The sequence below is a fragment of the Cibotium barometz genome, chromosome 55 (assembly GCF_041138505.1).
Source record: "Cibotium barometz isolate CiBa-2024 chromosome 55, ASM4113850v1, whole genome shotgun sequence".
NCBI lineage: Eukaryota > Viridiplantae > Streptophyta > Polypodiopsida > Cyatheales > Cibotiaceae > Cibotium > Cibotium barometz.
In genome coordinates, this window is record NC_141100.1 from 2,475,944 (window position 1) to 2,548,032 (window position 72,089).

At 37.9% G+C, this 72,089-nt stretch overlaps 1 protein-coding gene across 2 annotated transcripts; it reads right to left on the reverse strand.

The window, feature by feature from the left end:
• Positions 1 to 26,988: 26,988 nt before the first annotated feature.
• Positions 26,989 to 38,405, reverse strand: LOC147607250 (phosphate transporter PHO1-like). Of its 2 annotated transcripts, XM_086790819.1 has the most exons (15): positions 38,284 to 38,405; positions 37,880 to 38,104; positions 36,762 to 37,080; positions 32,867 to 33,305; positions 32,736 to 32,784; positions 31,883 to 31,954; positions 31,645 to 31,774; positions 30,414 to 30,537; positions 29,903 to 30,152; positions 29,545 to 29,649; positions 29,290 to 29,334; positions 29,033 to 29,182; positions 27,703 to 27,981; positions 27,459 to 27,595; positions 26,989 to 27,356 (listed from the first exon to the last, which is right to left on the reverse strand). In XM_086790819.1, exons 2-15 carry the CDS (start codon positions 38,093 to 38,095, stop codon positions 27,263 to 27,265), a joined length of 2,409 nt encoding a protein of 802 aa, XP_086646945.1. In that variant the 5' UTR covers positions 38,096 to 38,104; positions 38,284 to 38,405; the 3' UTR covers positions 26,989 to 27,262. The 2 variants fall into 2 exon arrangements, with proteins under 2 accessions (XP_086646945.1, XP_086646946.1); XM_086790820.1 differs by lacking the exons at positions 29,903 to 30,152; positions 30,414 to 30,537 and having other exon boundaries at positions 31,649 to 31,774.
• Between the last annotated feature and the right edge of the window lie 33,684 nt (positions 38,406 to 72,089).

Sequence of the window (72,089 nt, forward strand, 5' to 3'; positions counted from 1 at the left end):
TAGGAAGTTGCAGATTAAGGCAACTATGCATTATCTAGCAAACATGGAGGTGATGATGACAGAAGTGAGCAGATGTTTGTGATACAGCACATGCTTAGTTCATAACAAGGAATGTGTCAAGATCTCAAGATATTTGGTATGTGGATTCTGGCACCTCTAACCACATGACCAGTCATGCTGAGTGGTTTAGAGATATGTAGAAAATGGAAAGACTAGGTTATGTAGAAACAGGTGATGATACTACGCATGTTGGTAAAGTGCCATTGTCTATGCAGGATGGCAAAATGAAGTATTTGGCTGATGTACTTCATGTTCCGAATATTACAAAGAACCTACTTTCTGTTGGACGATAGATGGTTGAGCATGGTTTGCAAGTGAGATTTAATCCTCAAGGATGTTTTGTGGAAGAATTCAAAATTAAGTGTCGCTTGGTTGCAAAGGGTAACAAAAATGGTAGGATGTTTACTTTGGATGTGAACATGACTGAAATAAAGGTAGCCATGTTTGCGCATGGAACAGGTGTGTCATTGTAGATATTGACATATGACACAAGTGCATTGGTCATGTGAATGTACAATGACTGAAGTTTATGCAAGCCTAAAATATTGTTGCAGGTTTGCCAAAGTTTAAGGTTGATGGTATGCATAAGGTATGTGAAGCATGCTTGGTAAGCAAGCCAAACAAGCTTTCCCACATGAAAAGCATGTCAGTGTGCAAGGCCATTAGATGCCATACATTCAGATGTATGGGGACCAACCAAGACTACAACAATTACAAGTACTATGTTACATTCATTGATGACCACACTAGGAAAGTATGGGTTTATTTCATGAAGGAGAAAAGTGAGGTGTTTGCTCACTTTCAGAGATTTAAGGCCTTGGTCAAGAAGGAAAAAGACATGCAAATAAAATGGCTAAGATCAGATGGTGAAGGAGAAAAGTGAGGTGTTTGCTCACTTTCAGAGATTTAAGGCCTTGGTCAAGAAGGAAAAAGACATGTAAATAAAATGGCTAAGATCAGATGGTGGGGGAGAATATTTCTCCTATGAGTTCAGCGATTTTTTGAGAAAGCTGAGAATTAAGAGTTTATGTGTAGGTACACTCCGCAATAGAATGGTGTTGCAGAAAGGAAAAACAGGCACATTGTAGAAGTGGCACATGCCTTGATGGTGGCTGAAAAGAATATGCCACGTTACTTTTGGGCAGAAGCAGCAGCAACTACTGTTGTGTACATTATGAATAGGACACCCACTGTAACTTATCATGGTATGACTCCTGAACATAAGTTTACAGGCATAAGGCCGGATGTGTCTCACTTGAAAGTGTTTGGGTGTATTTCATATGTACATGTTCCTGATGAAGTGAGAACCAAGTTGGATCCAAAGGTAGAGAAATGCATCTTCATTGGTTATGCTATGGAGAAAAAAGGTTATAGATGCTATAAGCCTACCACTCGAGAGATGTGAGTAAGCATAGATGTTGTATTTGATGAGATGAGTAGCTGGTATGCGCCAGTAGTGAAGGCAACAGAAGATGCAGATGTAAGAAGTGCTGATGTTGCACCACATGTAAAGCAGCAATCTCACAAGTGTTGAGTGAACCTGGGGAGTCCTCGAGCAGTGGATCCAATGTTAGCCCATGGTCAGAGCCCATGGTCAGGCAGGTTGAGGAATGATGTAGGTACACATGTATCATGGAAAGGGAAGGAAAAGGTAGATCAACCTTTTGTGCTTGATCTGTCAGCAGGTCACTCATATGTGGATGGTGACTCTAGTGGCTCTGAGAGAAAGCAGAGCCTTGATGAGAGGAGCTTGCCATTCTGTCTGTGCTTACTCCTGGTGTGTAAGGAGAACCAGGGTTGTTTTGAGGACACCTGGCAGTGATCCAGGTATACGCAGTCTATGAGGGTTAGATACCCTGTTGGCAGGTTGAGATATGATGGATATATAGCCCATCATTATGCTTACATGGTAAAATCAATATAGAAGGTTGAGCTCACTTGCTTTGACCAGGTAATTGAAAATAAGAAATGGGAAGATGCCATGGGTAAGGAGATGGCAGCATTGGATGCAAATGCAACATGGGAGTTAGTGCCTTTGCTTAAGGAAAAGAAGGCAATTTGATGTAAGTGGGTGTATAAAGTCAAGCACAATGCTGATGGTTTAGTGAGCAAGTACAAGGCAAGATTGGTTGCCAAGGGCTATGCGCGGACTTATGGTGGCATAGACTATGAGGAGATATTTAGTCTGGTTACAAAAATGGAAACCGTGAGAGCTGTCATTGCTATGGCTGCAGCAAAGGGTTGGTCTTTACATCAAATGGATGTAAAGAATGATTTCTTGCATGTTGATTTGCAACAAGAAGAAGTGTACATGATGCAGCCACAAGGTTATGAGAGTGATTTTGTGTGCAGGTTATGCAAAGCCTTGTATGGCTTGAAGCAGGCACCCAAAGCATGGTCAAACAAGATCGGGGAGTATCTTGTTACCATTGGATTTCAGATATCCAATGCAGATTTTTCACTATATGTAAAAAAGACAAATAGAGGGATCATGCTATTAGTCATCTGTGTGGATCACTGGATTATCACTGGTGATAGTGATGCAGACATACATGATGTCAGGATGCTTTTGAAGAAGAAGTTTGAGATGAAGGATTTGGGTGAGCTGCGGTATTTCTTGGGCATAGAGGTGGTGAGATCACCTCATGGCATTTTGCTATTACAGAGGCAGTATGGCTTGGACATGTTGTCCAATTATGGTATGACAAGCTGTAAGCCTATTTTAGTGCCATTGGAGTAGAACACAAAGCTTTTCGCATATACAGGTGAGCTTTTGGAGGACCCCACTACATACAGGCACATAGTGGGGGTAGTTTGATCTACATGACCATTACGAGTCCAAAATTGAGCTATGCTGTTGGACTTGTGAGTTAGTTTATGTAGGTCCCTAGGAAGCCACACATGGATGCGGCTGGACGGATCCTCAGGTACATAAAGTCCACAATTGATTATGGACTTTTCTATGAGGTTGGTACAAAGATATAACTGCATGGGTACACAGATGCTGATTGGGCTAGTAATATTGTAGACAAGAGATCTACCAATGGTTTTATGTTCTCATTTGGGAGTGCTACTATGAGTTGGAGCAGTAAGAAGTAGCTAACAGTTGCCTTGTTGAGTACAGAGGCAGAGTACAAGGGTGCTCTGCTATGGTAGCTTGTGAGGTAGCTTGGTTTCAGAAGCTACTTGGTGACATAAGAGAGTCCATGGATAGGGCAGTTGTCATATATTATGACAACATGAGCAGCATACAGTTGGCCAGTAACCCAGTATATCATGCTAGAGCGAAGCACATTGAGGTGCATTATCACTTTGTGAGGGAGAAGGTTCTAGCAGGAGATGTAGATCTGGTATATGTCAACACATAAGATCAGGTGGTTGCAATCTTCACAGGTTTAGGAGCTTACTTGTTGGAGTGCAGTGTGTGGAGTTGAGCTCAAGAGGGAGTGTTGAGATATCGAGCTCAACTAGTGCTACGATGGACATTGATGACCCATTTGGGTGATAGCTTCCGCACCTACACCACTGGCATGGTTGGTGAGATTATGGGTGATATGCGGCCAGTGGGATGACAGGCTGTGTGAAAACCACTTTGGATTACTAGAGATTGGTATAGTTATAGCGCTAGCTCATTTAGTCAGGTTTACATTATGGACCCCGACCCTTGTATGTTAGTACTAAGCCATATAGTGGATTACTAGAGATTGGTATAGTTATAGCGCTAGCTCATTTAGTCGGGTTCACATTATGGACCACCCCGACCCTTGTATATTGCAGTAGTTGAGTACTAAGCCATATAGTATGTATGTTATGTTGGTTGAGTAGAGAAGAAGAAAATAGAAGAAAATTCAGCTATCCATCTCTCTCTTGTGTCTTGCTCTCTTGTGTGTGTGTGTGTGTGTGTGTGTGTGTGTGTGTGTGTGTGTTTGCTTGCTAGGGTTTGAAGCTCTCCCTCCCCCCCACATTCTCTTTAGTAAGGTCTGATTTCCGAAGTTTTTGAATCTGAAAAAGCTTATCTCCAAATGTGTTGGGAACATACCGAAACTCATTGATCCTACCACATAAGACAACATTTCAATCAACGATTCAAAATGCACATTGGTCAATCAGATGAGAGAATAAATAAGTTCAATTGGGGAGATAGAAATTTCTTACTTGCTTAATTGGGTAAGAGAAAACAAGAATTCCCCAACATCATTGTGTCATGGATGGAGAAGGTAATTTCATTACATCACAAGAAAAACTCTGCCAAGATAGGATTCTTAGGCTCTAAACTGGATAATTGACACTCAAGCTTTATGTTGTTTAAAACCTAGCATAGATCGAGTCTCTGCATAATAGGTTCTCCTAATCTACTCGTCTCATCAAAGGTTACACGAGGAATGTATGGAAACATTATGAAAATTTACAAAATGCATAAATAAAAATTGGCAATCCCACTCTAATTCAACCTAATGGAGCTCAATGCACATGTTTTCGAAGTGGATGTTCCACTTTGAATGACAATTTTTAAGCTAATCCTTAGCTCAAAGTGTAAGATTCCTCCCTCTGGCTTTTGAGGTGTGCAGGTGTAAGAATCTCCCCTTCTAATCTTATAATTATTTCCCTCTCTGAAATAAAAGAAAGATCCTGTTTTACCCTGTTTTGGCCTAGAGAGAGAAAATGTCTAGAGGGATGTAATTCAAAATTGAGATATTTTTGGATATAAAAATCCTCCTAGTGTCTAAAATGGTTTCCCCTGAAACAGATATTCAAAAAGAAATTTCCAATGTGCAATTGGAATAAATTGAAATTAGGTAAAAAGGACCTTAGCCTAAGGGTCCAGATTTTCTGAAATTTTTGAATTAAGGTTCCTATGGACCAATTAGATTAATCCAAATGTAGGGAGGAGATAAATTGAAGAATAAAAGGAAATCCCCCCAAAAATGAGTACTCACATAAGATGAAGAGTTAACTAAGAACAAGGTTATTAGTTAAAAAAGAAGAGATATTTAGAAGAAATGATGCATTTTTGACACCTCAGTGGGAGAATTCCCCTCATGAAAGAGGCACCTATTTCACATGTGTGGTTGAGTTTTAAACTCACAAATAATGAGATATTTTCATCTCTCATCTCTCCTGCTTCAACTAGATCCAAAAAACAAGCTAAACTGAACTAAAAATGGTCAAAAATTGACCAAACTGATCTGAAAAATTCTAGAATCAGTTTGCTTGGTTAGAGGCTCACTTTTTCCTAAAAAAGAAGCCTCCCCCTTTGTAAATGGTTAATAGTGTTTTATGCACTATTACTCTACTCCTTCCCACAGAGCCAAAAACAATGAATTCATTGATAATTCATTTGTTTTTTACCATTTCCTCTTAAAAAGAATTGGTGGCCACTCTTGTTGCAAACAAGAGTAGATCCCTCAAACCATCAAGCCAAAGGAAAGTGCACAAAACTCCTAAAAAGTTAGAAATTCTACTTTTTCTTATTCTATTTTACGGTTTTCTGATTTTTTCTTTCTTTAAAATGAAAATGGATGTTATGCCTTGCTAGAAAGGCTTTCCCCCTTCTCTTCATTATTGAATTTAGCCTTTCTTTATTCTAGATGTGTAATCAAATTGATGAAATTAAACTTTTCATATTATTTACTCTTAATAAACTGAAAATTGATTAGATTAGAATGATTTAAATCATCTTGGATAATTTCTAGTAAATTTTAGAGTGAATAATTTGAAAAAAGGTCAGCCATACAAAGGAGGTTATGGTAAAATTTTCTTGAAATTGGTGAAGTAAGTTTTATCTTTTTATTGTTCAAAAAGAGTAATCCCCACCGCTTGTGTATTCTAAAAGTGTTATTTTTATTCTATGCATAGAAAAATGCATATTAGAAATATTTTTACAATAAAAGTGTTATTTTCATTAGAATTAATTTCTATGCATAGAAAGATGCATAAAGAATTTTATTTTTATCTCAAAAGAGTTACTCTCATTAATTTTGATTTTATGCATAGAAATATGCATAAAGAAATTTATTTTTATTTCAAAAGAGTTACTCTCATTAATTTTGATTTTATGCATAGAAAGATGCATAAAGAAATTTATTTTTAATTCAAAAGAGTTACTCTCATTAATTTTGATTTTATGCATAGAAAGATAAAGATTTTTTTTTCAAAAGAGTTACTCTCATTAATTTTGATTTTATGCATAGAAAGATGCATAAAGAAATTTATTTTTATTACAAAAGAGTTACTCTCATTAATTTTGATTTTATGCATAGAAAGATACATAAAGAAATTTATTTTTCTTTCGAAAGAGTTACTCTCATTAATTTTGATTTTATGCATAGAAAGAAGCATAAAGAAATTTATTTTTATTACAAAAGAGTTACTCTCATTAATTTTGATTTTATGCATAGAAAGATGCATAAAGAAATTTATTTTTCTTTCGAAAGAGTTACTCTCATTAATTTTGATTTTATGCATAGAAAGATGCATAAAGAAATTTATTTTTCTTTCGAAAGAGTTACTCTCATTAATTTTGATTTTATGCATAGAAAGATGCATAAAGAAATTTATTTTTATTTCAAAAGAGTTATTCTCATTAAAATTGAATTTATGTATAGAAAGATGCATTAAAGTTTTTTTTTAAAATTTTGAAAGTGTTATTCTCCTTAAAATTGAATTTATGCATAAATAGATGCATAAATGGATTTTTATAAAAGTGTTATTTCCCACTGAAGTTGTTCATATGCATAAATAGATGCGTAAAGAATCTTTATATCAAAAATAAGAATTCTCTTACATTCTATAAATAGATGTGATAAGATGTGATATGAATCAGATAGATGAGAATGAATAGACAATGGATGTGATGATATGAGATGGATGTGAGAATGAATCAGATAGATGAGAATGAATAGAGAATGGATGTGATGAGAATAGAAGTGATGAGAATGAGAGGTAAATAGATGTGATCAGATGTGATGTGAATGAGATAAATGTGAATGAATAGATGAGATGTGATGTCATGTGAATCAAGATATAAATGAATGATATAAGATGTGAATCAGGATGTGAATGAATGATAAGGGATGTGAATGGATGTGATGTGATGTGAATCAGATAAATGTGAATGAATAGATGAGATGTGATGTCATGTGAATCAGGATGTAAATGAATGATATAGGATGTGAAGAATGAATGTGTTAGCATGTGAATCGAGATGTGAATGAATGTGTTAGCATGTGAATCGGGATGTGAATGAATGATATAAGATGTGAATGAATGATAAGGGATGTGAATAGATGTGATGTGATGTGAATCAGGATGTGAATGAACGATAAGGGACGTGAATGAATGTGTTAGCATGTGAATCGGGAAGTGAATGAATGAGATGTGATGTGAAATGGATGTGATAAGATGCGATGTAAACTGGATAGATGTTAATGTATGTGAAGTGATGAGATGTATGGGTAGATGCAAGTGGATGAGATCTGATGAGGATAAATGAGAAAATAAGTGAGGAGATAGAAAAAGATGTGATTAGATAAGAATGAGAATACTTATGAAATGAATGTGGATTGATGTGTGGATAATGTGGATTGATGTGGATGGATGTATGGATGATGTGGATTGATGTGTGGGTAATGTGGATTGACGTGAATGGATGTATGGATGATGTGGATTGATGTGTGGATAATGTGGATTGACGTGAATGGATGTATGAATGATGTGGATTGATGTGTGGATAATGTGGATGGATGTATGGATGATGTGGATTGATGTGGTTGGATGTGTGGATAATGAGGATTGATGTGGATGGATGTATGGATGATGTGGATTGATGTGGATGATGTGGATGAATGTATGGATGATGTGGATTGATGTGTGGATGATGTGATCGGATGTGATTTAATGTGGGAATGATGTGATGTGATAGGGATCGATGAAGAAAAAAAATTTGTGGGAAGATGAGAAAAGATGGGGATTAATGTGAAAGAATGTGGAGTGATGAAAAAAGATGGAAATATTGTTGGAGCTGTATTTTTATGTGAAATCTGTTTTAAATGACTATTTTATGTCAAGAATGTTGGGGAAGCATTTTTACCGTCTTGTGATGAATGAGGTCGTGGAGACCTATCTGTTAAAGTTGCAACTGCTGTTGACGGAGAGTCAACGGAGGACGTCTCAGTCGCTCGGCCGAGGTCTTGACCAGCCTCCATTTGATTTAAATGGTAAACTTTCGGTACAGTGGATGAGGGACCAAGAAAGCGGCCTATGAGTGAAGCGCTAGGTGACCTGCGAAGGATCCTAGAGGATGCTGACCATACAGTGCTCAGACTCTAGGTCACCGAAGATACCCACACGTACGTCGGGGAAGATATTGAACAAGGAGTAAGAGTTGTTTTCTAAATTCGGGCATGGATCTGGTTGATTGACCTTTCATTTTTCAATCAGAATCCAAATCAACTCATCAGTTCTCAACTAGAATTTAAAATCATATCAACCACATTCGAATTCATCGTCTGGATAGTATTAATGCTTATAATTTCAAGTCTTACATTTACTCGTATATATACTGCCAGTAAAGAGCTGCAGTTATACCCTCGGTATATATGGGTAGTCACGGTCCTTGGAACTATAAGGTAAATACCATCATGTCTAGGCCTCAAGCAAGTCAGGGATTCCATACAATTGCAGTACTTCCATCTGAAGACCCAATTACCAATTTATGAATTTCAGTTTGAATATCAAATTGTATGAATTTTATCACACAATTACAACCTTTTACTGCTTCTTCATAAATTTTTGGCATTTTTGGCTTCTCGGTTGATCCTCATTAGCCAATTCGCTCTGATACCACCTGTGAAGTCCCTATCCCCACCGCACAACGAATTCAGGGGTGCTAGCAGAAGTAGCACTTCTTACGCGAGGCAGGGTCCCACACTCGGGGCCTCGCCCACGGATATTCAGACAAGAGACTAATCCATCGGTTCTTCCAAAATTGAACTGGAAAAACTTCCCTTGCCCGGAAAGCATGGGCGATTCCTCCAGGATAACTTTTCTCTAACGTAGTCAAAAGTCTTAACTAACTGAACTGATCTGACCAAACCCGTAAGTCCCATAGTCAGATCAGGAAAAAGATTGTACTTGGATAATAGAGACCAATGCTTTTTTTCTCATTGAGAGGCACAGCCGTTGATTCTTTTCCATAGAACAATTTTTGTCTGGGATTCACTTCACCTATCGAATCAGAACAGAATTGGGTCTCAATTTAGGGATCCATCAGTCCACCAGCCTCCATCCAGTCCCATGGGTTAGCCAACCGCCCAACCACTATAGTGATGGGATCCAATTAAGAATTTGGTTAGGTTGTCCCGGGTACCAGGGAAAAGAGTTCCTAGGCCCCCTAGTCGAATATTCATGCAAACTTAAAACTAATGACACAACTTACACACCCAATATGAAATTGCCTTTTTCACAGATTCAACAGTCTTTAAAACAATCATTTAATGAAACCATAGTGCACCGATCATAATCCTCTAATTATCCAGTTGAATTCTTATTTCCAAACATTCCTTCATCGGTGTACCTATGGCATCATTGGCAACCATAACGCTTACCCCCTGTCCACTCAGGGGCCTTGTCGATAGTTCCTAGCTCATAGTAACCGGCAAGTATTCACTTTATTAAAAATGGAGTCTCCATTGAAGATCAACAAGATCAACAAGATCAACCAATAGATCCATATAAAAGAGCCATGGACTCATCCGTTGAGGATGTGAATGAATAGATGAGATGTGATGTCATGTGAATCAGGATGTGAATGAATAGATGAGATGTGATGTCATGTGAATCAGGATGTAAATGAATGATATAGGATGTGAATGAATATGTTAGCATGTGAATCGGGATGTGAATGAATGATATAGGATGTGAATTAATGTGTTAGCATGTGAATCGGGATGTGAATGAATGATATAGGATGTGAATGAATGTGATAGCATGTGAATCGGGATGTGAATAAATGTTAAGGGATGCGAATGGATGTGATGTGATGTGAATCGGGATGTGAATGAATGATAAGGGACGTGAACGAATGTGTTAGCATGTGAATCGGGATGTGAATGAATGAGATGTGATGTGAAATGGATGTGATAAGATGCAATTTAAATGTTAATGTATGTGAAGTGATGAGATGTATGGGTAGATCTGTTGAGGATAAATGAGGAAACAAGTGATGAGATAGAAAAAGATGTGATTAGATGAGAATGGGAATACTTATGAAATGAATGTGGATTGATGTGGGTTGATGTGTGGATAATGTGGATTGATGTGGATGGATGTATGGATAATGTGGATTGATATGTGGGTAATGTGGATTGACGTGAATGGATGTATGGATGATGTGTGGATAATGTGGATTGACATGAATGGATGTATGGATGATGTGGATTGATGTGGATGAATGTATGGATGATATGGATTGACGTGTGGATTGATGTGGATTGACGTGTGGATTGATGTGGATGGATGTATAGAAGATGTGGATGGATGTGTGGATAATGAGGATGGATGTGGATTGATGTATGGATGATGTGGATGATGTGGATGGATGTATGGATGATGTGGATTGATGTGTGGATGATGCGATTGGATGTGATTTAATGTGGGAATGATGTGATGTGATAGGAATCGATGAAGAAAAAAAATTGTGGGAAGATGAGAAAAGATGGGGATTAATGTGAAAGGATGTGGAGTGATGAGAAAAGATGGAAATATTGTTGGAATTGTATTTGTATGTGAAATCTGTTTTAAATGACTGTTTTATGTCAAGAATGCTGGGGAAGCATTTTGATCGTCTTGTGAATGAGGCCGTGGAGACCTATCTGTTAAAGTTGCAACTGCTGCTGAACGGAGAGTCAACGGAGGACGTCTCGCGTAGCAAGGTCGGCCGAGGTCTTGACCAGCCTCGGTTTGATTTAAATGGTGAGCTTTCGGTATAGTGGATGAGGAACCAAGGAAGCAGCCTATGAGTGAAGTGCTAGGTGACTTGCAAAGGATCCTAGAGGGTGCTAACCATACGGTGCTCGGGCTCTAGGGGTCGCCAAAGATACCCACACGTACGTCGGGGAAGATATTGGAACACGGAGTAAGAGTTGTTTTCTGAATTCGGGCATGGATCTGGTTGATTGACCTTGTTGGTCCTCAACAGATGAGTCCATGGCTCTTTAAGGAGGCAAAGGAACTCTGGCCTAATGTGAGGTGGAAGGGAATCTCCTTATAGATTTTGTGAGAATGTCCTTCAAAACATGTTGAGCTATTTTTTCTTTATGGATGTGCATACTACTATTCACATCTTGCCCAAGCACCATACAAAACACAAAATATATATGCTTGCAAAGAAAGATATGTCTTGTTGCTTACCCTTTCCATAGATGCACCACATGAACAGGAGGGTTGCTTCTGTATTATCACTTTAAATGGTAGCATCCCCTGCTCATTAGCATCCTTTGTTTTCAAATAGAACATTTCTTTGACACCAAACTTGTATACGACCACCAAACGATCTCTGCTTTCATATCAAATGCTTGTTGAATCTGTTCAAATGCTTGTTGAATCTGTTCAAATGCAGCTTTTGATATACCTCTTCTTTAGGGAAACTTATGGCTTTTTTTATCCAAGAAGGTCATATTATTGCACTTTGTGGGACATTAAAAGCACATGTACTAAGTCAAAGTTGATTTTTTGCTAGGATTTCAATGGCTTGGCAATAATAACAAAAAAAATCAAATATTTGATACGTCTGTTATTCGATGAGCTTAAATGAAAGATTTATTATTGCACTTTAAAGCATGTGAACTTTAAACCTTAAAGTCCAAAATGATTACTAACTTTCCGAGAATCATTATCTTCACTATTGGAAATTGACAGAGTTCATTATAGTGATAAAAAATAAAAAGATAACCTCCCAAGTTTTGAATGTGAGTATGAAAACTAGTCACTTGTATATAAGTCATCTTTTATAATAAGAAATACACAACATTGAGAGCACTCCCTTCTCCCCTTTGGCAAGGAGCATTTTCGTGTGATAACGGAGTGAGGACGTAATAGACAAACAAGTGCACCCATAATGGGAAGTTGTAATTGTGGCTCAAAGACAAGACCCAATGACACATGCTTTGGCAAGGCTAAGGTACTTTAACATATTTAGCACCGTTTCTAGGGAGTAGCAACGGTGTTTTTTTGTCCACTCCAAGCTATTGGGATCACCCAATATTTCTCAGTGATTATTAGGAGGTAACACTCCAAAAAAGATATGGATTTGGATCATTAGATTTGTTGTTTGTGTGTTGATTCTGATTTGAAGTTTATTTAAGATAAGGGAATTCTATTTCATCTAAACTATCAGTAGGGCAAAACACTATTTTTTTTAAATTTGCATAAAATTAGAGGCCAAGAGTCTTAGATTTAATTGCTTTGTGTGATGTCCCTATCCCCACCGCGCAACGAATTCAAGGGTGCTAGTAGCGGAAGTAGCACTTCTTACACGGGACAGGGTACCACACTCGGGGCCTCACCCACGGATATCTGGACAAGAGACTAATCCATCGGTCCTTCCAAAACCGAACCCGAAAAAACTTCCCTGGCCCGGAAAGCACAGGCGATTCCTCCAGGATAACTTTTCTCTAACGTAGTCAAAAGCCTTAACTAACTGAACAGATCTGACCGAACCCGTAAGTCCCATAGATAGATCAGGGAAAAGATTATACTTGGATAATAGAGACAAACGCTTTTTTCTTCATTGAGAGGCACATCTGTTGATTCATTTCCATAGAACAATTTTTGTATGGGATTTACTTTATCTATCAAACCACAACAGAATTGAGTCTCAATTTAGGGATCCATCAGTCCAGCCTAAGTCCCATGGGTTAGCCAACAGCCCAACCACTGTAGTGATGGGATCCAATTAAAAATTTGATTAGGTTGTCCCGTGTACCAGGGAAAAGAGTTCCCAGGCCCCCTAGCCGAATATTCATGCAAACTTAAAACTAGTCACACCACTTACACACCCAATATAAAATTGCCTTTTTCACAGATTCAACAGTCTTTAAAACAATCATTTAATGAAACCATAGTGCACCAATCATAATTCTCTAATTATTCAGTTGAATCTTTATTTCCAAACATTCCTTCATTGGTGTACCTATGGCATCATTGGCAACCATAACGCTCACCCCCTATCCACTCAGGGGCCTTTTCGATAGTTCCTAGCTCATAGTAACCGGCAAGTATTCACTTTAACAAAAATGGAGTCTCCGTTGAAGATTAGCAAGATCAACCAATAGATCCATATAAAAGAACCATGGACTCATCCGTTGAGGACCAGCAAGGTGAATCAACTAGATCCATGCTCGAATTCAGAAAACAACTCTTACTCGTTCCAATATCTTCCCCGACGTACGTGTGGGTATCTTTGGCGACCCCTAGAGCCCAAGCACCGTATGGTTAGCACCCTCGAGGATCCTTCGCAGGTCACCTAGTGCTTCACTCATAGGCCGCTTCCTTGGTCCCTCTTCCACTGTACCGAAAGCTCACCATTTAAACCGAGGCTGGTCAAGACCTCGGTCAAACCTTGCTACACGAGACGTCCTCCGTTGACTCTCTGTCATCACAGCAGTTGCAACTTTAACAAATAGGTATCCATGACCTCATTCACAAGATGATCAAAATGCTTCCCCAGCATTCTTGACACAAAAGAGTCATTTAAAACAAATTTCACATACAAATACAGTTCCAACAATATTTCCATCTTTTCTCATCACTCCACATCCTTTCACATTAATCCCCATCTTTTCTCATCTTCCCCCCACAATTGTTTTTTCTTCATCGATCCCTATCACATCACACATTCCCACATTAAATCACATCCAATCGCATCATCCACACATCAATCCACATCATCCATACATCCATCCACATCAATCCTCGTTATCCACACATCCATCCACATCAATCCACACGTCAATCCACATCATCCATACATCCATCCACATAAATCCACATTATCCACACATCAACCCACATTATCCACACATCAATCCACATCATCCATACATCCATTCATGTCAATCCACATTATCCACACATTAACCCACATCATCCATACATCCATTCACGTCAATCCACATTACCCACACATCAATCCACATCATCTATACATCCATCCACATCAATCCACATTATCCACACATCAACCCACATCAATCCACATTCATTTCATAAGTATTGCCATTCTCATCTAATCACATCTTTTTCTATCTCATCACTTATTTTCTCATTTATCCTCATCAGATCTGATCCACTTGCATCTACCCATACATCTCATCACTTCACATACATTAACATCTATCCAATTTACATCGCATCTTATCACATCCATTTCACATCACATCTCATTCATTCACATCCCGATTCACATGCTAACATATTCATTCACGTCCCTTATCGTTCATTCACATCTGGATTCACATCACATCACATCCATTTGCATCCCTTATCATTTATTCACATCCCGATTCATATGCTATTTCACTCATTCACATCTTGATTCACATGCTAACACATTCATTCACATCCTATATCATTCATTCACATCCTGATTCACATTCTAACACATTCATTCACATCCTATATCATTCATTTACATCCTAATTCACATGACATCACATCTCATCTATTCATTCATATTTATCTGATTCACATCACATCACATCCATTCACATCCCTTATTATTCATTCACATCCTGATTTACATCCTATATCATTCATTTACATCCTCATTCACATGACATCACATCTCATCTATTCATTCACATTTATCTGATTCACATCACATCTCATCACTTCTATTTACCTCTCATTCTCATCACTTCTATTCTCATCACATCCATTCTCTATTTATTCTCATCTATCTGATTCATATCACATCTATTTATAGAATGTAAGAGAATTCTTATTTTTGATATAAAGATTCTTTACGCATCTATTTATGCATAAGAACAACTTCCGTGGGAAATAACACTTTTATAAAAATTCGTTTATGCATAAATTCAATTTTAAGGAGAAAAACACTTTCGAAATAAAAATAAATCTCTTATGCATCTTTCTATGCTGCATAAATGCAATCTTAATGAGAATAACTCTTTTGAAATAAAAATAAATTTCTTTATGCATCTTTCTATGCATAAAATCAAAATTGATGAGAGTAACTCTTTTGAAATAAAAAAAAATTCTTTATGCATCTTTCTATGCTTAAAATCAAAATTGATGAGAGTAGCTCTTTTGAAATAAAAATAAATTTCTTTATGCATCTTTCTATGCATAAAATAATTTAAATTGATGAGAGTAACTCTTTTGAAATAAAAATAAATTTCTTTATGTATCTTTCTATGCATAGAAATTAATTCTAATGAAAATAATAGTTTTATTATAAAAATATTTCTAAATGCATTTTTCTATGCATAGAGTAAAAATAACACTTTTAGAATACACAAGCGGTGGGGATTACTCTTTTTGAATAATAAAAAGATAAAACTTACTTCACCAATTTTAAGAAAATTTTGCCATAATCTCCTTTGTATTGTTGACCATTTTTCAAAATTTTCACTCTAAATTTTACTAGAAATTACCCAAGATGATTTAAATCATTCTAATCTAATCAATTTTCACTTTATTAAGAGTAAACAATATGAAAAGTTTAATTTCATCAATTTGATTACACATCTAGGAGACAGAAAGGCTGAATTCAATGAAGAGAAGGCGGAAAGCCTTTCTAGCAAGGCATAACATCCATTTTCATTTTAAAGAAAGCAAAAATCAGAAAACCATAAAATAGAATAAGAAAAAGTAGAATTTCTAACTTACTAGGAGTTTTGTGAGCTTTCCTTTGGCTTGATGGTTTGAGGGATCTACTCTTTTTTGCAACCAGAGTGGCCACCAATTCTTTTGAAGAGGAAATGGTCAAAAACAAATGAGATATCAATGAATTCATTGTTTTTGGCTCTGGGGAGAGTAGAGTAACAGTGCATAAAACACTATTAACCATTTACAAAGGGGGAGGCTTAATTTATAGGAAAAAGTGAGCCTCTAACCAAGCAAACTGATTCTAGAATTTTCCAGATCAATTTGGTCAATTTCTAACCATTTTTAGGTCAGTTTAGCTTACTTTTTGGATCTAGTTGAAGCATGAGAGAGGAGAGATGAAAATATCTCATTATTTGTGAGTTTAAAACTCAAGCACACACGTGCAATAGGTGCCTTTTTCATGAGGGGAATTCCCCCACACTGAGGTGTCAAAAATGCATCATTTCTTCTAAATATCTCTTCTTTTTTAACTAATAACCTTGTCCTTAGTCAACTCTTCATCTTATGTGAGTATTTACTCCTTTTTGGGGGGATTTCCTTTTATTCTTCAATTTATCTCCTCCCTAAATTTGGATTAATCTAATTGGTCCATAGGAACCTTAATTCAAAAATTTTAGAAAATCTAGACCCTTAGGCTAAGGTCCTTTTTACCTGATTTCAATTTATTCCAATTGCATATTGGAAATTTCTTTTTGAATATCTATTTCAGAGGAAACCATTTTAGACACTAGGAGGATTTTTATATCTAAAAATATCTCAATTTTGAATTACCTCCCTCTAGACATTTTCTCTCTCTAGGCCAAAAAAAGGGTAAAATAGGATCTTTATTTTATTTCAGAGAGGGGAATAATTATAAGATCAAAAGGGGAGGTTCTTACACCTGCACATCTCAAAAGCCGGAGGGAGGAATCTTACATCCTACCCCACTTAAAAAATGCGAGATGTCGTCATCTTGCAAAATTAGAGGAGAACTCTTTTCCTTAAGATCCAACTGATTCTGGGGTACCTTATAGTCTGGCAAACCCAACAGAATCCTGAAAAAAAGATCCCTTATATAAAACTCATCATCAGATAATAATTCACTCAGATCGTAACATTCAATCCTTATCACAATAATGGTCCATTAGACCGAATTTTCTATCTGAACAGTCCTTCATGGAAATTTTCAATTATACAGATTCTTAATTTGACATCCCTTAACTTGATCCACTGGGTCAAGTGTTAACAGCAGGAATCTACCAACGCAATCCACTAATCTCATAGTGATTTGCTGAAGTCATTAATGTCATTCCAGCTACGAACATCATCATAGGGACTCGTCCCATTCATCCTAATTGTAGTTTTGCTTAGTTTATTACATTTCAACCAAAATTCAGGAATCTTCATTTTTCAATCAAAATCCAAATCAACTCATCAGTTCTCAACCAGAATTTAACATCATATCAACCACATTCGAATTCATTGTCCGGATAGTATTAATGCTTATAATTTCAAGTCTTAGATTTACTCGTATATACTGCCAGTAAAGAGCTGCAGTTATACCCTCGGTATATACGGGTAGTCACGATCCTTGGAACTATAAGGTAAATACCATCATGTCTAGGCCTCAAGCAAGTCAGGGATTCCATACAATTGCGGTACTTCTATCTGAAGACCCAATTACCAATTTACGAATTTCAGTTTGAATATCAAATTGTATGAATTTTATCATACAATTACAACCTTTTACTGCTTCTTCATAAATTTTTGACATTTTTAGCTTCTCGGTTGATCCTCAATAGCCAAATCGCTCTGATACCAGCTGTGAAAGTCCCTATCCCCACCACCGCACAACGAATTCAGGGGTGCTAGCAGCGAAAAGTAGTACTTCTTGTGCGGGGCAGGGTCCCACACTCGGGGCCTCGTCCATGGATATCCGGACAAGAGACTAATCCATTGGTTCTTCCAAAACCGAACCTGGAAAAACATCCCTTGCCCAGAAAGCATGGGTGATTCCTCTAGGATAACTTTTCTCTAACGTTGTCAAAAGCCTTAACTAACTGAATTGATTTGACCGAACCCGTAAGTCCCATAGTCAGATCAGGGAAAAGATTGTAATTGGATAATAGAGACCAATGCTTTTTTCCTCATTGAGAGGCACAGCTGTTGATTCTTTTCCATAGAACAATTTTTGTTCGGGATTTACTTCACCTATTGAACCAGAACAGAATTGAGTCTCAATTTAGGGATCCATCAGTCCAGCCTAACCCCTGCATCCAGTCCCATGGGTTAGCCAACCGCCCACCAACCACTGTAGTGATGGGATCCAATTAAGAATTTGCTTAGGTTGTCCCGGGTACCAGGGAAAAGAGTTCCCAAGCTCCCTAGCCGAATATTCATGCAAACTTAAAACTAGTCACACCACTTACACACCCAAAATGAAATTGCCTTTTTCACAGATTCAACAGTCTTTAAAACAATCATTTAATGAAACCATAGTGTCACTGATCATAATCCTCTAATTATCCAGTTGAATCCTTATTCCCAAACATTCCTTCATCGGTGTACCTATGGCATCATTGGCAACCAGAACATTCACCCCCTGTCCACTCAGGGGCCTTTTCGATAGTTCCTAGCTCATAGTAACCAGTAAGTATTCACTTTAACAAAAATGGAGTCTCTGTTGAAGATCAGCAAGATCAACCAACAGATCCATATAAAAGAGCCATAGACTCATCCGTTGAGGACCAGCAAGGTCAATCAACCAGATCCATGCAAACAACTCTTATTCCTTGTTCCAATATCTTCCCCGACGTACGTGTGGGTATCTTTGGCGACCCCCAGAGCCCGAGCACCGTATGGTCAGCACCCTCTAGGATCCTTCGCAGGTCACCTAGCGCTTCACTCATAGGCCGTTTCCTTGGTCCCTCATCCCACTGTATCGAAAGCTCACCATTTAAATCAAACCGAGGCTAGTCAAGACCTCGGCCGACCTTGCTACACGAGACGTCCTCCGTTGACTCTCCGCCGTCAGCAGTTGCAACTTTAACAAATAGGTCTCTAGCAGTCACAAGATGGTCAAAATGCTTCCCCAGCATTCTTGACACAAAACAGTCATTTAAAACAAATTTCACATACAAATACAATTCCAACAATATTTTCATCTTTTCTTATCACTCCACATCCTTTCACATTAATCCCCATCTTTTCTCATCTTCCCACAAATTTTTTTCCTTCATCGATCCCTATCACATCACATCATTGCCACATTAAATCACATCCAATCGCATCATCCACACATCAATCCACATCATCCATACATATATCCACATCATCCATACATCCATCCACATCAATCCTCATTATCCACACATCCATCCACATCTTCCATACAATGTCATCCATCCACATCAATCCACACGTAAATCCACATCATACATACATCCATCCTTATCAACATTAGGAAGTGAATGGGGTCTTCTTGGGCCCTTTAATTTGCCCCAGCCTAATCAAGGTGATTAAGGAATAGCCAAATGGGGGGTTGCCATGTGGATTGAAATGTTGGGTTTTTAAGAGAGGTGTAAGAGTGGTCAAAGGGTGCACTTTTTTCCCCAAAAAGAGGGGGGGGGGCAATTTTACAAATTTCGGACCTCCATAACTTCTACATACAAGCTCCGATTTGGACAGAGATTATAGATCCGTGATCTACGCATCAAGAGCTTTCCATAGATATATTACATGATATGGTTTTATCCGCTAGATTTTAAATTCTATTTTTCCCCCAAAATTCAAATTCGAATAAAGTAGCCGTTTTGAAGCTTCTAATTAGAAAACGTTTTTTCTTAAGAGAAAAGGTTTGACTCCCTTAAACTGCCAAATAAAAGGGCCCAAGAAGCCTTCCATTGAGGTCCTAATGATCCACATTATCCACACATCAATCCACATCATCCATACATCCATTCACGTCACTCCACATTATCCACACATCAACCCACATCATCCATACATCCATTCACATCAATCCACATTACCCACACATCAATCCACATCATCCATACATCCATCCACATCAATCCACATTACCCACACATCAATCCACATACATCCATACATCCATCCACATCAATCCACATTATCCACACATCAACCCACATCAATCCACATTCATTTCATAAGTATTCCCATTCTCATCTAATCACATCTTTTTCTATCTCATCACTGATTTCCTCATTTATCCTCATCAGATCTCATCCACTTACATCTGCCCATACATCTCATCACTTCACATACTTTAACATCTATTTAGTTTACATCGCATCTTATCACATCCATTTCACATCACATCTCATTCATTCACATCCCGATTCACATGCTAACACATTCATTCACGTCCCTTATCGTTCATTCACATCCCGATTCACATCACATCACATCCATTTGCATCCCTTATCATTTATTCACATCCGGATTCACATGCTATCACATTCATTCACATCTTGATTCACATGCTAACACATTCATTCACATCTTATGTCATTAATTCACATCTCGATTCACATGCTAACACATTCATTCACATCCTATATCATTCATTTACATCCTACTTCACATGACATCACATCTCATCTATTCATTCACATTTATCTGATTCACATCACATCACATCCCTTATTATTCATTCACATCCCGATTCACATCCTATATCATTCATTTACATCGTGATTCACATGACATCACATCTCATCTATTCATTTACATTTATCCGCCGATTCACATCACATCTCATCACATCTATTTACCTCTCATTCTCATCACTTCTATTCTCATCACATCCATTCTCTATTCATTCTCATCTATCTGATTCATATCACATCTATTTATAGAATGTAAGAGAATTCTTATTTTTGATATAAATATTCTTTACGCATCTATTTATGTATAAGAACAACTTCCGTGGGAAATAACACTTTTATAAAAATTCGTTTATGCATAAATTCAATTTTAAGGAGAAAAACACTTTCGAAATAAAAATAAATCTCTTATGCATCTTTCTATGCTGCATAAATTCAATTTTAATGAGAATAACTCTTTTGAAATAAAAATAAATTTCTTTGTGCATCTTTCTATGCATAAAATCAAAATTGTGAGAGTAACTCTTTTGAAATAAAAATAAATTTCTATATGCATCTTTCCATGCATAAAATCAAAATTGATGAGAGTAACTCTTTTGAAATAAAAATAAATTTCTTTATACATATTTCTATGCATAAAATCAAAATTGATGAGAGTAACTCTTTTGAAATAAAAATAAATTTCTTTATGCATCTTTCTATGCATAAAAACAAAATTGATGAGAGTAACTCTTTTGAAATAAAAATAAATTTCTTTATGCATCTTTCTATGCATAGAAATTAATTCTATTGAAAATAATAGTTTTATTATAAAAATATTTCTAATATACATTTTTCTATGCATAGAGTAAAAATAACACTTTTAGAATACACAAGCGGTGGGGATTACTCTTTATGAATAATAAAAAGATAAAACTTACTTCACCAATTTTAAGAAAATTTTGCCATAACCTCCTTTGTATGGCTGATAATTTTTCAATTTTTCACTCTAAAATTTACTAGAAATTATCCAAGATGATTTAAATCATTCTAATCTAATCAATTTTCACTTTATTAAGAGTAAACAATATGAAAAGTTTAATTTCATCAATTTGATTACACATCTAGGATAAAGAAAGGCTGAATTCAATAATAAAGAGAAGGGGGAAAGCCTTTCCAGCAAGGCATAACATCCATTTTCATTTTAAAGAAAGCAAAAATCAGAAAACCATAAAATAGAATAAGAAAAAGTAGAATTTCTAACTTACTAGGAGTTTTGTGAGCTTTCCTTTGGCTTGATGGTTTGAGAGATCTACTTTATTTTTGGCTCTAGGGGGAGGAGTAGAGTAACAGTGCATAAAATACTATAAACCATTTACAAAGGAGGAGGCTTCATTTATAGGAAAAAGTGAGCCTCTAACCAAGCAAACTGATTCTAGAATTTTTACAGATCAGTTTGGTCAAATTTTGACCATTTTTAGGTCAGTTTAGCTTACTTTTTGGATCTAGTTAAAGCAGGAGAGAGGAGAGATGAAAATATCTCATTATTTGTGAGTTTAAAACTCAACCACACACGTGAAATAGGTGCCTTTTTCATGAGGGGAATTCCCCCACACTGAGGTGTGAGAAATGCATCATTTCTTCTAAATATCTCTTCTTTCTTAACTAATAACTTTGTCCTTAGTCAACTCTTCATCTTATGTGAGTATTTAGTCATTTTTGGGGAGATTTCCTTTTATTCTTCAATTTATTTCCTCCCTATAGTTGGATTAATTTAATTGGTCCATAGGAACCTTAATTCAAAATTTTTAGAAAATCTAGACCCTTAGGCTAAGGTCCTGTTTACCTGATTTCAATTTATTCTAATTGCACATTGGAAATTTCTTTTTGAATATCTATTTCAGAGAAAACCATTTTAGACACTAGGAGGATTTTTATATCCAAAAATATCTCAATTTTGAATTATCTCTCTCTAGATATTTTCTCTCTCTAGGCCAAAACAGGGTAAAACATGATCTTTCTTTTATTTTAGAGAGGGGAATAATTATAAGATCAAAAGGGGAGGTTACTACACCTGCACACCTCAAAAGCCGGAGGGAGGAATCTTATATCCTACCGCACTTAAAAAACGCGAGATGTCGTCATCTCGCAAAATTAGAGGAGAACTCTTTTCCTTAAGATCCAACTGATTCTGGGATTCCTTATAGTCTTTTGAACCCAATAGAATCCTGGAAAAAAGATCCCTTATATAAAACTCATCATTAGATAATAATTCACTCAGATCGTAACATTCAATCCTTATCACAATAATGGTCCATTAGACTGAATTTTCTATTTGAACAGTCCTTCATGGAAATTTTCAATTATATAGATTCTTAATTTGACATCCCTTAACTTGATCCACTGGGCCAAGTGTTAACAGCAGCAATCTGCCAGCGCAATCCACTAATCTCATAGTGATTTGCTGAAGTCATTAATGTCATTCCAACTACGAACATCATCACAGGGACTCGTCCCATTCATCCTCATTGTGGTTTTGCTTAGTTTATTACATTTCAACCAAAATTCAGGAATCTTCATTTTTCAATCAGAATCCAAATCAACTCACCAGTTCTCAACCGGAATTTAAAATCATATCAACCACATTCGAATTCATAGTCTGGATAGTATTAATGCTTATAATTTCAAGTCTTAGATTTACTCGTATATATACTGCTAGTAAAGAGCTACAGTTATACCCTCGGTATATACGGGTATTCACGGTCCTTGGAACTATAAGGTAAATACCATCATGTCTAGGCCTCAAGCAAGTCAGGGATTCCATACAATTGCGGTACTTCCATCTAAAGACCCAATTACCAATTTACGAATTTCAGTTTGAATATCAAATTGTATGAATTTTATCACAGAATTATAACCTTTTACTGCTTCTTCATAAATTTTTGATATTTTTGCCTTCTCAGTTGATCCTCATTAGCCAAATCGCTCTGATACCAGCTGTGAAGTCCCTATCCCCACCTCACAACGAATTCAAGGGTGCAAGCAGTGGAAGTAGCACTTCTTACGTGGGGCAAGGTCCCACACTCAGGGGCCTCGCCCACGGATATCTGGATAAGAGACTAATCCATCGGTTCTTCCAAAACCGAACTTGAAAAAACTTCCCATTCCTAGAAAGCATGGGTGATTCCTCCAGGATAACTTTTCTCTAACTCGAAAAAACTTCCCTTGCCTAGAAAGCATGGGCGATTCCTCCAGGATATTTCTCTAACGTAGTCAAAAGCCTTAACTAACTGAACTGATCTGACTGAACCCATAAGTCCCATAGTTAGATCAGGGAAAAGATTGTACTTGAATAATAGAGACCAATGCTTTTTTCCTCATTGAGAGGCACAACCGTTGATTCTTTTTTCCTCATTGAGAGGCAAAGCCGTTGATTCTTTTCCATAGAACAATTTTTGTCCGGGATTTACTTCACCTATCGAACCAGAACAGAATTGAGTCTCAATTTAGGGATCCATCAGTCTAGCCCAGTCCCATGGGTTAGCCAACCGCCCAACCACTGTAGTGATGGGATCCAATTAAAATTTGGTTAGGTTGTCCCGGGCACTAGGGAAAAGAGTTCTCAGGCTCCCTAGCTGAATATTCATGCAAACTTAAAACTAGTCACACCACTTACAATATGAAATTGCCCTTTTCACAGATTCAACAGTCTTTAAAACAATCATTTAATGAAACCATAGTGTCACTGATCATAGTCCTCTAATTATCCAGTTGAATCCTTATTTCCAAACATTCTTTCATCGGTGTATCTATGGCATCATTGGCAACCAGAACGCTCACCCCCTGTCCACTCAGAGGCCTTTTCGATAGTTCCTAGCTCATAGTAACCGACAAGTATTCACTTTAACAAAATGGAGTCTCCGTTGAAGATCAGCAATGTTGTACTCCTTTTTGGTAGACTATGAATACCTAGGATAGCACTATTTTGTGATGGCAGAAATATATCTCCATGTGGCAAAAATTCTAACTTTTTGAAGTTATCATGAAATGCCATGTGTCTCACATTCTCCTAAAAACTAGGCACTGTAATATTACTTGTTCTTACCTCAGTATTACCATTGATATATTTTTTATGTTGTATTATTTGTAAATTGCTTGTCAATTCATGATCATTTTGTTATTTGATGTTAGTAAATATAGGTAGTTTAGTATTCCTTTATGATTAATTATCACATTTGTACATATCCATATATCTTTTGGCTCACTCTTGCTCACTCCCACACTAAGTTGTCAATAATCCAATCTGCTCGCTAACTCATGCTCACTCCATAGACACACCCACGAGTATGGGTGTATGAAGACAAGAAAGGATAGCTAAATGATTTGGATCCTAATGAAGGGTGGTTGCAAGATCAGGGTGCCTAGTTTTGTCCACTCAGGCACCCTGTAAACAGTAAAAAAATAGGCATTTGTTTACCTTTAGTGGCTAAGCTCCCCTAGTAAATGAAGGAATTTCGTTTCAAGTTCTTTTGTTGGAACATCATATTCAAAGTTGGAAATATAGTTGCATAATTTGATTACGCATTAGATAGTCAAAAGTCCTCATTTTCTTAAGTACAAAGTCAATGTATACACCCTGTCCCAAATTTGAACTGATTCCATAAAATGCTAATATCTTTTACATATAAGCTCATATGAGATTTACACTTTTTACCTTAGATCTTCACATAATATGGAGCTTAACTTGATTTTTTGAGAAAATTTTAAGATATTTGTCTATTTTCTTTAAATATTTCAAGGTCTTTAAAGTGCTATAACATACGCCACTTTTTGTACCCACAATAGCTACCACTTAAAATCCTCAATCTTGTAGATCAAAAGAGTGGGTAGATACTGAGACATTAGTAGAATGTGGTGGTTAGTAAAAATTGCAAATGCAATGGTTGGATTTTTAATGATCTCTTTTTCAAAATTCTTCCAGGCTATCAGAAGGCCTACAAATATTAATAATCTAATTAGTAAAATTACATTTTTAATGTGAATCATCTAAAACCTATAGGTACTAGTGTACTTGTAATGGTGCATCTATGGAAAAATAAATTGGATCACTCTAAGTATGGAAAGATCATTTGTTTATCATTTCATCATATTTTTGATTAATTAGACTAATTTATATTAATTTAAGTTAAAATCCTTTTAGTACATAGTTATAAATCTAAGCCAATTTCTATACTTTAACCCATATGTTATAAATTTATTATTATTGACCAATGCATGACCACAAACTTGTTGAACTTTTTGAAGGCACAATCAATCTGGTGATATGTTAAGAATATGATGAGTTTTTTACAAGTATGTCTTTGAATAAATTATGATGAGTTTTTTATAAGTATGTCTTTTTATAAGTATGTCTTTGAATAAATTATGTACCGATGCCAGATGATGATTACATAAAAGTGCCATTTAATTTGGATTTATTACGATGGTGTTTATCAACACCACAATGATTCATGAGATCATCATTGTACTTGTTTATTTGATTGATGATGCCAACTTATATATGTGAAAGATAAATCAATATAGTCTATTGTGATTATCTGATAAGAAGCTTAAGAGGCATTGATTTGCATATTGTAATACATGGTTTGATGCAAGAACTATACACATTTCTTTCTATGGGATACTTCTACTACATGTCTTAGAAAATGGTGATAAATAAATAAATATATATAAAGTTTTATTTAATTAAAATAAAAATTTCCTTTAATTAAAATTATTATATAATTTCACTTAATTAAAATCAAATTCTAATATTTAAATAAAAATGATATCTTTACTATTCAATCAAGAGGTAAATTTGTCTAGTTCTCTAGCCTTTTTGAATTATTAGCAAAATTTAGTTAACTCACATTAAAGCTACGAACTTAAGTCTGTGCATAAACATTATCAATGTGCGAGCTCTTTTGATTGGGACCCTTACAGGGCTCTGACCGCCCCAAACTTTGTGTGAGGCCTCTACAAGCCCAAGCAACATGCATGCCAAGTTTTATTTGAATTAAAAAAATGTGGTCACGAAAGTTTTCCCATAATTGACCTAATTCGGTTTCTTCTTCTCCAGAGGTGCCTCGAGGTCATTACCTAGGCCATTCCCCACCACCACTGCTAGTATCTAGTGTTACTATCAAGGCCCAAACATCTCCTCCTGCAGCCTCTCAAGTTTTGCATGGGAAGTCTCGTATTCGCCTCATATTTTGGAGCAAAATTAGATGCCTTGACTTGGATGATTGCTGATACATCATCGTTTTAGCAGGAGATTTTATTGACATCAACCGACGGGCCTGTCAATACTACACGGTGGGGAGCTTGGGATCTATCCTCAGCCCACAGAGATCCCGCGCGATAGAGAGATTAATTTACAATAGCTCACACATGCACAAGTCAATTTATAATTAATAACTTGCAATATCATTATTGAGCAGGACTAATCCCTACACTAACCATCTTTATGGAGGCTAATCCCTACACTAGCCATCTTTATGGCCTTTGTAACTGAGAATGTAGAGAGCAATGCCTTCACTAATTAACCACCTTCACAGCTTTTAATATACGCCACACATTTTCTGCTCTTGAGTGTAATTATCGGGTTATACATACTACCCGGTCCTGTAATGTTCTGATTATGGCTGATGATTAGCGCTTGTTGTTTAGACGCCTGCAACAAAGTCATCTCGGAATGGCAGTGGAACAGTCTTCACTGCCCGATATTTACCCACATTGTTGAGATGCTCATTTTCCAACCTGTAATGTGAAGAATATTCCAATTTTTCAAATTATCACTAAATTTGAAGATTAGTGTCAGCTCTTATTGAGAAATTCATTTATGCTCACATGAATTTTTACCTATAAAAATTCCAGTGGCCCCTTCTGAAAACCTCTAATGAAGCAAAGAAGAAATCAGTCGAGTAATGATCAGAATTGCCAAATTGGAAGTGTGTAAGGGATTGCACCCATGCAAATCTAAGAAGGAAATTAACACCCTGTTGCAAATTCAAACATACCCCCATTAGAAAAAAATTAAAAAGAGGAAATAAATAGATAGAAGGGAAATAACTAGTCTTTTTTAAAGAAAAGATATTATGCTTACCATGGAAATAAAATACAATGATTTATTCTTCAGAATGAGTTGATCTCTTAGCCATGGGTTCTTAGAATGTGGTTGGAGGAGGCCCCAATCCATAACAACATCCCAATACATTTGGTACACAGTTGCTAATGATGAAGTGACTATAAAGATGGCAAGCCAAGCCTTAGAGGGATAGAATTGGAAGGTAAGCCTACATCCAATTGCAATCATTGCAGACAAATATTTGCCCCCATTTGCAAGATGCACACGGTCCCCTTCATCAATCCAACGCCTCAAGCACTGTTTTTTATCAATTGTTTCATTATAAACTAGAACACTTAGCATTAAAAAACAATGGCAACTATAATAAACTATAATGTTTATGGCATCATACTTATACGTTTATATGTCTATACACTATGTGTGTGTATGTGTAAGCCTATAAATATGTATATACACATGTATATTTATATGTACACATATACATACATATATGTCTATGTGCATATATATGTATATATACACACATATATGTATATATAAATATATAAATACACATATATATTTAAATGCATGTACATGTATATGTAAATACAAACGTAAATACAAATATATACATATAGGTATATAAATGTATGTAAATGTTTACTATATGTACACACACACACACACACACACACACACACACACACACACACACACACACACATATGCATGCATGCATGTATGTATGTATGTATATATGTATGTATGTATGTATATATATATACATAGATACATACATACATACATACATACACACACACACATACATACATACATACATACATATATATATATATTACATATACATGTACATGCACACACACATACACAATATATATATTTATACACACACACACACACACATGTATGTATGCATGTATGTGTGTGTGTATTATATAATATATACATATACTTATATAATATATGCATATATATGTATGTATACACACACACACGTGAGTGCGTGTGCGCATGCATATATAGGTGTGTGCATATATACACATGAACATGTATGCATAAAGATATATATGTGTATATATATCTATGTGCATATAAACACATAGATATATATGTGTATATATGTATGTGTATGTATAGTGTGTGTGTGAAAATTAAAGCACATATATCTATGTGCATGTAAACACATACACATATATGCAGAGTATATGTATATATATGTATGTGTATGTATACATATGTGTGTGTGTGAAAATTAAAGCATACCTATACCTTGTCATGATAAATATAAGGTAATATGCATAATTATATTTTTTATGGCATCATTAGTGAAGTAAAAATAGCTTACTTGCATCAAACGCCACCAATAAGGAAGGAAGGACAAAACATATGCAAATTGGTGGGATTTGGCTCCTCCACATGTGTGTGAAGTATGAGATAAAGCATGACCTCCAAAATAGTTGCATGCTATGTATTGTGTTTGTCTTATTGTAGCCACCTATGGCACACACAAAATCAATGAACGTTAGTTAAAGTGGTATAACAATCAAACTGACATTCATATACATGCTTAACTCAAAATTTATCTCTTATACAAAGAGACACCTGGCTAGTAAGTTGGTCTGCTAAAAAGAAATCAGCCATGGCAACCTACAAGATAAAAAACCAAAAGGGGGAAAAATTTATATTTAAATGGAAAGGAGCTACTATTTAAATGCAAAGGAGCTCTAACTATTCAAATGCAAAGAAGTTCTAAGTAAACCATGATATTTTTATTTAAAGTAAGAAATTTAAGTAAACCGTATTTTTATTTAAAGTAAGAAATTTGACATGGTCAAAATGTTGTTAAATTGTATATACCTTGTAAAAAGGTGATAAAATAATACGCTTCATGCAGTTCAAGAAGAAGAAGCGGCTTGATCGATGGAATACATTCAACGGGCAAAATAAAAGGATCAATGACACCTGAGCAAATAATGTATTAGTGAAGCATTTATCTTTAGATGCCTACTTATGTCCATGTGTTTGTGTGTGTTTGTGTGTGTGAGTGAGAAAGAGAGAGGTCATTTTCTACCTACATACATGTTAGTGTAAGTTTACATGAAATCTTAAATCTTGGAACTTTTAACCTATTTTTTTCAATACATAAAAACATTTTCATTGGGATAAAGTTCATTTTTTCTCTCCAAACCATTTAGTAGTAGGGCTAGTGACATACCAGTAATGTTGCAAAAGGAATAGAGTTTGGATTAAGTAAGGTAGCTCCATGTAGGTAGAAAATCAATTGGCACACCATGCTTGCCACAACTAATGTGGTAAGGCATGTGCAAACCAAAAGTATCTCTCGACTTCTAAGCTCTGTTTTGGGAGAAAATTCGAAAATGAAGGGATAGTTTATTCTCACTTGATGCCATAAGTACACATCCCAACCATACATGAACATATGAAGAAGAATAAAGAATAGCATGCTGTTCATTGAAACATCAAGGTTTATGTTAGTTGTGTGCTTGTGTAATGGTACACACATATATATACACATAATTAGGGACAAATTTGATTTTTTTAAAATGTAGATGATGCAGACTTTCTTGATGGATCTTATAAGGTGGATATTTTCCTTCACATATGTTTACTTTATTTCCTTATAAAGTATGTATAAGTTTTAACTTGTCAGTAAGGCATAAAGGTGATTATCCATTAATTTTCTTAGTTCAAGATCAAGAGTACACCTGTACACGGGATAGACATTTTGAGCATAGTTTTGTAGGTTTGAATTGCTGAAGTGTGCACCATGGAAATGCAATAATATGATGAATGCTATAAGAAAAGATATAGACCATCCTGAGAAGAGACCTGCAACATGTATAAAGGTCAATAAGATTTACAATAATCTTTAACAAGACAAATCTATAAAATTTGTAAAGTCAATATTTCTACTCATAAGAAGTGTACTTTTTCTAACCTTTTATTAACACTTCCATATTAACACTTCCAAACAAGTTATTTGAATCAAGTTAATAAAAGATAAATTAAAAAAAAACATTGTCATTTTTATTTTGGTAATACTCTCGCAAGGTTCTCCTTGTGTTTTTATCTTTTAAAAGGAGTCACCAACTAAAGTGTATTTATAAAAATGGTTATTTTTCCACATTGTTTATCTAAATTCATCACCATCTTTGTACAAACACATAGGTTTCTCCCATTCTCACATTGAGATACCTTACACAAGTTTACTTAGATGCTAACTTTTGTGAAACAACTTCCTTATAAAACTTCTTTTTAAATCCTATATGCTAGTGTTGACTATCCTTTGGTAAACTAGAAATAAGAGAGCACCAACCTTAAATTATCTTAAAGTATTGATACTCATACCAAAAGATTTTGACTATAGATGTCACATCTTTCTCTCTCTCTCTCTCTCTCTCTCATGCACATGCAAATGGACACACACACACACACACACATGCGAATGGACATGTGTGTGTGCATGCACATGCGAATGGACACACACACACACACACACACATGTGTGTGTGTGTCCATTCGCATGTGCATGCACACACAAATGTATGCAAATACATGTACTTAAATAATCCAACGATACCTCTGTGAGTTAATAGCTCACACCATGTAGGTAAGATGACACAAAGAAGAGAAGGTCATAGATTTAAGGAAAGCTCGAAGGCACAAATGGCACTCATCCAAGGGTTTTAAGTCCCTAATAAAGAAATAATTAATTCACTCTCTACTAGATGCATATATATTAGAAAATTAAAAATTAAAAATAAAAAATTCTAAATTATTTAGAAAGTTCTTTCTTGTATATGCTTAAGTTTGCGACTATAATTGTCCTTTCTTAGATTTATTTTGTAGGTATCCCAATGCTTGAAATTAAATTTTATTATAAGTGATTCAAATGTTAAAAGTCAACAACATATGCTTGGGAAAGAATAAGTTTACCTACAAAGTATGTAGTGGTGTGGCAAACTTTTTGTTGTGCTGGCCTTAACAACATCATCGCTTTTTTCTGATCATTTTTAGCAAAATATTGGGCAAACAATCTCTCAACTTCATCCATTAGGTGATCAACCTGCTTTATGCATTATTAAACAAGTTTGGTAATAGGAACATATTTGTAGAGCTCTTGCTTTTACAAAGGACATTATACATATATATAAGTGTACGTATCAATACTCACCTTATTTGAGCTATTGAGTCGAGATCTTTCTAGAGCTTTTAAGTAGGGAGTTGATGCATTTCTTCTAGTCACCTATACATTGTTATTTTAAAATTAATTTATTGTAACTTGAAGATAAACCCATGGCAGGCACAGCGTGCCCTACCAAGGCTAAGTATTGATATACATTGAAATACCCCATGTGTCATATATATGCGCATTGGATTGAGACAAAAGCAACGAAAAAGGGAGAGAAGAGGGAGATTTTTAATCATCTATGTGTGTACATATATGACATACAAGGTGGGGTATTTTTAACTACCCAACATATCAACACATGATATGTGTACACACGATATTTATATGCATGATATGTGTACACACGATATTTATACACATGATATGCATGGCAATTCAATATCTATCTATACACACGATATTTATACACATGATATGTGTACACACGATATTTATACACATGATATGCATGGCAATTCAATATCTATCTAAGTGCACTAAGGCCCACATTAAGAAAGGGAAAATCTAAAATTTTAAAAATCAAATGAAAATAATTATTTGGGACATAAATTGGATTTTTTCAACTCAAAATTTTCTTCTTGAAAATAACAATTTAAAATGGATGTCACAAGATTCTATATGGTGGCTTTCATTAATGACTAATAGACATTGTCACTCTATGTTAGAGAACTTGTTTCTTGAGGAGGTTTTGTATAGAGAATAACAAGAGGCTTAGTGGAATTAGCATACACAACACAAAAAGATAAAGATAAAATAAAACTTAAAAAGGAAGATTTATGAGAAAAGAACATTTAAAAGTAAAAAGTAAAAAGAAAGATTTAAGAGAAAGGGTTACCTTATCGTATTTCTTCAAAATCTTTCCAAATGCTAGCATGTTCAAGGAGCTATGAAATAAGATCAAGAAATAAATATCATATGCAAATGGAATGAAATCAAGATAGGTGTTTCCATGGGTGAAGAGATTGCCTGAAGGTTTTGAGGAGGCCAAGGCCACGGTAATACTCAACAAAGGCTCTGCGTAGCATTTTTCTTGCATATTGGAGCTTCTTTTTGGTGATGGTAAAATCATGGCAATTGCGAGCACTCTTCTTGGCTTGGGGGTTGTTGGCAACATCATCCCATAACATTTGAGTTAGTGTGGAGATGGTGAGTATGGGAGCTACCTTGGTGGGTGGCACGTTGAGCCTCAAAATGTTACCCTTCCTTTGCCCACCATTATTCCTGGATGATACCACATGCTCGTTATCATTTGTAGCTCGAGGATGGTGGAATCCAAGCCCTTCCTCTTCATCACTAGCTGATGCCACGTCCTGATCTATTTTAGGAGTCATCATCCCACACATGCTAACCATTTGAGAGTTGACATTACTTTGCACAACCCCTTGATTTTCACCTTTGAGGAGTGCTGCATCAAAGACCAATATATTGAAGTAAAAGAGAAAAGAAAGCACTATGTTTGCAACTATGCGACTCAACACCTACAATTTTAGCTCCAATAAACCTATACCTTCTTTTAGATTGTGTTTACATTCTACACTTTCTTTTAGTTTATTTTTACATTTTCCCCTTCAATTGAGTAAAGGTATATTATTGTTACTATTAGTATTATTATTATTATTACTGAGAGAGAGAGAGAGAGAGAGAGAGAGAGAGAGAGAGAGAGAGAGAGAGAGAGGAACATGTATATTGATAATTCACATTCAATAACTATCAAATTATCATATATATGAAAATTAAAATCAATGCCTAATAACTATAACATAGTATTGTAATGGAAATCCTTATATTATATTGAGATACTAATCATGATGATTAAAGTTTGTACTACATATGCTTTACTATACTTTTTTAAGAGGGGGTTTTCTAGTATTGAAAGCATCATTTTGTAAATGCATTTTATCATTTTCATATAGTATATTAATTCTCTTTATATATGTTCTTGTTGATTAAAATGACGTATGCAATAATATTGTTAAAGTTTTATGTGAATTGGTTCTACCTTGTTATAATATAGAATGACGTATGCTATTATATTAATATAGAATAATAAACCTTTCTAAAATGGTGCTAAAGTGGTCTCAAATGTGTGTATGTTTTATTTGTGTGTGTGTGTGTGTGTGTGTGTGTCGTGCGTGCATGTGCTTGCATGCCTATATGATTGTATTCTTTGCACAATCATGTAATTTTCACCTCTTAGGAGTGTTGCACCAACAATTCAAGTAAAAGAGAGAGCACTAAATTTACACCTATATGACTTATCAATGCCTATGATTTTAATTCCAATTAACCTCCTCCTTCTTACCTTAGGCTTACATTCTACCCTTGAATTGAGTAAAGAAAATTAAGTCCTTTTTTTCTTATTGAGAGTGAGAGAGAGAGAGAGAGACAGAGAGACAGAGAGATAGAGAGAGACAGAGAGCTTTCAAATAATTATTCTATGTAGCTAAATTCAAACATCACTATTTTTTTTAATTTTAACCTTGGAACAATAGTATAAAATGGCAAACCAAAAAATGGTGTATACAAAGGTAAAAGGATAAACTACATTAAGCTAGCTCTAAATTTTTTCATCAATCCATTATACACTCTAATATAAGAAATCGCCATCATAGGGACATTTATTCTTCATTGTAATGAAGTAAAATGGAAAAATATTTGGAGAAACTTTTTTATTCTCTAATTGGAGATGCATGTATGTCCTTTTACTTCAAAATAGTTCCTTTTCTTAGACATACTTTCTCTATTTTTACATTTTAGACATTATCATATATCTAACAACTTAATAACATGTATTTTTTGCAGGTGCCAGAGGTACTTGGATAAATTCTTTTATTGTATAGTTTTTTCATACTAATTGAGAACCTATCACAATGTAGATGCATTGTAACCACCACAATAGAAGATGTGCCTATGCCTATGCAGTATGTACACAAGATGTGACTATGCCTATTTATGTACACAAGATGTGACTATGCCTATCTATGTATGTACACAAGGTGTGACTATGCCTATGTATGTACACAAGATGTGACTATGCCTATCTATGTATGTACACAAGGTGTGACTATGCCTATCTATGTATGTACACAAGATGTGACTATGCCTATCTATAGGTATGTACACAAGGTGTGACTATATAAGCATAATAGAAGATGTGACTATGTATGTACACAAGATGTGACTATGTAAGCACAGTAGAATATGTGACTATGCCTACGTATGTACCAGTGGTGGATACAACAATAGATATACACAAGGATACATGATATATAGTGGTGAGCCAAGTAGAGAATACAAGTGCTGTAGAAGTCACAGATATGCCACATGTTGTCTTTGATTCTCTAGATGCATACACGAAAATGCCAACATGCTAGACTTAAGGTCACCAAGAATATAATTTTTTTATGAGCAGCAGTAACAAGTGCCAATAAATCTACCATGGGCAACCACCATAGCTAAAGTGGTGTCAACAAGTACCACTAGAAAACATGACAGGGATGCCAAAGAAGACTCCAAAACAAAAACAAATACCAAAAGAAGAGACTCTTCCAAATGAAATATAAAGATCTAATGTTTCGTAACCTTCCTCTCATGCATCAAGCAGGCAAACTACCACTAGTGTTCATTGAAGTAACTTTGATAAGCATGATAGAACAAACTTTTTAGATTTTGGTAGCTAAATAGAAACCCTCCCACTCTTAGGAGTCCTTTTTAAAGCTCAATTAAACTAAGTGGGCGAGTTCATTTTTTAATGTAATTAGATGTGCGAGGGTGAATGAGATCCTCAATATGCTTATCCTGTGATGATTGTGGGTTAATGATGCTAGCAAGCTAAATCATAAAAGTATCTCAGGTGAGATGTTGATAAAGAACATCTTAACTAGCCATGGTTTGGATTGACTCAAGATTTTGCACATTCAAGATTCCATATTTTGATGGATATGGGAAAAAACTTGTTAAATTTTTATAAGGTAAGAGATGGTTGTTACTAAGATGCATTAGGGAGTGGTTTCCTTACCTCCCCCAAGCTCCCCCTCTAGTTGTCAGTAGGATATATTAGGGAACAAATGTCCCCTCCTATAAAATGGGGATCACAATACGATTAAGCCCTTTTTAATGTGGATATGGGTATTTACCAAGCATCCTTGACATCATGTGGCATTAGGGAGGAATGCCAAGGCCAACAAAATTCTCACAAGTTAACTTCACACCATACACCAATGTACATGGTTGGACATGCATGGTCAAATAAGCCCTTCATCTAAGGCATAGCTTGAGATGACAGAATCTCTCAAACATTGTATTGAGACTTGCACAAAAATAAACGTAAAGACTAATTGAAAGGCTTGTTAGCAAGTTACTCACTACCCATCCATAGCTCAAAGCACCCTCGAGATCCACACTAATCGTGCACATTGCCCAAACTTGATTACCCCATAGCAACATAAACCACTTTTCTAGTGTTTTATTAGAGCTTGGTGATGGCCTCATTTGGCTTCTCATCTTTTGGGAATTCTCCGAGCCAATGTGATACTTGATTATGGGAAATCCACTCACCTATAAAGGCTTAGAGTTAGTAATAAAAGCAAAAACTAATAATAGAAATCTGACGTTCACAAAAAGGAGAAATTTTATTTGCTTTATTTTAAGCCTAATCTTAATATTAGGCACAAACAAATGTTTAGCATGCAAGAATCAAAATCAACCAATGGTAAGTTGGCAGGATCATATTAGAAAACCCTTTTTATATAGAGATTTAATTGTACAGCTTTGATTTATCTTCAAACAACATGTAACCTTGATTTTAATCATCTTATAAGGGAAACTTTTTGGAATCAAGGTAAAGAAAAAAGGAGCTTACGTTTCTCAGCTGTGCTGCTAGGTGACGTTTGTGGGATAAAACAAAAGGTAATGGAAGATGGCGATGCAAGGGACGACGAAGCTTGGTGTTCTTCAAGTGCCTTGCGTAAGTCAACAAGGTTGGTGAGTTGGCGCTTGAGAGCCTCCATTCTATGTGCATACTCATCCTCCTTGGAGGCATAGAAGTCATTCACCTTGTTGAGCTCCTCATCCACCCCTTTAAAGAATGCCACCTCACTCACATTTCCACATAATGGCTCTAGCACCTCTGTCTCATAGATCTCCACTTGGCCACGAGATGAGCACCTTTGGTGGTGCACCTACACTCATATAATGTCCCAAATTGGTAAAAGTTATCATGTCAAATATTCAGCCATTATTGGAAAAACAACATATGTGAGCTATTGGGACCATTTCTAGAAGAATTCAAAGCTTTAATGATGGGGAAGAAGTTAGAGGCAGAATGAGTATAGATGAGACATATTCTTTTCTCGTTCTCTTAAATTGACATGTCTACCATCATGGTGGCCCCCAAAATAATTGACATGTCTACCATGGTGCCCCCCAAAAACGTGACCAATAAAGTGGTGTGACTTGCTTTCACTAGAAAAATTACACACCAAACCAAGGAAAAAGGGGAGAAAGAGAGAGAGTGGCAACCATAGTCCATACAGAATAAGTATAGCTAAGAAAAATTCTTTTCTTCTTCTCTTAACCTTGATGGAAACAAAAAAACGACATGTCTGCCATGGTAGCCCCCAAAATAATTGACATGTCTACCATGGTAGCACCCAAAATAATTGGCATGTCTACCTACCATGGTAGCCCCCCAATAATTGACATGCCTACCATGCTAGCCTCCAAAAAAGGTGACCAATAAAGTGGTGTGACTCGCTTTCATTGGAAAAATCACACACCAAACTAAGGAGAAGGAGAGAGAGAGAGAGAGAGAGAGAGAGAGAGAGAGAGAGAGAGAGAGAGAGAGAGAGAGAGAGAGAGAGAGAGAGAGAGAGAGAAGCCAAGCCAATGGACCTTCTACCATGATCAAAAGTGGAGGAATGCTTGGAAATGATATTGGGGCTGGTGAGTCGTTTCTGTGTAATGGTTTAGTGTGATCACCTTGATGACATCTTGGGGATGGTGGAGGGTCCTTCTTCGCGTGAGGCTAGCCATGAACACATATGGATCCCCAGAAGGTGGAGGGCTACTCTTCTGCCAATCGATTTCTTGGAGCCTGATGAGCTTGAGGTCCTTCTTGAGCTTCCAATAGTTGCAGAAGGCGCTCTTCCACTCGGGAACAAGCTGCAGCTCCAACTGCTTGGAGAATTTCACCATCTCTCTTCTCTAGATTATCATTAACCCACGTAAATGCAAACCTTAATGATCAAGAGCCCACATAGCCTTAATGGATGAAACTTCACCACTCTGAGACAGCTTAGTTATAGGCGCTAATTGAGTTATTATCAACTTAAACTCAACACAAAAATATCGACTTAAACTCAACCCTAAATGCAAATAATCACCTCAATCTCTTGCCCAATTGGGTGCAAATTCTCTCCTCAACCAGATGGGAGATGGTATAAGCAAACACAATTGCAAGCATCTGATGAGGGGTTTTAATTTATACAAAGGGGGGGGATGGTTATATGATTAGATGGTGGTGGTGGTGGGGTGGCGAACAAATCTAATCTCCTAATCAAGGACAGAAACTGAGGATTAGATGGTGATAGTGGTGGTGTAGCCAACAATAAGGCGACTAATACTTTAGCTTTCTCAACCTATCCAAGGGACACAGAAACCTTCGGTGTGGTGGGCTCGCCTCGCTCCCCACTATCACGTAAAGTCACTTTGTGTCTAGCGTTTCTAAAATGCCCAAAAAAATTCCGCACGGTCAACAAGCCTTTGCTTTATGACCCCCTAACCTTATAACCCACCTCAATTTCTTCTTTCATTAATGTTTTTATTCAAAAAAAAAGGTTTTTATTCAAAAAAAAGGTGCACAACAGGGAGTTGTGCACCTTTTTTTAAATAAAAAAAGGTGAATTCAAGCATAAAATGATTTCCTAAAATCTCTAGCAATTTCTTTCCCCTTTTTAAACATCCAAAAGTGACATTACTTGTATTTTATTTTTTTCCAACCTTTGCCCACTTGTTCTCAACTGCTCTACAAATATATTTTATCTTTGGGTTAGCGTGTGGGGTACCTTCAAAGATTTTAAAGTAGTGTGCCCGTTTGGAGTAGTACTCCTTGATAAAGATGAGTTGACAAGATTAAAGCTAACTGCTCGAGCGACAAACTTTGAAAAGAAATCCTTTCATAATTCTTTACTAATGGTTGATGTATTTTGTGATTATGTTATAGTTTAGGCATTTGCATAAGCTATAACATATAAAAATATAAAGTGGAAAAAAGTAATCAAAAACAATAATCACTACATCATTAAAAAAAAAGAGCACTATCATCATGTACTCATTGATCTACCACATCACATGTGGGTGAGAATGGAATAAAAAGGGTACAAGAACAAATAATCTTAAAAGTTTGGTTCCTTCTTGTATTCAAAAGTCTAAATTTTGGGTAGACACTATGTGACATTACTTAAAGTTACATCCTTTTACAATGGCTTTTGGCATAAATATGTTCTTCTTCTAATGGCAAAAGTCTCTATTATTGAGGATCGTTTAAGTTCGTATGCCAGTTTAGCTTCAACTTGTTTCTTTCTTTCACTTTCACTATTTTGCTGCTTTGCACATAGTGTCATTGATAATTGAAAAACTTGCATATACCATGCAATTTATATAATTGTATATTTCCACCACCAAAAAAAAAAGAATTTGTGAAGATAATAACCTCTTTGAGTTAGAATGTATGCAAAACATATGATGCAATTACACGAATTCTAAGCTCTTGCAAATGCATTTACACCATAATATAGCTCTTAAAAATGTATGTACACCATAATATAGCTCTAATGAGCCTCCATGCACCATAAAAAATGAGTGGCACCTACTATATCTATGTGGCTACTAAATTATCCAAATTTCCTTCTTTCTCATCCATAACATTTTGACTTATTCTAGAGTCTTCATCCTTTTTCTCTTTACAAATCAATTGTATAAATGAGCCTTTGCCCAAAGAACCATACAAAATTATCACACCATTTGAAGGTCTATATGTCTCCCCTCATTCTACCAATCTAGGAGAACAACTTACCTCCCCTTATTAGTGAACCACCCACCACTCACCAACTTGCAGACCTGAAATTTTAACAGCCATTTTATCGAGACATATTCCCCTCAACATGGTGTCTCCTAGCCCCATCAATATGTTCTAGGGGATGACTCCTCCACATGTGAGATCAATATGTGCTAAGGGATAACTCCTATCAACCAATTGGGATGACTCCTATCAACCACGTGTCAGATCAATATGTGATAGGGGATGACTCCTATCAACCACGTGTCAGATCAATATGTGATAGGGGATGACTCCTATCAACCACGTGTCAGATCAATATGTGATAGAGGATGACTCCTATCAACTAGACATATGAGGTCATAGGGACATGCTACACCCCTAAGTGAAGGTCCTTACATAGCATCTCAACATGGGTGCACACACTCTCCATCATGGAAAGTTTTTGAATCTACACTTTCATGCATTTGGCAACTCACTTTACACTTACAATCAAAATAATCATTCACATATGACTCAATTTAGCCATTGACAATCATAAAAATTACAACACAATCAAGTGAAAAATCATGAAGATGAAGTTATTGATGCCCATGATATTGAATAAAATACAATGATGCATGTGCGCGATGGAGTATCCACTCTTGAAAGCATATAGTTGAAGCATTTGATGCAATTAGAGCCCATATAAAAGGTTTTCTTTATAGTAATTTTCAATATTGTGATTGTTTCCAAGTGAACCACCATCACTTACAAAATTTTAACTTTAATAAAATTTAAATAAATCTTGAAGGTTCTTCACAGCAAGACTTGCGAAACTTTAAGGATTATATACCATAATTAAACAAGGTTGCAAATTATCTTTATAAATAATGTGTTGTCTATTTTGGTAATCTTTGTTTTTTTAGGTGACAATTAATATATTTCTCACAAATGATCTCTAAAAAGGAACATCAAAAAATGATACAAAAGTTAACAATTGAGAATCCTTTGTGAGTCACACATACTTTAAGCTTCACAAGCACATGTACCCTCCTTCTCCTTTAAGCTCAATAATTGAGCACATTTACCCTCAACATTACATGTAAATGAATAAATTAAGGGGCAAATAATAACATAACTTTAAATTTGCAATTTATGAATTCTAGCTATGACTTTGAACATGAACAAAATATCAAATGTTTTTTTGTAGATCATGCACTCAAGCTTTAGTGCATATCATGAATAGAGTAGAGCTACATTGTAACTAACAATATTCATATAGCATTCTTCTAAAAAACCTTTAGAGCCACAAATTAATATGTAGCTCATCAATGATAAACTAAAGAGGAACCAAATAGAAAGAGAGCATAAAAGATAAAAGGTGTTGGAGCCTCCAAGTTACCAAACACATGAGATGATGACCACCAATAATGTTGTGTAGAAGGCATCAAGGGACACCATGGTGGCTACATTGTGAAGAGATGCTAGATGTGTCTACTTGAGAGATAAGTTAAAACTCATTTGAGCTCTCCTTAAATCCCTATGCCCACACCTCACAACCATATGCAACCACCAAAGTTACCAAACACATGAGATGATGACTACCAATAATGATGTGCTAGAAGGCATCTCACAACCATATGCAACCGCACCAAAGTTACCGAACACATGAGATGATGACTACCAGTAATGATATGCCCACACGTCACAACCATATGCAACCACCAAAGTTACCAAACACATGAGATGATGACTCTACCAGTAATGATGTGCTAGAAGGCATCAAGGGACACCATGGTGGCTACATTAAGAAGAGATGCTAGACATGTCTACTCGAGAGATAAGTTAAAACTCATTCAAGCTCTCCTTTAAGTCCATATGCCCACACCTCACAACCATATGTATCAACCCTTCCAAGTGACCTCCATGAACAAAGCCCTTATGGAAATCTCCATGACCAACCCCTTATGGTAATGTTAACTCTTTTTCTTACACCCAAAATCTCTACCTCTAGCCTAAGATGTATTTATATTATGTAAAAACCATGGACCATTGATGTATTAAAGCCAACCAGCCATAAACCTTATATATATGGATAGAGATAAGAATTGGGCACCCATTGATGTATTAAAGCCAACCAGCCATAAACCTTATATATATGGATAGAGATAAGAATTGGGCACCCATTGATGTATTAAAGCCAACCAGCCATAAACCTTATATATATGGATAGAGATAAGAATTGGGCACCCACTTAAGTTAGGTGATTGGGCAAAGCCCTTTTGTGTATATATGTAACTTTTGATAATATGAATGGGGGAATTCTAGCATTTCTCAACTGCAAAGCTTTCTTCTTGTCTTGATGCATCTTAACAAGAATGATGACATGTAAAATTTAAACCAAAGATTCATATCCACCAACTTTAATGTACATCTTAATCGTTATATTTCATTATCCACCAACTTTAATGTACATCTTAATCATTATATTTCATTATGTTTTGGCTTTAAATTTCTATTGCATTCTTAGTTAATATTATTACATGAAAGATAATATATATGTACATATATATATATATATATACATAAGATCATAAATTAATATATAAATATTAATTAATATATTGATATCTATATGATTGGAAAAAAAAATCATTACTTTGATAGTGAGGTGGGAGAGGGACTTTATGGGCACAAAGGCTAAGTGTGGGGGATTAGTCTACTATCCAACTGCCTTTATGGGAGAATAGAGCGTGCCCCAAGAATGGTTCATCTTCCAAGAGAGGAGACATAATCTAAGAGAGATATATATAAATAGATCTCTAGATAGAGTAATATGAATATGGATATATATATATATATATATATATATATAAGTATAAGAATATATACATACTACATGAATTAATATATAGATATATTGATCTATATAAAGTAATATTAACTTTATAATATATATATATAGATATATAATATAAATATAAGTGATATATATATATATATATAAGCACTAATTTATATTAAATTATATAGATTAATATGAGCACTTATTTATTAATTTATATAAATTAATATGTATATATATATATAATATTATAAACTATAATGCACTCTCTCTCTCGCTCTCTGGAACTCCTACTGAGTATCCCCATCTACAATGTCTACTACTAGACGTTGAGTTTTGGGGGGTGGTCTTCATCCCTGTTGATTAGGTTATATTCCTCCAACATGGTAAGGCAATAATGAGGTGTAGCATTCGAGGTTACCTATGATGGTGGATTGAAAGTGGAGACACAAGGCTTGGGATGTTGATAGGTTTGGGGTGACCTCATTCACAAAAGGTATGATAACGGTTCAATAGGGGAGCTTGAGCATCATGATCCTAGAATCTTTATTTCATGCACCGTGTGCAAGTGGGAAGAAGGTTCAAACTTGCACTCAAAATTAGGCAATGGCTACAGCTCACTTTTAGGTGCTCAAATCCAAGAGAATGGTTGAAAGTTTCTAGGAGAGATTATGGATTAATCTCATTGCTAATCACTTGTACTCAAGTCTATATAAGAGGCTCGCATCTAAGAAGAATGTAACACTCTCACATTCTCATCCTCATGCTATCATTATGCTTGTTATTCTGCTAATATTATGTGGTTAATCTTAATCATCTTGCTTAGTGCTAATTAGTCAGTGCTAATTAGTCAATCACCATGAGTGTAATCACCATTTAGAATCTCACCATGATTTCCAACACATTTCCCCTCCAACTATGTAAGCAACAAACCAACTTCATATTCTTTTTGGTGATGGTGGTCACCCTCTTTATATGGATAGTTGCAGTCAAAGTGTCACCAACATGTATACCATGTAGGCCTTTGTAGTAGCCACCTATATAGCCTATAGTGCCTATGATGACCAAATGATATGGCAACAACCAAAAATATTCTTTTTGGCAAGCCCAAAATCTTCTATTGCCCCTTCATCATCACATGAAGATCATCATGTACCTCCCATACTAGTACTAGTCACGTAAATGAGGATACATAAATTAGGTTGGAGATTGTCTTCTCTATGATAGAACCTGATTTAGGGCAAGGCAAGAGTACCTTATATCCACCTTTTGCTTGCAATGTCTTGGTACATTACCATAATTATGGCCCTGATGTTGGGGCCAACGTTGGGGTTTTGTGGTTAATAGGGCTAGGGCTGGGGCTAGGGTCGGTCGAGCATCAACCTTGCGCTAGTGTTGGGATGTGGGTAGATATAAAGGTTGAGGCTAGGGCATGTTTGCATAGCAATAAAAGTGTTGGGGTGATGGTAGATATAAAGATTGAGGCTAGGGCATGCCTGTATAGCGATAAAAGCACAGGCTAGGCTTGGGACTTATGGGGCTCGGGCTTGGACCCGTTATCTATATCGGTGTGGTAACATAGGCATGCTCTCTTTTAGGGGGCCACACCCTACATATAATTTTCTTAGTGTGTGTGAGACATTGATCTTAAAGATGATGAAGAAGAAATGAAAAAAAATGAGAAAAACTTATGTTTATATAGTCAATTTAACAAAATTTAAAGTGCTTTCATTGAGTTCTTCATTTAACGCAAAATTTAAAAAGCTATCCAAATTGAATGAAACTTAATGTGCACATAGAGTAGGCCCTCAATACCACCCCAAAAGAATTTGGGATTTATATGAGGCCTATAGTAATAAGGCCCTCAGTGTGTAAGGCTTCTTTAAATCTAGGCCCCCACACGTAGGAGCCTTTGGCTAGGGGCCTATAGGCCTTAGAGTAGCCCCAAATTTGTTGTGTATGGACTCTCCAAGGCTACTTACATGTTAAATTTCATTGCATTCAAAAAATGTTGATTTGCTAGGCTATTTTGGTGCCTAATTCGAGGTTCACACAAAATTTGAAGTGCCATTTTTGTATAAATTTGTATAACAATCATATGTGTCATGTTTTGGTAATATCAAAAAAATTCTTATGTCAATTTTGTTGGAAAAAATCAATATCATGATGAAATGTGGTAGTAATATCGATATTTGCATTGACATGTTTTCTATATGATATGCACATACTTAATTGCACTTAAGTGTTGTCCAAATCGCTTCCTAAGCTCAATGAAAAAGTAATTACTATATGTATGTATGCATGGGTGTGTGTGTGTGTGTGTGTGGCATGCAGATGCCATAAAAGAGTGGCCATCCAAATAGAATCCAACAAAAGGGATTCACAAAGATCATAATCCCAAAGAGTGCATGGACTACCATAGATAGAAAAGAAAGAAGGACACATACCCAAAGCTATAGGTTACCTGCAAAGAGGAACTCCTAATAGAAGCCAACACAACGACATGGCAAAAGAAACCACGAAAGACAGCAGGCTAAGTGAGTACATGAACTCACAAGAAAGGTGGCCATTTTATACCTGCCATGGAGCCGAGGAAGCTAGCTAATGCCGACGTGTGTGTTCAATGCGGATCCATCAGCAAATTTTGTGCAGAGCTCCACCCTCGGGTTTTGCCAGGCAATACGCGCAGAGAGGTATTGCCCATAATATGGATATCGCCAAAAGGGCAATAATAAGGCATTTACCTTCGAAATCGATTAAGATAAGCCATACATAGAAAGTGTGTGTGTTTGTGTGTGTGAGTGTGTGTGTGTATGTGCAAATGTGCCCATGCAAGAGGTGAATTAAATGTATCCCATGCCATTTCATACGGCATTCATTTTACAGCATCATTAGGATATATGTAATTGACATACATCTAGCAACATCCATGCAAAGGTCTTGAGACATAATACTAGCTTTTGCAATATATATTAGTGAAAATCCAAATATAGTAGTAAAAATCCATATATTTAGGCATTTACATCACAAACAGCAAAGTTGGTTTAGATAAAAACTACCCAAAATGTGTGTATGTGTATGTGCATGTGCATGTGTGTGTGAGTGTGTGTGTGTGTGTGTGTGTGTGTGTGTGTGTGTGTGTGTGTGTGTATGTATATATATAATTTTCTTAGAGATAAAAGGACATTATATCTATACATGCATATGTATATATATAGATAGGTAAATATATATACATACATACATACATATATATCTATGTATATATATATATGTGTGTGTGTGTGTGTGTGTGTGTGTGTGTATGCGTGTGTGTGTGTGTGTGTGTATGTATGTATATATGTATGTATATATACATATATGTATGTATATATATATACATACATACATATACATATACATACACACATACATACATACATACATACATACATACATACATACATACATACATACATACATACATATATATATATATATATATATATATACACATATGCATATACATATACGTATACATATACGTATACATATACATATACATATACATATGCATACATATATATGTATGTATGTATGTAGGTACTATATGTATATGTATGTATGTATGTATGTATACATACATACATACATACATACATACATATACATATACGTATACATACATACATATACATATACGTATATATATGTATGTACAGATGTATACATACATACATACACTCACATATATATACACACATACATATATATATATGGGTATGTGTGTATTTGTGTGTATTTGTGTATATATGTATGTATGTATGAATATATGTGTGTATGTTTCATATATATATACAAATATATGAATATATATTTGTGTATGAAAAACACATTTTTGAAAGCTTCCAAGAATATCTCGTGGGCTTTTGAATTTATAGTTTTTTTTAAAGACATTGTCACTACATTATGGTGGAGTTTATAATCGAATATTCTCTCTCCTCCTCTCTCTCTCTCTCTCTCTCTCTCTCTCTCTCTCTCTCTCTCTCTCTCTCTCTCTCTCTCTCTCTCTCTCCAAATCACATACCATAGCACATGTTGGGTTGCAACAAGTTGCACGATAAAGTTTTGCATAGTGGGGGCCTTTATCTATCTTTAATTATTCAAATCTTGCACCACACAAAACCTTGGTCTAACCCAACGTGCAAATAGATACCTAGGGCCCTTGAAAAGATGTAGGAGACCCACAAAATCCTACCCCGAATAGGCAAGCATGAGTCTATACTAAGGCAAGCATGAGTCTATACTAAGACTAGCTTGTGCCATCACACATAAATATGGTTAAAACAATTGTAAAAATAAGTATATTTCAATAAGTTTCGTAATCTCAAAAATTAAAGAAAAAAGGTTTGGTAATTACAAACTTTAAAGTGCCGTTACATGACATTTATTATGCTATCTATCATGTGTAATGGAGAGATGCTAGGCTAATCCCAAAATGGGGTTAACATCCCCCCTACCTGATCTCGATTATGTCATCAGAATCTATTGCTATACAGGGCTTGCTATCCCAAGCATTCCTTGTAGCGGCTTTTTTTTTGTGTCTAGAGGACACATAGTGTATGGTGCAAGCAGTACAATGACCACCAAAATTTTGTATTGATCGTGTCTTCAAATGTTGTATGAATATAAGAGGGAAGGCAGTGGAGGCGGTGATGATAATACATTATAATTTATACCACTATTGGAGAGCCCTTTGTTGAGGTCAAAGTGCATACCTTCCATGTTATAGCTATGGATGTAGTCATCTTGAATGTCCATTAGAAGGATCATAAGTTTAAAAAATTTGATTGTGTGGCTACTATTGTTGGATTGGGGATGACCTACCATGCATAAACTATGGTGAGCATAAATTAGCATTGTTGATTAAGGGACTCAAATATATATTGCTCAAAGTTGGGAAAGTTGTAAACAAAATACGTCATTGATGAGAATTCTTTTTGTGGAACTCCGTGGGGTGTGAATATTTTGATGGGCATATATATATAGAGATGCCATCAAGATGTCAGCATATTCTTTGATGGCAAGGAAAGGCAATCTTCAGGCTAGCTAGATACCAAAATTGGCGAATGCAACCTAGCCGTCAGCCTCTACTTGAATTTCCTTGTAGCCTCCTCGCACCATGACTTGACAGAATGCTTGCACCTCCATCACTTATATGTGTGGGCGATCATGTAAGTGAGTGACAATTTGTATCTCGAGAAAATCTACCAGCCCACAGGTTGGCGAGTCTTCAGCCATGGGGCAACATTAAACCATAAGTTCCCTTATTATGCCATATGCTCCAGCTCCTCTATCGTCCTCTTGCCTGTCACCCACTAAAGGGTAGGGGACATTCAAAGGTTGCAACCCCGTTGCATACACTTCAGCTTGGCGAGGTGTTGTAGGGTCAAATGGTGTTACCTGTATGAGGGCATGGTGCATTAGATGAGGTTTCAAAAGTGGATTTCCAACCAAAATTATGTGCTCATATTCTGGGGCTGGGAGATTAGGATGGGATCCAGAGTAGAACCCATCATGTCTTGGTATTGCCGTAAGGGATCGGCTTCGGACTCTAGTTGGCCGTCTAGTGGTTCCTTGGGGGCAAGAGGGTTAGTGGGAATATTGAAAGAGGTATTAGGAAAATCTCTCTCAATTAGTCTTCTATATTTTTATTTTCATATAAAGTAGATAGATAAGAAGTTAGAGGACTAAACACCGGGTAGGTGTTGTCCTTTCTACACATCCCTCTTATCCACATCCCCATCATTAAAAGGTGGCGGGTGGCTTCTTAGTGATGAATAAATCATGTAAAGTGTGTATATCTTCTTCCTTATGGAATGTAGGATAGTCTATGTGTTGTGAAAAATCATATATTAAGCTTGTTAATAAAGTTTGTAAATGCACATAGATTATATAAAAAAGGTGAAGAATGCCATAGGGATGATACATTTTACTATTATGTAAGAGTAGGTGTTGGTGGGTGTCCCAAGCCTCTACCCAATTGTGTGTTAGCATCCATGTTAAATTTTCTTGTAATTTAGGGAGGGGAGCTACATAAAAGTTAGGAAGAGATGGTAGCATTAGGTCAATAGGTTTCTCCCCTTCGTTAAAGTTAGTAGAACTATATATACACGGATTTCACCTCTTGAAGTTTGAGGGCCCTTGTAAAGATAGATATAATGATAGTGGGGTCCGCGTAGCGTGTAGTATTCTAAAAAACCAGTACGAGGTCCCCGTGAGTTAGTTCCTCACTGAGGTTAATGTTGTATTGATATAGAGAGAGGGTTAGTGAAGAAAAAAATAGAAAAAGTTTGGTAAGAGGCTCAAGGAACCACTGGGAAGGTCAGTCTCAGTGGGTTTGCCCTATCCACAAGCTTACTATACAAGGATTGTCATCTTCAAACATGGCGGGTTCCCTTCCAAATTACTAAAACCCAGTAGACTCATGAGGCCCGCCTGACAACACTTTAAACAACTACAGTCGCTTGGAGACAATCACTTGCTCCCTTGTTGTGGCAAGCTTCTTGGAGTTGGAGGAGCTGGGAGATGAGGTTGGCCTTTTTAGTTTAAAGTTTTCCATACTCTTCTTGTAACCCAGCGGTGATGGTGCAGCGCGGCATGGGCATTTATAATCTGCTCGTTAAGATGTGATATAGCTCTTGCATCATGGCCTTGAGGTCTCTAACTTGAATATTGTAGTTCCTATGGCTTATCTCATAGAGATGTCCTTGCTTTGTTCGAGTTTCCCTTGCACCACGTCTAAGTGGGCCCTCAACCCTACTTTTATGGCTTGTAATTCCCTCTCTTTCTCTTTGTTGTTGCTTGGGATTCATTCTTGTTGAACTATAGGTGAAGTTGTTAGGGTTGAAGTCGGTGGTGAGGTTTTCTTCACATTGTTTGATTTTGGCAACCATATGATGGAATTACCATCATAGTATCCTTGTTATTAAAGTACATGCACATGCACCCATCTTTGATGAACACTATAATTTGGTTGCCGATGTGCTTGGTGTTGAGGCTTTATTCTTTTTGTAAGCTTAGGGGACTTTGTGATACGCTTGGGGACCCAAGCTAATTCTCCAAAGCTTGGCAATAATTAAGGGTAGTAAATAGTTGGTCTTGAAGATCCATCTCGTGATTTGTGTGCCATGGCCTATATATGGATACTTCCGCTCGATGCTTCTCCTCCATGGCTTCCACTTGGATTTGTAGGTGTGTTGTTGTGCGAGCCTAGGCATCTTAAGTCTCCTATATTTGGCATTCAATTTGCCTACAACAATTTATGGACTTGTTGATTTAACACAACATTAGCTTTGAGGATGCCTTTTTGCTTCTCTTATGCATCCTTGGTGAGTTGGTCCATCTCCTCCATTAGGCATGCATTTAACTTTGTTGTGTGACACTGGCATTCTTCTTCAAGAGTCTCTTTTTTTAGGCTTGCATGTGGAAATTGTGCTCCATCAATTGGGCAAAGAGGATATTGAGATCTGAAATGTAGGACTCCATTTCTTACTCCTCATGTTCCCCTTCCTTTGGGTACTCACGATGCTTGTATACTATGGCTTCAAGTAGTGCAGGATGCCCTTTTCAAGTTCATGCACAACCACCCACTTAGCCATGGCATCCATCTCTTGCAATTGCATGTAGAGAGGCTTATATTGCTCTTGCTTTGGCATGCTTTGCATGATCGTTTGAAAAGCTTCGATATGTAAATGGTGGTTTGACCACAACCTAAAATCTGAGGAGCTATAGAAATGTGACCTAGTGCTTATGTACGGCGTTGGTTCTTCAATAGGAAAAGAGGGAACTCATTTTGGGGCCCTGTAAGAAATTCACGATTTTTTTTATTTTTCTTCACCCAAAATAAGCAAAAATATTAAAGCAAGTACATGCAACTACAGAGATTCGTCGAAAAACGCGATTTGGTGTCAGTCTGGTGTCAGTCTGGTAGAGCAGGTGATTCGGACATCGCCGGGCGGAGCGGTCCAAAACTCCCAAAACGACACCGGAAGTGCTGGAAACGGGCATTCGGAGGCCCGAAAAAGGCCGAAAAGGGCCGGCCAGGAAAATTCACTGGGAAAAGCGATTTGGTGTCAGTTTGCTGCATGGACCCATGGTAGGCACCTAGACGCACTCACGCACTGGGTAGGCACGTTAGGCCTCCCGTATTGCCGATGGGGTTGCGCTGTGCCGAGTGCCCCGGGGGATGCCCTCCCCACCTTGATGGAGTCGGGACCGAAAACGCTGATAGGACCAAAAACGATGGAAAAATGGCCACCCACCGAGGTTGGCGCACCGTGCCGTGCCTCGACGGGCCGGGATGGACCCTAGGCCGGCGGATCATGGATGGAAGGCAAGTCCCGAGTGAGGCCGAAGGAGCCGAGCCGGGCATGAACGAAGTGATCGGTGAGACCCGCAAGGCAAACGCGCGAGACGGGCCCGTGGAGCCGAGTCATGAGCTAGCCGAGGCCGCGTGCGGCAAAGACGTGGTGTGTTCGTGCCGGGCGTCTGCTCGTACAGGGCTCGCGTCCGTACAGCCATCACACTTGGTATCAGACCGCTTCGGACGTGTCGGCGATGTTCGAATCACCCCCCAAGGTGTAACTTGAATCGAGACATTTGATGGCAATGAAATGCAAGGCTACATAAATGGTAGCAAAATCAAAAAATACTTTGGGCACTTAACCCAAGACATGTTGGAACATGCACAAAAGAAGTAGGAAAAACTGAGACAAGAAAGGTTAAAAAAAGAAGCACAAGACTAGGCTAAGGCTAGAGCAGCACAAGCCATGGCTAAAAAAGGTGGACAAACACTCCACATAAACATGGCTACTCTAACCTTGATTGAGGATGAGGACCTGAAGATAGAACCTACACGGCTTAGGGTAGAACTCTATATGGAATGGAACATAACTAATCTGCTCGGAATGATTGACTCAAGGGCAAGTCACAACTTTCTCTTATATGAGACTTGGGTGAAGATAAACAAACCCGAGTTGGAACCCACATCAACTAAGGTTAAAAGTGTGCATGCAGGAACCATAGGAGCTTAAATTGGGTTTTTTGAGAATTAATACTTCCACTAGAAGTAATCATTGGTTGTGTAAGGATTTTGTCATGCCTGAAGGTGCATTAGATGAGGAGATGTTGTGATCGGGTGGAACTGGATCTCTGCTACTATGAATTGTGAAGTCAATTAGGAGAAAAGGACTACTCACTTAACATTAGGAGATTGTAGATACATATTGCCAATATGGAGTAACATAGGCAACTTCCCACAATTTCAAACTTGAGCCACCATAGTCATCCACAATGCTACTATTCCTTCTGACACCACCTGAGGTACAAGTGTTCAAGAAAAAGGCAACAACTAGGACAAATAAAGGCTAGAATTCCACTCCACAACGAAAGTCTTTAAGGCTTTTTAAAGTACAAGCATACTATATTTAAAATACATAAATATGGCCACCCAAGTCATGAAATTCCATGTTGGTGGTGCACCCATAGGTGCATAAACCTCACCAGTGACCACTAGTCACCCTATTCACCAATCCAACCATGAACAAAGGGGGTAACATAAAAGGAAGGCCAAAATGGGTACAACCCAAGATGAGCACTATACAACATCAAGTGACAAAACAGGTATGGGTGCCCAAGATAAGCACCAATTCAAAATGAGATCTCACTAAATCAATCAATGAGACCAAGCCTCAATGGGAATGGAGATGGATGTTAGTAAATGCTGAAAATGCAACTAGGAAGCCACAAGAAGCTTCCCAACCTGATGTTACAAAAGATTCCAGACAAGCTAAGGTAAAATTGGTGTATTTCCCAACTCCCTGCCGCGCCGCAAGGGTTAAGTTGTCCTAGTTAACAATCAAGAACATAAGTCCATGGAAGATCTCCCACCTGAACCTAATAGATTCGATGGAATGGCTAATTCAATGGATGGTGAAAGAGCTATTGTGTTCCACCAAGGAGCTACAAAAATCACATCAGCATGCTCCCTCTAAGCTTCATCGAGATATTCTTAGGCCTACCCCCATGGAGTATCTAGTCCAAAATCCCCATGAGTCAACACAACAAGCCCATATATTCTTTGTCCTACCCCCCAAAATCCCCATGAATTAACACAACAAGCCTAAATATTTGTGGGCCTAACCCAGAGGATTATCTAGCCTGGAATGCCCATGACTTAACACAAAAATTCCCAAAGGACTAACAAGCTCTATAATCTCTCAGTCTAACTCACCACCACTATGATTCTACAGAATCGCAACCATGATTCTGCAGAATCATAATCGTGATAATATGAAAAATCATGTCAACTAATATCTTCCTATCATCATCATGGAGGGCCACAATCAGGTACCCCATGTCTCTAGTAGATCCCCATCCAGCCCTTATTGGCCAACACACCCATTATGGGAGAACGAAGCTCATTTTGGGGCCTTTTGGCCAAAACAAAAAGTCCCTCTCCACCACCGATCAAAGAAAGGCCAATGTAACGTTGGGAAAATTGCAAAAACAAAGTAAAATTCACAAAAAAAAAGAAATAAGAATAATATTTTGATTTTGATAGGATTATTCTATTGTGAGTGCAGTTACATCATCAAAGACACAAAGAAAAGTTCCCTCCTAAACCAGTTTTCCCGCTTGCACAACGTCTTTCTCTAGCTTCTTCAATTTTCTACACTCTACCATCTCTTACTATCTCATGCTCTCAAGAATGGCAACAAAAAACTATCACCGAGTTTGTGAAAAACGTTGTGTAGACCCAAATGCATAGGATCAAAGAAGGGAGGTGAGTTCTTTGCCCTATCGACCTGCTTCCTCTATTAACTCTATTGAGATTTCCAACAGAATTTCCACAACTACGTGTTGGCAAAATCTTATCGTATCAAAAGGGAGCTGTGTTTTGATGCAACCAAACAAGAGAAAGAAGCAAAGATCAAAGAATCAATTTTTGGTAGCATGGAAAGGTAGGGTGAAGGATTTTAGAACTGTATAAGGGAAGAAAATTGTCAGGGAGATTTTAATCCAGCATGTGTACATGCACAAAGAACTTATGTTGCATGTTTATTCTGACTATCTTCAACAACATAGACCAAACTATAAGTGTTTTTTGGAAACCTTAATGTTTTTTGTAAACCTTAAGTGTTTTTTAACCACAGAATTTAATTGTTGTAGATATTTATCCATCATCCTATCAAGAATGGTAGCCAGTAGAGTGCATTTTGGGACTATTGGATATTCTACATATGGTAGCATTGGAGAGTTACAGTACCAAAATAGATCTGCCACCCAGTTCACCTAATCAGGTATTTTCTTTTACGATCATTTCTACCAATTGCTGGACAAAGGAAACACATATGGTGCCTTGAGAAGGCTAGATCTTCCAAAATGTTATAGTATGTATTAGCCTATTCCTCATGCCACTATTACAGAGATTTATAGAGCTAAAATCTTCTTGGAAGTGCAATGTTCTCTATGGCCATACATTGCAATTAGAATTGTCAAAATAAATATTTGCATGCCCATTATAGTTTTTGTGGACTTGTTCAGCAAATATGATGTGGTCTATAGAACAATGCTTAGCTACAAAGCCAATGCTACTGCAGATAATTTTGACTTTCTAGATGATGGCTGGGATAGAAAACCCTACAATAAAGTCTATTGCAAAGTGGTACCAAACTCAATTGCAATCAAATATATGATTGCGACCCATAATTTCATATTCTCTTTTTACTACAAACGCAACAGGCTTATTCAAAATCAATTGGTCCTAATGGATCAAGGCCTAAACTCTTTTGGTGATGATAATGAATTGGTTGATATTAAGGTTTACAAAGATGGATTGTTGTTAGGTGTTATATCGCTTAGACAGTGCTACACACTTACACATTTATGTCATGATGTGCTCCTAGAGACAGCATGCAATGTTTCAGGAAGCTTCTCATTTATTCTGAACAACAAAAAGGTAAATGAAATAACTTAAGCTTGCTTAATATCTGAGTTTGTCATACATACAACTGAAACAACATCACAACCAAAGATATCCCAAATAACTTAAGAAAGGTAAATGAAATAACTTAAGCTTGCTTAATATCTAAGTTTGTCATACACACAATTGAAACAACATCACAACCAGTACTGCATCGAAGGGAGAACAAGATATAATGCAAAGATATCCCAAATATGATTGTCAAAATTTCCCAAGATCAACAATTATAGGTTTTTTTACACATCATTACATGAGAGTAGGTGATGGGATAGGATCATTAGATTATGGATTTACTTGTGTAGATGATGGGAGAGGCTAATCCATGGGCAAAGGTACAAGCTGATCCTCAGGCAGGGGATGTACCATGGGATCTTCTTCTATAGTAGTGCCATTAGGCTCTTGTTCTAGTGTGCCCTCTTCTGCAAGCAGTAGCCTCCTTTTCTCTAGTCTCCTCCTCAAAAATTTCATCTATCTTTGGAAGAGATGCCATGCTTTCCTTCTCTTTTGAAACAAGCACCTCTTCTCTTGGTGCTCTGTGAGCATGGTTACATTTGTAGCCTTAAAACTATCCACAAACACTGCATTATATATATCCTCATCAAGGTGCAATAAAGATTAATGAAATCTAGTTACCTTTTAATCCCATATTGATCAGTGTGCAGTGTCATTATAAATTAATGGATTTCAAGATTAATGAAATTGAGTTACCTTTTAATCCCATATTGTACAATGTCTAAACTTACAATGTCCGATCTTTCAAAATCATAATAAGTGTCCAATATGTATTTTACATGTATCAAGGTCTTCCATCCACATGAGTACCCATATTTCTATTGTGGAGTCTGGACATGCATTAAAAATCATAAGAAATCTGTTACATCATATTGAAAACCAGCATGTGTAGAGGGAAGGGCAGCACTTATTACAGGCATGGAAAGAGGCTAAATAGAGTCTAGAAGATTGACATTGGGGGGAATGTGATCAAGAGCATTGAAAGTCTCTTCAAGCATCTACAAAAGAGAGATTTACTTTTATAAACAATTCCAAAATAACCTTACCAAAAAATAACAAAACTTGTAGAAGGGAAACATACAGACTAAGCTCTAGATGAGTCCCATCATATAGGCAGTTGAAGAGAAAGAATTCATGATCCTAGACATCAATGCATACAAAGCTCCAATGCTGACTACAAGAAAGACAAAAATTGTCAATCTTCAAGTAGACATGGTGAAAAGATCAAGATGATAGGCAGCATTCACTTACTCTAAGTGATAGGTAAAAATGATGGTATTGACCCTATGAAAGTTGCAGTGTGTAAACCATTTGGTTAAGCTTGTTACTAGCTCTCTCAAATTTCTTATAGCTTGAGAGAAGTGGGGTCCAGAATATATACCATTGGTTGGATGCCTAGAGGTAACTTGGATCTCATCATGCTGTTAAAAAAGGTTTGGTCACAGTAGGGCTTTCAAAATTTCATTGCCAACATTGTACCAAATAGTTAGGAACTTACCATAAACAAGCAAAAATAATTGAGTCTGAAACCTCTACACATTTCTTCCTCAAGATCCATGTGCATTCTTTTAATAAAAGAATGTCTTTGTCAGCATCAGCCTCCTCTATTTTGATCATAATTCTAGACCCCAAGTCTAGCAATCTCTACAAGTTCTTCACATCTTGAATGGCAGTAGCATGGGATAGAGCCTAAGAACCAGCATCCTTTTGGCTTTTTAGTGACTTCTCATAGGTAGCCTTTGCCCTAGTGTCTCTATTATGTGTTACCTCCTAAGTCTTTGGAATTTCTTCATCTTTTGGCTTCCTTGTTAGTGGTACCATGAGAATATCCCTCATCTTCACATCTACCCAGTTAGTAGGATGAAGGAGCTAGTCATATCTCCAACGTACCCTCTTGAGGGTTTCCATGTCTTTGAGCATGATTGTACTCCTGTGGGCATGGGCAGCAACAAGCATAGTGTCATGGAAGAACTTAATAAGGAAGTCCTCTGCTGCTTCCTGGAGTGTATATATAGCAAACCTTTGCCACCTCTTTTGGCAATGACCAGTTATCACAAACCTCTCTCACAATCCTCTGGAAGGGTGCCTTGGGGGGATAGCAAACCCAATAGCCTTCTGTTCCTTTCTTATCTCCCTGAGGATTGTCACTCTCTAGCTGAATCTCCTTGTCTTTTCTTGCTAAAGGATGTGCATGGCCTTTCCTTTTCTGGAGGCTCTAGATTTGGATGGTGCTGGTGCCCTTCCTATGGCAACTTTTGCAATAGGAGGACCATGTCCCTCTTTCCTAGTTGCTTTCTTAGTCCTTGCCATTGATTAAAAACTGATTTTGCAATAGGAGGACCATGTCCCTCTTTCCTAGTTGCTTTCTTAGTCCTTGCCATTGATTAAAAACTGATTTGTACACCAGCCAGAGGAACTACATACAAGTGTTTGTATTTGACACACTGAAGAATGCGATATGCCTAGACGACTAGAACTCAGATGCGAAAATCGCTTTCTGTGGTTGGCGAAACACGCCAACCTTTCTCATGACTATTTTGTGCGAGTCAGGGTTGTAGCTTGTTGCACCTTGGTGTACCTTGGTGTATTTGAAACTAGAAGAGTTAGCATTTTGCTGAAGTATTACATGAATAAGAAGCCAAAGAAATTGATTTAAGGCCTTGGGACTTCCTCAAGCTCCTTTATCACACTGTTTGGCTTTTTTCCTGAGAAAGTGCAATACAAGGTAATTTGGAATTTCGGGCAATTCTCCAGGCCCCATGAAAAGGTCCCTCAAACTTGAGGGCACAACACTTGAGGAAGGTAGATCTTGTCATGTTCTTCTTATATTTTGTCTCCTTCTCTATTTTTTTAGCTTCTAAAAGGTAGGGATCTGTTTCTACTAGAGAAGAAATCATGTGACATGATGCTCTTTGAGTTCCTTCATAGAAGAAATGCACATAAAGATTATCATATATTTTATGAGATGTTCAACAAGGAATTGGACTATGCAAAAATATTGGATCAACACAAAGACTTCTTGGCTGAGGAGACCAAATTGTTCCAAGGTCTGACAGAGCAGGAAGGGTTTATGTTGAGGACAAAGCTTACATCCACATCAAGGATATATTGACATATATGAGATACAAGAATGCACTCAACAAAAGGTATGAACAATTACCACAAACTACCAAGGCAAAGTGTTCCATGCACCCCAAAAAGTGAAGGCTCCTTGATGAAAGTGTGGCTTTTGCAATCTACCTTTGGTATGTGCATGGAGCACCAGAAGAGATCTCAGAGCAGCAGGCAGGAGTTGATTATCTTGAGGAATTGAGAGAAGCAACAAGGGATTTAGTGAAGAGGCTGAGGAAGACATCAACATTGAGAAGGAGAAGGAAGAAGTTGCTACTATGGACCTTATAGCTTTAAGATCATAGACATTGAAGACACCAGTTGATGATCAAGCTCTGGACATTGAGAACTCTAATCATGCTATTCCTTTGCTCCCAACTTTTAGGATTGGAGATGTGGAGTATGTTTGGTATTTGATATACAATGTATATTGAATTTGAGGAAGGACTATGCACTTGCAATGATTGCCCAGTCTTGCACTCTAGATTCTGGGTTCGTTGATGAGGATGATCCCTACATCTCTTTGGAGGATAACTTTAACTCACAAGAGTCATTGGCTTTCTGTTTTGAGGAGGCCACCAAGTTTGAGAAGAGTCAAGATATGGATGATGCAACATTTAAGCAAGTGCAAAAGGATCTCAAAGATGACATGCTTGGCAAGGACATAAAGACTGAGGAACCAGAGCAGAGGACTTGTAAGATCCCTGTCCCCACCCGCGCAACAATTTCAGGGGTGCTAGTAGCGGAAGTAGCACTTCTTGCACGGGGCAGGGTCCCACACTCGGGGCCTCGCCCACGGATATCTAGACAAGAGAATAATCCATTGGTTTTTCCAAAACCAAACCCGAAAAAACTTCCTTTGCCCGAAAAGCACAGGCGATTCCACCAGGATAACTTTTCCCTAACGTAGTCAAAAGCCTTAACTAACTGAGCTCATCTGACCAAACCTGTAAGTCCCATAGTCAGATCAGGGAAAAAGACTGTACTTGGATCATAGAGACCAATGCTTTTTTCCTCATTAAAGAGGCACAGTCGTTGATTCTTTTCCATAGAACAATTTTTGTCCGGGATTTACTTCATCTATCGAACTAAATAGAAATTGAGTCTCGATTTACGGCGGATCCATCAGTCCAACCTAACCCCATATAGTCCCATGGGTTATAGCCAACTGCCCAACCACTATAGTGATGGGATCCAATTAGGAATTTGGTTAGGTTTTGTCTCGGGTACCAGGGAAAAGAGTTCTCAGGCCCCCTAGCCGGATTTTCAAGCAAATTTAACTCCAGTCACACCACTTACACACCCAATATGAAATTGCCTTTTTCCTAGATTCAAATGTATTTAATTCAGTCATTTAATGAAATCATAGTGTTAGTGATCATAAACTTCCAAGTATCCGGTTGAATCTTAATTTCCAATCATTCCTTCATCGGAGTATCTATGGCATCATTGGCAACCAAAACGCTCACCACCTGTTCACTCAGGGGCCTTTTCTATAGTTCCTAGCTCATAGTACCCGGCAGATAATCACTTATAAAAATCAAGATGGAATCCTCGTTGAAGATCAGCAAGATCAACCAACAGATCCATATAAGAGAGCTATGGACTCATCAATTGAGGACCAGCAAGGTCAATCAACCAGATCCATACTACTCAGTTTCAGAAAACAACTCCTACTCCTTGTTCCAATATCTTCCACGACGCACGTGTGGGTATCTTCGGCAACCCAGAGCCCGAGCACCGTATGGTCAGCACCCTCTAGGATCCTTCGCAGGTCACCTAGTGCTTCACTCATAGGCCGCTTCCTTGGTCCCTCATCCACCGTATCGGAAGCTCACCATTTAAATCGAACCGAGGCTGGTCACGACCTTACTACGCGAGACGTCCTCCATTGACTCTCCGTCTGAGCAGTACCTTACTACGCGAGACGTCCTCCATTGACTCTCCGTCTGAGCAGTTACAACTTTATCAGTTAGGTCTCCACGACCTTAATCACAAGATGGTCAAAATGCTTCTCCAACATTCTTGACATAAAACAGTCATTTACAAACAAGTCACAAATACAGTTTCTATATTGAACTCTCGTCTTTCCACATTATCCCTCATCAGTCCACATTACTTATTCCACATTCCATTCATATGTGTACTCATTCTCATCCAATTACAAGATTTTCCTTCTCATCACCTCAGATTCATTCACATCACATATCATATATTCACATCCCAATTCACATGTCATCACATCTCATCCATTCACTCATATTGACGACACATCATTTCACATACACATTCGCATTCATTATTCTACATACACATCCACATTCGTACATCCACATCATACATCCAATTCCACATCCGCATTCATACATACACATCCATATCCACATCCACATCCACATTCATACATCCATATATCCACATCCACATCCTACATCCATTTCCAATTTTCCACATCCACATCCACATGCATACATCCATTTTCACATCCACATCCACATTCCATATCTACATCTATACATCCACATCCATACCCACATCCATACATCCACATTCACATTCGCATCCATACATCCATATCCACATTCCACATTCATACATCCATATCCACATTCCACATTCATATATCCACATCCACATTCACATTCATACATCTATTTTCACATCCTCATTCATACATCCACATCCACATACATACTTCCATACATCCACATCCACATCCATACATCCATACATCCACATCCACATCCATACATCCATTTTCACATCCACATTCATACATCCACATCCATATACATACATCCACATCCGCATCTACATCCATACATCCATACATCCACATTCACATCCATACATCCATATCCACATTCCACATCTACATCCATACCCACATCCATTTACATCTATCTGATTCCTATCACATCTTATCACATCTATTTATAGAACGTAGGAGAATTCTAATTTTTTTATATAAAGATTCTTTATGCATCTAATTAGGCATAAAGACAACTTTAGTAGGGATAACACTTTTATAAAAATCCTTTTATGCATCTATTTAGGCATAAGTTCAATTTTAAGAAAAATAACACTTTCGAATTAAAAATAAACCTTTTATGCATTTTACTATGCATAAATTCCATTTTAATGAGAATAACACTTTCAAATAAAAATAAATCTTTTATGCATTTTACTATGCATAAATTTCATTTTAATGAGAATAACAATTTCAAAATAAAAATAAATCTTTTATAAATCTAACTATGCATAAATTTAATTTCAATGAAAATAATACTTTCGAAATAAAAATAAATCTTTTTTTTGGGACCTTTTTGCAAGATCGATTCGTAGTAGTTGAGATGGACTTGCTGCCTTTGGCAACAAGTTTACGGGTGGTTGGCTACACCTCACATCTCTATTGATAAGAATAACTCTTTTGAATTAAAAATAAAATTCTTTATGCATCTTTCTCTGCATAAAATCAAAATTGATGAAAATAACTCTTTTGAATTAAAAATAAAATTCTTTATGCATCTTTCTATGAATAAAATCAAAATTGATAAGAATAACTCTTTTGGAATAAAAATAAAATTCTTTATGAATCTATTTATGCATAAAATCAAAATTGATAAAAATAACTCTTTTGAAATAAAAATAAAATTCTTTATGCATCTATTTATGCATAAAATCAAAATTGATGAAAATAACTCTTTTGAATTAAAAATAAAATTCTTTACCCATATATTTATGCATAAAATCAAAATTGATGAAAATAACTCTTTTGAATTAAAAATAAAATTCTTTATGCATTTATGCATAAAATCAAAATTGATGAGAATAACACTTTTGGATTAAAATAAATTCTTTATGCATCTTTCCATGAATAAATCCAATTTAGTAGGAATTACACTTTTAGAATAAAAGAATTTCTCTTATGCATCTAATTTATGCATAAAATCCATTTATGATGAAAATCACACTTTTAATATAAAAAATATCTTTTATGCATACAAATCATTTATGATGAAAATCACTCTTTTAATATAAAAGAATTTCTTTTATGCATCTATTTATGCATAAAAATCATTTATGATAAAAATCATACTTTTAATATAAAAAATTATCTTTTATGCATATGTTTATGCATACAAATCATTTATGATGAAAATCACTCTTTTATAATCAAAATAACAATTTCAATATGCTTCCTTCTATGCATAGAATTGAATTCTAAATAAGGTAACACTTTTTTTAATAAAGTATTTTTAGTATGCATTTTTCTATACTTAGGATGAAAAATAACACTTTAAGAATACATATACGATGGGAATTACTCTTTTTGAATAAAAAAGTAAAACTTATTTTACACAATTTTAGAAAAATTTTGCCATAACCTCCTTTGTATGGCTGACCATTTTTAAATTTTTAACTCTCTAAAATTAATTAGAATTTCACCAAGAGTATTTAAATCATTCTAATGTAAACATTTTCTACTTATTTAAGAGAAACATTATGAAAAACTTGATTTTTTCTATTAATCATTCATCTAGGATAAAGAATGGTTGGATTTACTAAAGAAGAGAGGGGAATGTCTTTTTTCAATGAGGCATAACATCATATTCATTTTAGAGAAGACAAAAATCATAAAAACCATAAAAATTAAGCATACATGGGAATTTATGTATTTCCTGACTTCCATTCATCAATTAACTTCAATAGCATTAAAAAGCCATTCCAATTAAGCTTCTCAAGCTTGAGAGGGGTTGAGAAGAGAGAAACATTGAGAAATTATGGAAAAAGATTAAAATTCACACTTTACCTTACAAATTGCTTGATTATTTGATCACGGTAGAGGCCCCCAACCAATCAATTAGTTTGGTATGCTGATGGAGCCACCAATGGAGATTGAAGAAGGAGGGAAGCTCCAATTTCTTCAATTTGGAGAGAATTTTGTCTTCTCTAAATGAAAATGACGTTATGCCTCATTGAAAAAAGGCATTCCCCTCTCTTCTTTAGTAAATCCAACCATTCTTTATCCTAGATGAATGATTAATGGATAAAATCAAGTTTTTCATAATGTTTCTCTTAAATAAGTAAAAATTACTTACATTAGAATGAATGAAATAATCTTGGTGAAATTCTAGTTGATTTTAGAAAGTTAAAAATTGAAAAATGGTCAGCCATACAAAGGAGGTTATGGCAAAATTTTCTAAAATTGTGTAAAAATAAGTTTTACTTTTTTATTCTAAAAGAGTAATTCCTACTAAATTGGATTTATGCATGGATAGATGCATAAAGAATTTAAATTAATCCAAAAAGTGTTATTTTTATCAATTTTTATTTTATGCATAGAAAGATGCATAAAGAATTTTATTTTTAATTTAAAATATTAATTTTCATCATAAATGATTGTATGCATAAACATATGCATAAAAGATATTTTTTATATTAAAAGTGTGATTTTCATCATAAATGATTTTATGCATAAATTAGATGCATAAAAGAAATTCTTTTATATTAAAAGAGTGATTTTCATCATAAATGATTGTATGCATAAAAGATATTTTTTTATATTAAAAGTGTGATTTTCATCATAAATGATTTTATGCATAAATTAGATGCATAAAAGAAATTCTTTTATATTAAAAGAGTGATATTCATAAATGATTTGTATGCATAAACATATGCATAAAAGATATTTTTTTATATTAAAAGTGTGATTTTCATCATAAATGATTTTATGCATAAATTAAATGCATAAAAGAAATTCTTTTATATTAAAAGAGTGATTTTCATCATAAATGATTATATGCATAAACATAAGCATAAAAGATATTTTTTATAATAAAAGTGTGATTTTCATCATAAATGATTTTATGCATAAATTAGATGTATAAAAGAAATTCTTTTATATTAAAATAGTGATTTTCATCATAAATGATTTGTATGCATAAAAGATATTTTTTTATATTAAGAGTGTGATTTTCATCATAAATGATTTTATGCATAAATTAGATGCATAAGAGAAATTCTTTTATTCTTAAAGTGTAATTCCTACTAAATTGGATTTATGCATGGAAAGATGCATAAAGAATTTATTTGAACCCAAAAGTGTTATTCTCATCAATTTTGATTTTATGCATAGAAAGATGCATAAAGAAATCTATTTTTAGTTCAAAATAGTTATTTTCATCAATTTTGATTTTATGCATGAGAAGATGCATAAAAGATTGAATTTTAATTCAAAAGTGTCATTCTAATTTAAAATGAATTTATGCATAGGAAGATGCATAAAAGATTGATTTTTATTTCGAAAGTGTTATTCTCCTTAAAACGGAATTTATGCATAAATAGATGCGTAAAGAAATCTTATACCAAAATAAGAATTCTCTTGCAGAAAGTGGTCTGGGTTAACGCGCTCGCGCTGAAGCTCCCGTCTCGTCACCCCCCTGCTCGCGCTGGTCGCCCCTCACCATCCCTCCCTCGCGCCCTGTCCCCCCTGCCTGCGAAAGCGCTTATGCGCCCCCCCCCTTCTCCTCGCTTTCTCTCCCTCTCTCGTGCTGAAGCGCCCCCCCCCCGCCTGCGAAAGCGCTTATGCGCCCCCCCTTCTTCTCGCCATCGCGCCCCCCCCTTCTCCTCGCTTTCTCTCCCTCTCTCGTGCTGAAGCGCCCCCCCCCTTCAGTTCACCTTCGCGCCCCCTCCCCTCGTCAGCGCCCCGTCCCCCCCCCCTCTGCCAGCCCTCTCTCCCCCCACCGCCTCTCCTTTTACGCTGCTCCCGCCCCCCCCTTTTCTTGCTGTTTCTTCGCCGCCTTACCCCCCCCTTCTTGCTGTTTTTTTCCGCCCCCTGGGGATCCTTCTTTTTTTAACCCTCCCGCCTTCCCTCTCCGCCCTTCGCGTGCAGCTCGGTTCTTGCAGGTATCGCATTCTCTCCGCCTTCGCCACAGCTTCAGACTCTGATGGAGGCTCCTCACGCCCCACCTCTCAGAGGGACTCTTCTGCAGCCCCCTCCGCCCCTGAGGATACCCCCATCAGGCTTTCTCTTTCGCCACCAGAAGAGGAAGGAGCCTCGCCGGAGGTGGAACGCCTCCAGGCACATTCCACCATCTGCCGTATAGTCGGCACTCGCCCCAGCAGAGGGGAGATCCGGGATCTTCTTCAGGCCCGCCGCCTTCTTGTAGATGTGGGCAAGGTCCTGGACGTACAGCTATTGGGCCGTGGACATTACCAGATCGAGTTTGATGCCGCTCAGAGTGTTGCCAAGGTCCTTGCCATGAGTCCCCTTGACATCAGGGGTGCTCGGGCTTTCTTCAAACCTTGGCAGCATGGATTTGACCCAGCAGCGGCGGCGGAGCAGGGAGAGCGCCTTTTTCATGTTACAGTTTGCTTCCCTGGACTCCGCTGGGAGTTTCTTCCGCTCCTCCCTAGGCTCAGAGCATTGGTGGGCTCGGTACTAGAGACTGGCCCCTCAACTGCTTCAGTGGTGGCCAGAGCAGCTGGGCTACCTTCCGTCAGAGTGTTGGTGTCTGACATCTCCTCCCTTCCTAAGGTCATTCAGCTACCTAGGATAGGGGAGGGATGGATAGATCAGAGAGTGGAGTTCTCGAGGCTCCCGAATCAGTGCTTCATTTGCAGGCATGTCGGCCATCTGGCCAAGGCCTGCCCTCGCAGGAGACCCCGACCCTCACCACAGCATAGCAGGCTACTGATGGCCCGCCCACATAGATTCGGCTCGGTAGGCTGCCTCTGGGACACCTGCTCAGGCCACAGAGGCCTCGGAGTGGTAGTCTGGACAGGGGCGCCGCCAAGGGAGACAGCCACAGTAGCATGCCCAGCAGCACAGCAGAGCAGCCACAGTCTCAGCCTCACTGGGTTCGGCCTCGGAGTGGTAGCTTGGACAGGGGCGCCGCCGAGGGAGACAGCCACAGCAGTATGCCCAGAGACCGCTATAGCAGCAGTAGCCACAGTCTCAGCCTCACTGGGTTCCCGTGAGGAACAGCTTTTCTCCCCTCCAGGAGGAGACCCCCGCGGCGACGACTGAGGACCAGGAGATGCTGCCAGCACCCCCTCCTTCACCCCCCCACCCCCGTCCCCTCCCACCGCCTCGCTTCCACCATCGCCTCCTCCTGTCTCTGCTCCGGTTTTGGCAGCGGCTCCCTTTCCACCCCCCCTCCTCCCCCTCCGCCCGCCTCACCTTCCCGGGAGGCCCTGGCAGTTCCCTGACGTTCACCTACAGTCCGGAGAATGCTGATGAGCACTGACCTCGCTCGAGCATCATAGAGGAGACTTATGCCGATTAGGGCTTCATGGATTTCATCTATCTGTAGTCGACTGAGTCGCCTTGGCATTAGACAGCGCTCGGAGGCTTTTGATTATTCCTTCACATGGCTTTTTGGAGCCAGCACCCATCCGAGTTCATGTAGTGATACCTCCGGCCCGCGGGGAGGAGACTCAGTGGTGGCCTTCTCGTTCCCTCTATGTGGCCCTTGCAACTGGGAGTGGACTCTAGAGCTCGCTCTCAACACTTTGAAGACTCAGGCAGTTGAGTTTTCTCATCACATGAGCGATCTGGAGGTGACAGATGTGATAGGCCGACTTTGGGAGCTGGCTCATTTTTTCTTGGATCCCGGGAGTGTGGATACCTCAGGGATTCGGCATTTGGTCATTCGCAAAGTGGCAGACTTAGCACACGACCCTGGATATGTGTGTATACACGAGGTTGCTTTGTCAGAGCGGGAGGAAGTCGCCATGGGCCACAACCACTGGCGCCTGATCCGGGATTCTTGCAGCACACCGGGTGGGCAGATTCGCAGCCGCTCGGCGGATGGGGACTACTCTCCATCCAAGCCGCTTGCGAAGGCCCGTACGGCTGAGACAGCATCCACCTCAGCAGGGCATCCATGAGGATCATCTCATGGAATGTACAGGGCCTTGGCGGAGCACATTTTATACGCTATCGTGGTTGCTTGAGGCAGGAGCTTCAAAAATGCCTGGTTGGTGGCAGCATTGATATTTTGATGATGTAGGAGCACCACTTGGGTGAGAGCAGGATCCGGAGATGGTTCGATGATGCTTGGTAGATGGGACACTTTTTGGTCTGCAGGGTTTGGTCCTTTGGGTGGACAGGGAGGAGTATGCATGGTCATTGCAGATGTATGGCGGTAGGCCATTGTGGATCGAGGGATCATTGTGCCTGGTAGAGCACAGTATGTCATTCTGAGGATGCATGATAAGCTATTGGGCGTGCTCAACGTCTATGCGCCCAATCATGCTAGTGCCAGAGCAGAGTTCTGTACCCAGGTTACGGATGCATTGCCAGAGGCCGCACATTGGTGTGTCGGGGGAGACTTCAACATGCTTGAGGACCCGGCAGATAGGGTGGGAGGCAGTCATGTTACAGTGCACGGCACGGAGCTTGCAGCTTGGGATCGGTTTTGCATGTCACTGAGGATCACTGATGCATGGTAGCATGGGGCTTTCTCCCGGTCTCAGGAGAGTCTGCAGGGAGGGACTAATCTATCACGGATTGATCGCCTTTATGTGGGCGACTGTGGTTAGGGGAGCGAGGGGGCTCCATCGGCATTCTCGCTGGCACCTCATTTTCAGATCATGCGCCAGTTATCTTGACATTGGAGGAGAGGACACGGGAGCCCAGCTTGCAGTTGAGGATCCCAGAGAGGGTACTTACAGATCCCAATCTCGCTGAGGACATTGAGAGGATCTGGCATGATAGTCAGTGCTCTGACCAGTATGCAGCGGGCTAGTGTGCCCAGGGACTCATCGATCTTCTTAGCTCTTTTCTGCACGCTGCAGCTTTGACAGGGCTGGTAGAGATTCACGAGCGGGAGCATCGGCTGAGACGCAGCCTTGCTTCGCTACAGCGCCTTCAGGAGCAGCAGCCTGCATGTGAGTGGGTGGCGTCCCAACTGAGCCAGGCGGCATGCCAGGAGGTTCGAGAGGTAGAGGAGCAGAGACATGAGTTTTACTATCGTCGTCAGGCCTCTCACTGGATGCAGCTTGAGTTTTACTATCGTCGTCAGGCCTCTCAGTGATAGAGTGACTGGAGAGTTTTTTGAGATCACTGGGCCCCGTCATGCACGAGCAGGAGTCCGCCAGCTTAGTAGACCAGATGGATCGGTAGCTAACTACTGAGCTCGGGGAGATCAGAGCCATTGCCACTGCATTCTATAGAGACCTGCTTTCAGTGGGGCGGAGCCAGTCAGGATCGAGATGTTTGCAGAGACAGACTGTGTGGGAGGGTCACAGACCATATGCGTACAGTTCTAGGTGTGCCTCTATCAGAGATTGAGCTTGCCGAGGCCTTGAGGGTCCTGCCGTGACATAGTTGCCCAGGGGAGGACGGCGGATTGACGCCGGCCTTTTTTATGCGCTATTGGGACCTTTTGGGGCCCGGCCTCCGCAGGGGCTTTGAGCATGTTTTGGACACTGGGGTGATGCCGCAGAGCTTTTCAGAGGGCTTGATCTATCTTATCCCTAAGGGGGAGGGAGTTTCAGATGATATTCGACATTGGAGGCCTATTACAATCCTCAATATTGTCTACAAAGTCTTAGCAAAGGCCTTGAGTTTGAGGATCCAGCCATTCCTGGGGGAGTTGATTCATGCTACTCAGACAGGATTTGTCAAGGAGCGTAGTATCCTTGACAACATCTTTACTTTCTGGGAGGCGACGGCCCGAGCTAGATTTCTTGGCGAGGACTTGGTCGTGATGCTTCTCGATTTTGAGAAGGCATATGATAGAGTTGATTGGAGTTTCTTAGAGGGCACTATGCTTCGCCTGGGCTTTGAGCTAGGATGGATCAGAGGGGTGGCGGTTCTGTATTCCACAGCTCACAGCTAGGTGTTGATTGCAGGAGGACGGGGCCAAGTTTTGATCTGAGATGAGTCCGTTCACAGGGGTGTCCCCTCGCCCCTTTTCTTTTTCTCTTCTTTGCGGAGGCTATGAGCATGTATTTGACGGCAGAGGAGGTTGGTTGAGAGGACTTCAGCTCCCAATCTGGGGGGAGGACCTGCTTGATGCTGAGTTTGCAGACGACACGGGCTTATTTTTGCATGGCCAAGATGCCAATCTTCTTCGGGCAGAGCAGTCGCTCCAGGTTTTTAGTGCAGCTTCGGGAGCATTGATCAATTGGCGCAAGACAGTGGCCTTTTGGATCAGTAGTGCTCCCACTTCGGCATGGAGCCCGGACCCCGATTTTAGATGGATTCCTCCCAGGCACAGCAGTGCGGTATTTGGGATGCCATATTGGCCTAGATTTGTCACCTGAGCACAGCAGATTGCCCCGCTTCTTCTGAGCATTCGAAAGAAGCTTTTGTATTGGAGTACAGCTCGACTATCCTTGGCTGGGAGGGTGGTGGTGGCAAATGAGGTGCTGTTAGCGACCATGTGGTACATTACGTCTTGCTAGATCTTCTCGAGCTCTTGCATCAGCCAGGTGTACAGAGGCTGATCAGGAACTTTCTGTGGTCTGGGCGGGACGGTCAGCCAGCTCGGGCAAAGGTTGCATGGGCAGTTATTACACTTCCGCTGGCTCAGGGAGGTTTGGGCATTATAGATCCAGTCGATCAGAGTAGAGCTTTATTGACAGGTGTTACCAGTAGTGATTTACATCAAAAGGGAAAAGATAGACATAGTAAAAGGATGTTGTATGATCAATTTATAAAGCAACAATCTTCATATTCATTTGTATAAAACCCCGAGGGGAGTTTTTTTGCGAGCAATTTACGGGCGAGCAATTTTGTGAAACTAACAAGTGGTTTTTTAATAATGGGGGGCTCACGGTCTCTCTCTCTCTCTCTCTCTCTCTCTCTCTCTCTCTCTCTCTCTCTCTCTCTCTCTTTCTCTTTCTCTCTCTCTTTCCATATATCTTTCTCTTTTTATGTCTCTCTCTCTTCCTGTCTCTCTATTTCTTTCTCTCTTATCCGTCACATCTGTGCGACATCGGAGACTTTTGTGCGTCCATCTGTGTTTCGTGTGTTCCCTCATCTAATTGAATACTTTATAACAAGTAAGTCCTTCTTTAATTGATTGTCTATATCAATATAAACGCTTACTTGATTGCACGCTAAGTGTGCCATTTGTCAATTGTTTCTCATCTTTGCACTTCTTGTTGCTCTCTTTTGTATCTTCACCTATGTCTAGAACCTGTAAAATTGATCTTTGTTTGCACTTCTTGCTGCTCTCTTTTGTATCTTCACATATGTCGAGAACCTGTAAAACTGATTATATAATCTAAATGACAAGGGTTCCCTATATAAACATGGTATATGTGTCACATATCTGAGTGCACAACTTGGATATAGACTCTACCTTAAGTTCGAGCCTCCCCTACATAGAACTTATGTATTAACGCTCGACCTAGATTGAATCTTTGTTCTCCATGTTAGTGCACCCCGGCCTTAAGGCTCGAACTTGAGTTTGAGCCTTTGCTCTCCATGCTAGTGCACCCTGGCCTTAAGGCTCGAACTTCAGATCGAGCCTTCGTTCTGCATGCTAGTGTACCCCACCTTAAGGCTCAAACTTGTGTTTGCGCCTTTGCTCTCGTTCTCCATGCTAGTGTACCCTGGCCTTAAGGCTCAAACTTGAGTTTGAGCCTTTGCTCTCCATGGTCGTACACCCCGGTGTTAAGGCTTGACCTTCAGATTGAGCCTTTATTCTCCATGCTAGTGTACACCGGCCTTAAGGCTCGAACTTGAGTTGGAGCCTTTGCTCTCGATGCTAGTGTACACCAGCCTTAAAGCTCAAACTTCAGATTGAACCTCCCCTACATGAAACTTATATGTTAAGGCTCATTCTCCATGCTTAACTTTACATGGAACTTGGCCTTAAGGCTCCAACTTGAGTTCGAGCCTTGCCTATCTATGCTAGCATATCCTTAACATATGAGTGCACAACTTGGATCTAGGCTCTAGCTTAAGCGAGCCTCTCCTAAGGCTCGAACTTGAGCTTGAGCCTTGTCTCTATATGCTGGTGTACCCCTGTCATATGAGTGCACAACTTGGATCTAGGCTCTAGCTTAAGTTCGGGTTTCCCCTATATGGAACTTGGCCTTAAGGCTCCAATATACTAGTGTACCCCTAGCGTATGAGTGCACAACTTGGATCTAGACTCCAGCTTAAGTTCAAGCCTCCCATACATGGAACTTTTCCTTAAGGCTCAACAAACTTGAGTTTGAGCCTTGCCTCTCTATGCTAGCGTACCCCTAGCATATGAGTGCACAAGCGTACCCCTAGCGTATGAGTGCACAAGCGTACCCCTAGCGTATGAGTGCCTCTTTATGCTAGCGTACCCCTAGCCTCCTATACATGGAACTTTTCCTTAAGGCTCAACAAACTTGAGTTTGAGCCTTGCCTCTCTATGCTAGCGTACCCCTAGCATATGAGTACACAAGCTAGATCGAGGCTCCAGCTTAAGTCGAGCTTCTGTATGGATTAAGTAAATGCAAGTGAGGCCCCCGCTATTCAAGAAAACTAAGTAAAGCATCAATAATTGTAGCATGCATTAAGTTTCTTAAGTTTGGTAGGTTTTGATTTGATATGTAGCATTTAAATCCATTTTTTTCTAAGGTTTTGAAACTTTTTTTGTGCTTCAGAGGAATGGAAGCTAGCAAAGCGCCGCTACCTCGCAACCACATGGTGCACCAATCTTTACTCTGGATGCTCTCGAAATAACAACTCAAGCTAAAAGTGCCACTCCTAGAATTAAGGTGGATAAAACCTTCGAATTGAGTAACAAAGAAGGAGTAAAATGGTTTGTGGATAGCTACGATGCTAGTGCAAACTTCAAAGGAGTCCTCCATTTGTTTCTGTCTCAAGGTGATACATCATATGGAGATATGGGGATTGTGGTAGGTGCTAAGGATGATGTGGATGCAAGAGCAAACCCATGCTTCACATGCAATGTATTGCCAGAATGAGAAACTACAAAAGCAAATAAGTTTTGCTTATCATTGGACACTTTTCACCCAGCAGACATGACTGGCACTAAACTAGGAAAGGACGATTCTATTGTAAAGCTAGGATTGAAGATCATTGACTTTTCCAATCAAGAAGACTCAGGGGTGGATAATGTGGAGGACCTGGTGAAAGCGCTGTGAGGCATGCAAAGAAGGCTTTGGATTCATGAAAAAAGTCCATACCTGAAAAGGA

Coding starts and splice junctions, on each gene's coding strand:
- LOC147607250 (XM_086790819.1), bottom strand. CDS start 38,095: ATGGTGAAATTCTCCAAGCAGTTGGAGCTGCAGCTTGTTCCCGAGTGG. Junction 37,081..37,879: donor ATCCCCAAGATGTCATCAAG/GTGATCACACTA, acceptor ATATGAGTGTAG/GTGCACCACCAAAGGTGCTC. Junction 30,538..31,644: donor CACCACTACATACTTTGTAG/GTAAACTTATTC, acceptor TACATGTTGCAG/GTCTCTTCTCAGGATGGTCT.